At 45.3% G+C, this 72,089-nt stretch overlaps 1 protein-coding gene across 2 annotated transcripts; it reads right to left on the reverse strand.

The window, feature by feature from the left end:
• Positions 1-2,713: 2,713 nt before the first annotated feature.
• Positions 2,714-45,363, reverse strand: LOC141174424 (uncharacterized). 2 transcript variants are annotated; one of them, XM_073659341.1, is made up of 7 exons: positions 45,204-45,363; positions 17,833-17,982; positions 17,524-17,703; positions 17,316-17,439; positions 17,139-17,236; positions 16,850-16,940; positions 2,714-5,131 (listed from the first exon to the last, which is right to left on the reverse strand). In XM_073659341.1, exons 2-7 carry the CDS (start codon positions 17,908-17,910, stop codon positions 3,645-3,647), a joined length of 2,058 nt encoding a protein of 685 aa, XP_073515442.1. In that variant the 5' UTR covers positions 17,911-17,982; positions 45,204-45,363; the 3' UTR covers positions 2,714-3,644. The 2 variants fall into 2 exon arrangements, with proteins under 2 accessions (XP_073515442.1, XP_073515443.1); XM_073659342.1 differs by lacking the exon at positions 45,204-45,363 and having other exon boundaries at positions 2,714-5,128; positions 17,524-17,972.
• Between the last annotated feature and the right edge of the window lie 26,726 nt (positions 45,364-72,089).

Below are 72,089 nucleotides of genomic sequence, written 5' to 3' on the forward strand. Positions count from 1 at the left end.
TCAGTAGCAGGTGAAGAATTGGTTTTATTTATTTTTTACACCGTTCCTCGTGCGGTATAAGTGATGAGATTACTTCATTCTTCAGGTCGGTGCGATTACAGAGATACCAGATTTATATCGGGTTTTTATGACTGACAGTTGTCACACACAACACTAAGAGACGCTTTTTTTGGCAAAATCTAGTTTTTGCATCGCCATATTTTGAGAGCTATAATTTTTCCATATTTCGGCCGACAGAGTCATGTGACGGCTTGTTTTTTGCGGGACGAGTTGACATTTTTATTTGTACCATTTTTGGGTACGTGACATTTTTGATCACTTTCTATTCCGTTTTTTGGGAGGTAAAATTAACAAAAACCAACAATTCAGGAATTGTTTTGTGAGTTTTTTTTATGCCGTTCTGCGTGTGGCAAAAGTGATAAGGCAGCGTTATTCTTCGGGTCAGTACGTTTACAGTGATACTACACTTACTGTATATTTTTTATGTTTTGGCGCTTTTACACAATAAAACACTTTTATAGAAAAAATATTTTTTTTGCATCGCTTTATTCTGAGAGCTATAACTTTTTTATTTTTTGGCTGATGGAGCTGTATGGCGGCTTTTTTTTGCAGAACAAGATGACGTTTTCAGCGGTACCATTTTTATTTCCATTTTGCTTTTTGATCGAATTTTTTTCCACTTTTTGTTTGGCGATATGATGAAAAAGTATAGTTTTTTGCTCCGTTTTTTATTTATTTTTATTACGGTGTGCACAGAAGGAGTTAATTAGTTTGACAGTTTTATAGATCGGGTTGTTTCGGATGCGGCGATACCAAATATGTGTACTCTTTTTGTTTTTGCATAAATATACGGATTTATTGGTTAAATATTTTATTTATTTATTTTGTGATTTTTTTTTTAACAGTATGAAAACATTTTTTAGACTTTTTTTTTACATTTTTACTTAGTCCCTGTATGGGACATTAATTTTTATTTTTCTAATCACTGTTCACATGCAATGCAATAGACATGTATTGCATTGCATGAGAAGTTTGCTGACAGTTTCACACTGTCTGTCTCTTGCTGGACTCAGCTGCAGCCTGAGCTCAGCAGGACACCATATACAGTTATATGAAAAAGTTTGGGCACCCCTATTAATCTTAAGCTTAATGTATTATAAAAATTGGTGTTTTTGCAACAGCTATTTCAGTTTGATATATGTAATAACTGTTGGACACAGTAATGTTTCTGCCTTGAAATGAGGTTTATTGTACTAACAGAAAATGTGCAATCTGCATTGAAACAAAATTTGACAGGTGCATAAGTATGGGCACCTTATCATTTTCTTGTTTTAAGTACTCCTACCTACTTTTTACTGACTTACTAAAGCACTTTTTTTGGTTTTGTAACCTCATTGAGCTTTGAACTTCAGAGCCAGGTGTATGCACTCATGAGAAAAGCTACTTAAAGTGGCCACTTGCAAGTTGTTCTACTGTTTGAATCTCCTCTGAAGAGTGGCATCATGGGCTCCTCAAAACAACTGTCAAATGATCTGAAAACAAAGATTATTCAACATAGTTGTTCAGGGGAAGGATACAAAAAGCTGTCTCAGAGATTTAACCTGTCAGTTTCCACTGTGAGGAACATAGTAAGGAAATGGAAGAACTCAGGGACAGTTCTTGTTAAGGCCAGAAGTGGCAGGCCAAGAAAAACATCAGAAAGGCAGAGAAGAAGAATGGTGAGATCAGTCAAGGACAATCCTCAGACCACCTCCTGAGAGCTGCAGCATCAACTTGCTGCAGATGGTGTCACTGTGCATCAGTCAACTATACAACGCACTTTGCACAAGGAGAAGCTGTATGGGAGAGTGATGCGAAAGAAGCCGTTTCTGCAAGCATGCCACAAACAGAATCGGCTGAGGTATGCAAAAGCACATTTGGATAAGCCAATTTCTTTTTGGAAGAAGGTCCTGTGGACTGATGAAACCAAGATTGAGTTGTTTGGTCATACAAAAAGGCGTTATGCATGGCCGTAAAAAAACACAGCATTCCAAGAAAAACACTTGCTACCCACAGTAAAATTGGGTGGAGGTTCCATCATGCTTTGGGGCTGTGTGGCCAATGCCGGCACCGGGAATCTTGTTAAAGTTGAGGGACGCATGGATTCCTCTCAGTATCAGCAGATTTTTGACAATAATGTTCAAGAATCAGTGATAAAGTTGAAGTTACGCAGGGGATGGATCTTTCAGCAAGACAATGATCCAAAACACCGCTCCAAATCTACTCAGGCATTCATGCAGAGGAACAATTACAATGTTCTGGAATGGCCATCCCAGTCCCCAGACCTGAATATCATTGAACATCTGTGGGATCATTTGAAGAGGGCTGTCCATGCTCGGCGACCATCAAACTTAACTGAACTGGAATTGTTTTGCAAAGAGGAATGGTCAAAAATACCTTCATCCAGGATCCAGGAACTCATTGAAAGCTACAGGAAGCGACTAGAGTCTGTTATTTTTGCAAAAGGAGGATCTACTAAATATTAATGTCACTTTTCTGGTGAGGTGCCCATACTTATGCACCTGTCAAATTTTGTTTGAATGCAGATTGCACATTTTCTGTTAGTACAATAAACCTCATTTCAAGGCAGAAACATTACTGTGTCCAACAGTTATTACATATATCAAACTGAAATAGCTGTTGCAAAAACACCAATTTTTATAAAACAATAAGCTTAAGATTAATAGGGGTGCCCAAACTTTTTCATATAACTGTATGGCAGATCTGGAGGCGGTCATGTGACATCCAGCTGCCATAACAACGGCAGGTCCTGGAAGTCATCAGGGTGCTGTCGGAGAGGTAAGTGGACGACCCCCTCTCCTCTCACTATCTTTTATATACCACGATCACTATAGATCGAGGCATACAGAAGATAGCAAAGGGTTAACATAATTGGGACCTGATCCAATCAGGTCCTGATGATGTCTCTTGTCAGAGCTGTCGCTCTGAACCGCAACCGCAGAACTTGCAGGACCCTGGGGGTCCTGAGGGCTGCGGGACCACCGACCGCTCATAAACGTCGGCACAGAGCCCAGGCAGTGCCGACGTTTATGTATAGTGGGCGGTCGGGAAGCGGTTAAGCTTCCTCTAAATAAATCTCAGAAAATTGGCATAACAAAATATTCTGCATCTATATATTTGCAAAAATAATAATATTTCAAAGTACTGAAACTTCTATGCATTAATTATATGCAGTAGTAATAGGAAAAACTCTGATATCATAGAAACAAGAGACAACTAAACATTTTCATTGTCCAATTTGAATTCAGGATGTCAAAATCATTAAGAAATGGCTCATTTCATAACTGAACCTGACAACTTTTGAAAATATGTAAAACAGTGTTACATGTTTTGAAAGGTCCTTGACCTAGTGGAAGGTTTTTCAGCTGCTCACTCAGGATGTGCAGCCTCGGTACAGGTCCCGGTACCTTCCTCTCCTGCTCTGCACCAATCAGATAAGTGTGGGGATGGAGGAAGCTGCCTCCAGTCTATAGGACGCACTCACCGATTAGCAAGATTTTTCTTTTATATAAAAGTGTGTCTTTCCAAGTAAAACATTTTTCACATTAAGAATATAGAAAAGGCTCCTCCCCTGTGTGACTTCTCTAATGTTTGATAAGACTTGATTTCTCTGTAAAACATTTCCCATATTCTGAACATGAAAATGGCTTCTCCCCTGTGTGAGTTTTCTGGTGCTTAACAAGAATCGATTTCTGGTTAAAACATTTCCCACATTCTGAACATGAAAATGGCTTCTCTCCTGTGTGAGTTCTTTGATGTGTAACAAGACTACATTTCCGGTTAAAACATTTCCCACATTCTGAGCATGTAAAAGGCTTCTCTCCTGTGTGAATTCTCTGATGTTTGATAAGACTTGATTTCTCTGTAAAACATTTCCCACATTTTGAACATGAAAATGGCTTCTCCCCTGTGTGAGTTCGAAGATGTGTAACAAGACTCCATTTCCGGTTGAAACATTTCCCACATTCTGGACATGAAAATGGCTTCTCCCCTTTGTGAGCTAGAAGATGTGTAACAAGACTTGATCTCACCATAAAACATTTCCCGCATTCTGAACAGGAAAAAGGTTTCCCAACTGTGTGGGTTTTTTGGTGTATAACAAGATATGATTTGTGGTTAAAACATTTCCCACATTCGGAACAGGAAAAAGGCTTCTCCCCTGTGTGAGTTCTTTGGTGACTAAGAAGATTTGATGTATTCGCAAAACATTTCCCACATTCTGAACACGAAAAAGGCTTCCCAACTGTGTGAGTTCTCTCGTGGTTAACAAGATCTGTTTTCTGGTTAAAACATTTCCCACATTCTGAACATGAAAAAGGCATCTTCCCTGTGTGAGATCTCTGGTGTATAACAAGACTCCATTTCCGGTTAAAACATTTCCCACATTCTGAACATGAAAATGGCTTCTCCCCTTTGTGAGTTCGAAGATGGCTAACAAGAGTTGATCTCGAAGTAAAACATTTCCCACATTCTGAACAGGAAAAAGGCTTCTCTCCTGTGTGAGTTCTCTGGTGACTAACAAGATTTGATTTCTGGTTAAAACATTTCCCACATTCTGAACATGAAAATGACTTCTTCCCTTTGTGAATTTGAAGATGTCTAACAAGAGTTGATCTCAAAGTAAAACATTTCTCACATTCTGAGCAGGAAAAAGGCTTCTCTCCTGTGTGAGTTCTCTGGTGACTAACAAGATTTGATTTCTTGTTAAAGCATTTCCTACACTTAGAACAAGAAAATCTATTCTCTGCTGTGTTAATGTTTTGATGTTTAAAACAAGATTTTTCAAGGGGAAAACTATTTCCATATTCTGAATGTGAAAATGGCTTCTTAGCTTTAGAAGTTCGTTTCTTAATGCTCATTTTTTGACTTTGATTTTCCTTAGTAGTTGGTAATGAATCAGAACACGGGACCTGTTTCAAAGGATCAGATGACAGATCTTTGCTGTGAAGGGATGATGGTATAGCTGGGGTAAAGGCATTCACTTCACTTGGATCCTGTGGGATCTCAATATCATCTGATTTGAAAATTGAAGATGTCAGCTGTCCCTCTGATCTCCTGTTACAGTCATCTGCTAAGTAAACAAAAAAGATTATATTTGAATAAAATATTCTTGAAATTGATATTTTTGAACATTTCTACTTAAACTGTCAGTAAAAATGACAAGTTATGTGAAAACATTGAATTATTCACCAAGACAATGACAGTTCACACTCTAATAAAAATACCTCATAGCATGAACCAGTAGAGCGTGGTGTTCAACTGTTTGTTCATTCTGCTTCACAAATATGGAATATAAATCCACCAACAATGTTACGTAGGCAAAAATTATACCAATAAAAACTTATATTCATCTCACACAAAAAAAAGCCCTCACTCAGGTCCATCATCTGTCAATGGATAAACAGAGGTTTCCACATAATTTGTGGCTCAAAGGCTCTTGAAAAGCAACATGGCTTCCTTAAACCAATCCAGTAAAATCTGTTCTTCCAAAGTCAAATATGCTCCCTACTTAACTCAAATGGAAAGCACAACATCCTACTAAAACTCAAAACATAATGCCGGAAGCTGCCAGATACAGCCTTGTTCTCCTCTGGTTCAGTCCTCTGTGCTCAGCTCCCGGCTTGTGTATTTTGTTTCTTTTTGTGATTTCGGCCAGTTTACTGACTACTCGTGTCTTGTGATTTTGTATTTTCTCTCCCCTCCTGGTTCTGACCCAGCTACCTGACTATTCTTCTTGTCATCTCACTCCGCAGAACAGCAGGCAACACCATATTCCAAGCCAAGGGGTCTCTGAGTAAGTACAGATCCATGTAGAGGGGTAAAAGGGTGATATGTTATTGTCTATAGTCAAAGTTTTGCCCATCTATTGAAAAAATAAAAAAAGAGTAACTAGTGGTGAAACCTCTCTGGGGTAATTAGAGTATGTGGCTCGGTAGCTCCTGGCAATTTAAGGTATTGTAAGGGCCAATATTTTCTGTCAAATGTGTTTCAAGAAGAAATGTACATTTAATGAGAACTTTTCATAATACTGCAGAACTGAGGGGTCTTAAATTTAGATCTCGAGCATTTGGAAGAGACAACGGAGACCTTTTTTTAAAGGCTACCATGAAGATACAGACTCACATAAGTGAGGCAGGCCAATCCCACCACAATCAAACTATCAGAGAATGAACCTGTAAAAAAAAAGACAGAATAAAAAAAAACACGTTATATCCCCAACAAGAATGTACGTTTGGGGTATGCCATCACTAAATCTGAGTTGTTACAATGCCGGGTGGTGGAACTACTGTGCCGTGGTACAAGGAGGGACCAGAGGGGCGTAACTAGGGACCTTACTCGGACCGACCTTGGCTATACGGCGGCTTTGTCGACTCCATGAACCAAGGAAGGACGGGAAGGTGGACTAAGTGCTACTCCAGGACCAACCTCATGTGTGAGCAGGTGACTCCCACGGGACTGACAGCTGAAGCTGACTGGCTCGGCTGGCGGGCACGGCTTGACAGACAGGCCGGCGGGCACGGCTTGACAGACAGGCCGGCGGGAACGGCTTGACAGACAGGCCGGCGGGCACAGCCGATACACAGGCCGGCGGGCACAGCTGATACACAGGCCGGCGGGCACGGCTGGGACCTGAGGGCTGACAAGCGTGTTAGAACACTAACATTCAACATTGCACAGGCACCTTCAACTTGGGCGAGGTGTCTTAAGTAGGATATATCCTCCGGCTATCGGCCGGGGACATCTTAGGACGGTGCGTGCGCACTAAGCACAATGCCTGAGGATCTGTGAGCGGCGTGCGCACCCCGGGAAGGCCCGGCATGGAGCGAGGCAGAGGGAGCGGCGCACCAAGGACCAGAGTTGGGGCGGCAAAGGGGTCAGCGTCTCTGCCACGGAAAGGGGGGCAGAAGGAAGAGACGCCGACGCTACAGTACCTCTCCTTTACGCCCCTTCTTCAAGCCTGCAAGGAATTTCTCCAGAAGAGGAGCGTGGATGTTCTCCCTGGGCTCCCAGGAGCTCTCTTCAGGACCAAACCCCCTTCCACTCAACAAGAAAAAAAGGTTTTCCTCTTACCCTCTTGGTAGCCAGGATGTTTTCTACCTCAAAAATGTCCTCAGCAAAGACTGGAGCTGGAGTGGTACCCGGGTCATCGGAGAAAGGATTAAAGGAAACAGGCTTGAGGAGAGACAAATGAAAGGATTTGGGGACCCGTAACGAGGCAGGGAGTTTCAGCTTGCACTCCACTGCATTAATTTGTTTCAAAATCTCAAAAGGGCCAATGTACCGTGGACCCAACTTGTATGAAGGTATATTGAAAGGTACATACTTGGAAGATAACCAGACCTTGTCCCCCAGACAGAATACAGGCAGATTCAGATATCTCGTCTGCATGTTTTTCATCCACTCAGAGGACGGCAGAAATGAAGACTTTGTGTCCTCCCAGATCACAGAAAAGTTTTTAAAAAGGTACTATGGGGCAGGATTGTCAACAGAAGTGGAAACAGGAAACGGAATATTGGCATGCTGACCATATAACACAAAAAACAGAGATTTGATTGAGGATTCGCTCATATGATTATTGTATAAAATTCGTCCCAAGGCAGGAGTTCCACCCAGTTGTTATGGAGGGCGTTGATGAAGTGCCGGAGGAAGCCAGTGAGGATCTGATTGATATGCTCAACCTGGCCATTAGACTGTGGATTATATGCCGATGAGAAATGTAATGCAACTGACAAGCTTGCACGTGGCTCTCCAGAAGAGTGAAGTAAACTGGACCCCTTTATCCGATACAATATGAAGAGGTAGGCCGTGGAGACGGAAGATGTGACGAATGAACTCTTTAGCCAGCACAGGCGCAGAGGGTAGACCAGGCAGAGGAATTAAGTGAGCCATCTTGGAGAAGCGGTCAGCTACCACCCAATTGACAGTACAATCGGCCGATACAGGAAGATCTGTGATGAAATCCATCACAATATGCTGCCACGGAGTGGAAGGCACAGGTAAAGGAAATAGTCGACTCGTCAAAAGTTGCCTAGGAATCTTGTATCGGGCACAGGAAGAGCAGGCAGAGAAGAAATCAGCAACATCCTTGCGTAGGGTCGGCCACCAATAATGTTGGGAAATGAGCAGAACCGTTTTCTTCTGTCCGGCATGGCCTGCCAGTTTAGACGAATGACCCCAGAGTAGGACCCTCTTCACATCCAGAGCTGCCACAAAGGTCTTACCAGAGAAAAGACAAGACAGATCAAACGAGGCAAAAAGCCTTAGTTACTTACCGGTAACGGGATTTTTCGGAGCCCATGACAGCACCACGTGAGAGAGAGGATCCGCCCATCAAGGACAGGAAACCTACAGGTTAAAAAGGGCAGCCCTCTCTTCCCGCCTCAGTTTAGTTAACAGAGCATGAGAGTACCGCCAAGGTTAGTTATAACAAAACATAATCACATTAAGTACATTACTTTTCATCAATTTCCTACAAGGGTGCACAAAAAGAAATCAAATCTACAGGAGTGCACAACACCAGTGAAGGGAGGGAATATACGGGTGCTGTCATGGGCTCCGAAAAATCCCGTTACTGGTAAGTAACTAAGGCTTTATTCGGTCGTCCATGACAGCACCACGTGAGAGAATTACAGAGACGAAGGAAATTAGGGAGGGACCACAGCTTGAAGCACCCTTCTCCCGAAAGTGAGATCTGCAGAGCCACCCAGATCCAATCTATAGTGCCTATAGAAAGTAGAGGGAGAAGACCAAGTGGCAGCCTTACAAATCTCCTCAATGGAAAGCCCTGTCTTCTCCGCCCAGGAGGTTGACACCGCTCTGGTAGAATGCGCCCTCAATCCCTCCGGTATCTCTTTATCCCCTGAGGAGTATGCGAGGGAAATGGCCTGCTTGATCCATCTAGCGATTGTAGCCTTTGAGGCCTTACAACCCTTCCTAGCCCCCTGATAGCAAATAAATAGGGACTTATCCTTTCTAAAGCCATGTGATACTTCTAAGTACCTTAGTACGCACCTCCTAACGTCTAAAGTGTGAAGTCTCTCCTCTTTTTGATTTTTGGGCGGAAAGCAAAAAGTTGGGAGAACTATTTCCTGGGTTCTATGGAATCGAGTAGCCACTTTAGGAAGAAAGGCTGGATCAGGTTTTAATATAATCCTATCGTCCAGAATTTGCGTGAATGGAGGGCATATTGAAAGGGCCTGTAGGTCACTGACTCTCCTGGCTGAAGTTAGGGCTACTAACAGGACCGTCTTTAGGAAAATAATTTTGGGGGAGACTAAATCTAGTGGCTCAAAAGGAGGACTGGTCAAGGCATCTAAGACAAAATTCAAATCCCAGGGAGACATCTTTGCTTTGGTAATGGGTCTACACCTAAAGGAAGCTTTTATAAAACGGCCTATCCAATAGCTATCTGCAATATTGGAAGAAAATAAAGCTCCCAACGCCGACACCTGTACTTTCAAGGTACTGGTAGTGAGACCTAATTCTAAGCCTCGCTGCAGAAATTCCAGAATTTTCCCAATAGGGGGCCCCTCCTCCACCTTAACTTCTGCAAAGGACAGAAACTTCCTCCAGGTCCTGGCATAAATACGGGTGGTAACAGGTTTTCTGCTAGCCAGGAGAGTATTCACTACATTTGCGGGGAATCCTTTGTTGGTCAATAACACCCTCTCAAATTCCACGCCGTCAAATGTAGACTCGGGGTTGGAGGATGGGAAAGTGGCCCTTGAGTGAGAAGGTCCGGAATCTCCGGAAGAACCCAGGGATCTGATATGGACATCTTCCGGAGACAAGGGAACCACGGTCTTTTGGGCCAAAAGGGACATACGAGTATCACTCTGGCCCGGTCTGCCCTGATCTTTCTTATCACCGCTGGGAGCAGGATCACGGGAGGGAAGGCATATGCCAGAGGAAATCTCCAGGGAACCATAAAGGCGTCCACTGCCAGGGGTCCTTCTCTGGGGTCTAAGGAACAAAAATTTTCCACTTTCCGATTGGCTCTTGTTGCGAATAAGTCCACAGTCGGAAGGCCCCACATTTCTACGATTCTGGAGAATATTTGTGTATTTAGTGACCAGTCTCCTTCTTTTACAGAAGTACGGCAGAGGAAATCCACTGATGTTTTCCTTGCCTTTTAGATGAGTAGCCGAAAGAGAGAGACAGTGATCTTCGGCTTTCAGCAGAAGTGCGTTCGCTACCCTCATCAAGTTTCTTGAGCGGGTTCCCCCTTGGTGGTTTATGTAAGCTACCGTGACTTGATTGTCCGAGAGTACACGGACATGCTGGTCCATTTCGACCTCTTTCATCAGACTTGTCTTGCTCCCTGAAATATCTCTTCCGGAAAAATTTCCTCTTCCGGAACGATCTCTTAAAGGAGGGTAGAGGTACTGATGGAAACCCCTTCTTAGGGTCCCCCGCTTTCTCCAATAAGTCGTCCATGGTCTGACCAAAGAGGTATTCCCCTTCAAACGGGATTGTACACAGTCTGGACTTAGTCTGTAAATCCCCTGGCCAGCTTTTAATCCACAAGGCTCGCCGAGCCGCATTTGACAGTGCTGCTGACTTTGCTGCCAACCTCACCGAGTCCACAGATGCATCAGCAAGAAAAGCTGCCGCCCCCTGAACCAGTGGAAGGGAAGAAATAATGTCTTTCCTAGAAGTCCCATCCTTCAACTGACTGTCTAGCTGTTCAAGCCACACCATCGGGGCTCTGGACGTACAGGTAGCTGCTACTGTTGGTCTCAGTGTTCCCGCAGCTGTCTCCCATGCCCCTTTCAGGAAAGTATCAGCCCGTCTGTCTAGGGGATCTCTCAATGCACCCATATCATCGAACGGGAGGGAAGTTCTTTTCGCTGCTTTAGTAACAGCAACATCCAGCTTGGGTGCTTTTAACCAGGAGGAACACATAGCATCCTCAAACGGATATTTCCTTTTAAAGGATGGAGGAACACTACCCTTCTTGTCAGGCTTCCTCCACTCCTTATCAATGAGGTCTTTCACCCTTGAATTTACTGGAAAGACCCTTCTCTTCTTTAGCCCCAGACCACCAAACATAACATCCTCAGCTGACTTCTCTACCCTCGAGTCCACTATCCCCATTGTAGATCGGACGGCTTTTACTAGGGCATCGACCTCCTTCAGGGGGAAGCACTGTCTGTCTGGCTCACTATCAGAGGAAGAGAAGGCGGAGGAGGAAGCGACCGATAGCTCAGAGTCTGAACCCGGCTGGGTTTCTTGAGGAATATGCCCAGACTCTGAACCTTGCAATGCTTTGCCTATTTCTTCCCTTATTAAAGTTCTTAGGCCTAGGGAAAAATCTGGGGTCTCCTCCGATATCATTTTGCTGATACAAAGCTGACATAACCTTTTGCTATATGAATCAGGGAGTGGACAGCTGCATAAGGCACACTCTCTGTGCTTGGACTTCGAGGAACATTTCTTGCTCTAAAAGAAAGTCATAGATAGAAAGAAGGAGTAAACATTAGTAGAATTTTCACGAAGATTCCACTCACCCCACAGAACCTTCGGTACCGTAGAAGCAGAAGAATCCAGCATGCATGGCGAGGAATCACGCCGCACCGGACCGTCCTTCCTGCTCTTAGTGGTAGCTCTTCTAGTTGTACGACCAGACCCTAGCCGGGAATGACGCTGCGCCACTAGTTGTGAGGGCTCCCCAGAGGGCTGCTCCTGCAGCAGATGTTGTTGCCTAGGTGACAGCTCCTGTGAATCTTCCATAGCTTACAATGTAAGAATGGGCTGGGAAGCACCTCTGTATGTTACCAGACCCTTTATATACTGGCCATACCGGTACCATGTGTGGGTGTGTGTTTCCTTTTTTTTTTTTTTTTTTTTTTTTTTTTTTTTTTACCCAGGAGGGCGTTACCTGCTCTTTGGTCTTCCTCCCCAGGTCCAGGTGGGATCCAGGTGGGCTACTCGCCGCCAGGTCCTCAATCCCCCGGCGTTCAGCTGCTCGCGCCAAATAAAATTCAAACGAGCCCCGCCCCTTCCGGTGACGTCACAGGGCTTCCTGCCCGGCGCACCGGAAGTCGCGTCAGAAGGTCGCGCCCGTCACGTGCGCTGCCGGCGCGACCTGGATCTCCTGCAAGCGGTAGCGGGGGGGGGGAAGCCCGCTAGCGGCCCCACACCTGGCGGACATCTACCTCCCGTGAGGCGATGTCGCGCCTGCCGCAACGCTCACGGAGGCGCCCCCATGAGCCCTGCCGTGGCGTCTCCAGAGGACCGGGACGGACCGGCTCCAGCCATCTGCTGTGGCCCTCTCTGGGACAGGAGTCCATCTTCTGCAGGTAAGCCTGCAAGGTCCCCCATCATGGACAGGAAACCTAAACTGAGGCGGGAAGAGAGGGCCGCCCTTTTTAACCTGTAGGTTTCCTGTCCTTGATGGGCGGATCTTCTCTCTCACGTGGTGCTGTCATGGACGACCGAATAATTAATAATTCTGGAGGGCTCAATGATGTGTTGAGGCTCCTCCTCTTGGTCGGTCGACAGAAATGATCTGGAGAGGGCGTCCGCCTTGATATTTTTATCCGCCGGCCGGATGTGGAGAGTGAAATAGAAGCGGGCAAAAAACAAAGACCATCTGGCCTGACAAGGTTTAAGTCGTTGAGCGGACTGCAAGTAGGCGAGATTCTTATGGTCCGTGTAGATTACCACCGGATGCAGGGCCCCCTCTAGTAAGAATCGCCACTCTTTCAGCGCCAGCTTGATGGCAAGCAGCTCCCGATCTCCAATGGAATAATTGCGCTCCGAGGGAGAAGAGCTTGGAAAGAAACCGCAGGTCACCAATCACCCATACGAGGATTTCTGGGTGAGGACTGCTCCGGCACTTGAGGAAGAAGCATCTACCTCCAGGAAGAACTGCTTGTTACAGTCAGGACGATGCAGCACCGGAGCAGAGGAGAAGGCTTGTTTCAAGGACACGAAGGCACTTTCCGCCTCGGGAGTCCATTCCTTGGGATTAACCCCTTTGCGGGTCAGGGCAAAAATGGGAGCAGTCCAGGAAGAGAAATGAGGAATGAACAGGCGGTAATAATTTGCAAATCCTAGAAACCACTGAATAGCCTTCAGCCCCTCAGGTCAAGGCCACATTAGAACGGCAGACACCTTTTCGGGATCCATCTTAAGGCCGGTCTCCGGGATTACGTATACCAGGAATGGAAGAGAAGTCTGCTCAAAAACGCATTTCTTGAATTTGGCATACAGACAATTCTTCCTGAGCCTCTGCAATACCTATCGAACATCTCTCCGATGTGAGGGCAGATCTGGAGAGAACACCAGGATATCGTCCAAGTACACCACCACACATGTGTAGAGAAGATCTCAGAAGATGTAATTCACCAGCTTTTAAAAGACTGTTGATGCGTTGCAGAGTCCGAAGGGCATCACGCGGTACTCGTAGTGGCCATCCTGAGTGTTGAATGCCGTCTTTCATTAGTCACCCTGGCGGATCCGGATAAGGTTGTATGATCCACGGAGGTCGAGCTTAGTGAAGATCTTAGCGCCCTTGAGGCGATCAAACAACTCGGAGATGAGATGCAGAGGATACTTGTTCTTCATGGTTATAAAATTTAGTCCCCTATAGTCGATACAAAGTTGAAGCGAGCCGACCTTCTTCTTGACAAAGAAGAATCCTGCTCAAGCTGGAGAGGTGGATTTGTGGATAAATCCCCAAGCAAGATTCTCGTCAATGTATTCAGACATGGCACAGATCTCGGCTAACGACATGGGGTAGATTAGACCATGTGGAGGTGAGGCACCAGGAATGAGGTCGATGGGGCAATCATATGGCCTATGTGGAGGTAGAGTATCAGCTTCCTTCTTGTCAAAGACCTCAGTGTATGACCAGTAGGGTGCCGGTAAGCCAGGTAGACTAGATGGAGTGGACGGAGGTCGAGCTGGACGAACAGACACCAGGTAGTTTTTATGATACTCTTGACCCCAGCGAAGCACCTCGCCCGAACTCCAATTCAATACCGGCTCGTGTCTCTGTAACCAAGGCATTCCTGGTAACAAGGGATGAGAGAGACTGGACAGCACATAGAAGGAGATTTCCTCCGAGTGTAACATTCCTGTCTGGAGAACCACGTGCTCTGTGACGAACAGTATGGACTCAGAAAGGAGTCTCCCATCTACTGAAGAAACCGCTAAAGGATCCAGAAGAAGTTTGATAGGGATATGATACTGCTCTACAATGGCTTGTTGGATGAGATTCCCAGCGGCACCGGAATCCAAATAAGCAGTCTCGAAAAATGGATATTGCTGCAGGATATCGATACTGAAAGAGTCACAGATGGAGAGGGCGAATTCTTGCCAAGGACGAGCTCTCCAAGCAATCCTAGGCTCTGGAGTTCCCGATCTTTCTGGACAGGAGCGGATTACATTGGCCGAACAGCCACAATAAAAGCATCTTCCCTCAGTGCATCGGACCGCCTGGCGAGTCTTGACCATCGTCACCTGGTCCACTTGCATAGAGTCTGGGGTGGATGCCGAGGCAGAGACTTGTTGCGAAACTGGTTTTTGGAAGGTAGTTGCAAGGCGTGAAAGGTCTTCTCTCACGGACTGCCTCTTTAGAACGCTCCTGGAATCTGATGTCGATCTGCGTAGCCAAAAATACTCGTCATCCAGAGAGGTGGGTATGTCACGATCGGCCAGCTCATCTTTGATCCGCCCAGAAAGGCCTTCCCAAAAGTAAGCCACCAGAGCCTCGTTAGTTATTCCAGGTGAGTTCAGACGAGAGGGTGCGGAAATGTACAGAGTACTGGCCCACTGTGAGGTTTCCCTGGTGCAGATGAAGGAAAGAGTAGGCTGTTGTGGACATGCGACCGGGCTCATCAAAAACCCTCCAGAAGGCCTCAAGGAAAGACTGGAGATTAGACACCAAAGGGTCCCCCCTCTCCCATAGGGGATTGAGCCACGCCAATGCCTCTCCTGTGAGAAGAGACATGATGAAGGCCACTTTAGCTCGGTCAGAAGCAAACTGATGAGCCAGGAGCTCGAAGTGCAGCCTGCACTGATTTACGAAGCCCCGACATAAAGCAGGATCGCCGCCAAAGCGGGGAAGAGCAGACAGTCGGAGTCCACAGTTGGGTGCAACACCGCCACAGGGTTGAGGTGCCGCCGGAGTGGTTACCGCTTGGGTAGAGGCAGACACAGCCGGGGTAGACAATGCATCCAGGAGGGAGTTTACAGTCCGCAGAAAGGGCAGGATTGTATCACCTTGAGATCTTTGATGGGAGACCTCTTGGTAAAGGTCAGAGACCGAGAGAACCTGGGAGCCACCAGATTCCATGGCCTGTGCAAACTGTTACAAGGCCGGGTGGTGGAACCACTGTGCTGTGGTACAAGGAGGGACCAGAGCGGCGTAACTAGGGACCTCACTTGGACCGACCTTGGCTATACGGCAGCTTAGTCGACTCTGTGAACCAAGGAAGGACTGAGAAGGTGGACCGAGTGCTACTGACAGCTGACGCTGACTGGCACGGCAGTTAGATGGGCACGGTTGATAGGCAGGCTCAGCTGGCAGGCAGGCTGGTGAGTACGGCTGGGACCTGAGGGCTGACAAGCGTGTTAGAACACTAAGTTTCAACATTGCACAGGCACCTCCAACTTGGGGGAGGTGCCTTAAGTAGGAGATGTCCTCCATCTATTGGCTCCCTTAAGAAACAAGGAGCACGCATGCGCCCTAACCACAGTGACCAGGGATCTGCGAGCGGTGTGCGCACCCCGGCGTGGAGCGAGGCAGAGGGTGTGGCGCACCCAGGACCAAGGCAGTAAGGGAGTCAGCGTCTCTGTCGAGGGAGGGAGGCAGAAGGCAGAGACGCCGACACTACAGGAGTTGCACCTATTTATGGTAGACCATTGGAGCTACTACGAGTCCTGACCAGAAGAGTAGAGAAAGTATTAGTGCTCCCCATTCCAAGAGAGATTGTATTTGAATTCCTTATGATTGATAATATATTACATGGAATGAATCCATGAAACCAGGGCTTAAGCCATGCCAACACATTTCCTGTAGGCATGAATAAATGTATTTTACAACGATCAGCTACACACAGCTTAAAGATATATCATGGCACAGGTGTAATGTTTTTTGTATAGTTTATCGCAATCCTGTTTGAAGTTATTTGGTTTAAAAAGAAATCGAAAAGTCAGGATAAAGGGAAACTGTTGTTATTGTACAGTAATTCACACGGCCCTCACTGCATGTTTAATGTTGTCGATCATAAAAGCGAAGTAAAGAACGGAGAGAAGGTAGATACATCTAATAAGATATCGGGGTTCTAGGAAACTAACAGCATCATTACCCTCCGCTTTCTCTTACAGGCCCATCATAATATTTTTCTTCAAGCGATTTTCAAACTTGTCAGCACATTCTGCGTATGCTGTCATTTGGCGTTGTAGTTTACAGATCTGGGCAGGTAAGAGTCAGGATCTTCTAATTTCAGTTGGTAGGTGGATCTTCCAGGTTGTAAGTTCCATAGAAAAGGGGTTTCAATGGCCAAAGTCATTTGAACAGTATTTTGTGGAAGAGAATTTTGTGGTCTAGATGCAAAATGGCGATCACAGGTTTTTGATATCGCCGGGCTACATGACCAATAAAGCAGTCACAGCCGGTGACTGAGAAGAATCTGTGACTTCTCAGCATTTAGTGGTCTAGAGGTAAAATGGTAATCACATGACTGTGATATGGCCAGACTACACCACTGATAAACCAGCTACTGCCGGTGATTGAGAAGAATCTGAGACTTCTCTGTATTGAGTGGTTACTACTCACCTGGGTAGTCATATGAAGGAATCTCCTCCTTACATTGCTCATCACCCCTCACATATGTCTCTGTAGTATTAATATGGGTGAGATCTTCACACTGAAACAAATATTGTAAAAGTCACAGACAGATGGAAAAGTCCCATCTATGATCAGCTCTGATCTTACTATCTCCACAGTTCTCATTACACAAGTATAAACCATATAATACTGGTGGATAAAACAAGACTGAACTAAAGACCTTCACAGCAGTCTACACATTGTAGGGGAGATCTCATGACACCTTCTCTTCATCTACCTGATTATCCTGAAGAATATTGGGATCTTCTTGTTTACAGTCTTGTGAAAGAAGAGGACGTGGACATCTCTCTGGCGTTGTCCTCTTACTGGATAGGTCTGAACGAAACACATATAGGGATTGAATTCATTCTTTATATACAGATAATTGTAGGCCGTGTGTATTTAATCCTATTACCTGTTGATGCGAGGGGCTGGGGAACCTCCATTATGACGTCCTTGTACAGATCTTTGTGCCCTTCTAAATACTCCCACTCCACCATGGAGAAATAGACCGTGATGTCCTGACACCTTATAGCAACCTGACACATACAATGATACAGTCATTCTCCCCGATCCCTTCATAGCTTTACTGTATAATGTCTCAGCATTTCCAGCAGTATCACCTCTCCAGTCAGCAGCTCAATCATCTTGTAGGTGAGTTCTAGGATCTTCTGGTCATTGATGTCCTCAAGTATCGGGGGATGAGGTGGAAGCCCCATAATTGGGCTTAGGGTTCTTCCCCATCCCTCAGACACAGGGGTCTGACAACGCTCACTAGAGGTCTTCTTCACTACTGTGTAATCCTGGTTATGGAGAGACACGTTAATAAAGCTCACTACAAACATATCCAGAGTCCTCACCTCTCCAGTTCTGTCCATCTGTTATTCACATAGATAAGAATGATGTAATGAGACGTCATCAGAATCTCTCACCTCCCCTGTAAGCCGGAAGAGGATCTCTAGGGTGAGGTGCAATATCCTCTCTGCCATCTTGTCTCTGTCCATATCCATCTTTGATCTGTAAATCTGGAAAATTCTCTTATATAGAAGATCTTCACTGATAGGATCCTATATTGCAGAGACCTGAATAAGAAGATGAACAAATGTAACATCATAAAAATCCAGTGTAATAAATACAACTACTGGAGATATTAAGGTAAACATATGAGATTTATTATTTTACAGTATTTAGTTTTCATCTTTACATCTAGTAATAAAACCTATATATTTTGGGCCACAGACAACAAGCAGTTTCTTTCTTGCAGTCCGCAGCTGAATAGGTTTTTCAAACTCATCTTCTTTATTGCTAATTCTCATCTCATTTACAGACACTGAAATCGACATTAGCAATACTGCAGGAGATATTCATTATACGTGACATGAGAAATAACTACTTCATGATGAGGACGACATCTTCAACTACGGCTCTGGAAACATATTTGGCCAGAGTCCGTCACTAACTACATCACCACCGGCTGTCTACATGTTTCCCATCTTCTCCGGACTGTCATCTTCTATCACGTTACATCTCAGGTTAGATTCACACACAGAAGTTTGATGCAATTATAAAAGCTTGTTGGTAAGAACAAAAAGATAGGAGTTATTTGATACCAAAGTCTCCATGTACAGTGTTTTATGGAGTTTATTTCTGGCCTTAAGCTTTCCTATATTAGGTTAAGTGCACACGTAGCGTTTTTGTTGCGTTTTCGCTGCGGTTTTCACTGGGAAATGCAGCAAAAATGCTTGGTAATCGATCTGCCAGCCATTGCAATGGCAATCCTGATGTGCTGTGCACATGATGCGGAAATTTCTGCTTAGGATTGCCATTGCGGAAAAAGCCGCAGCATGTCATTTCTATGCAGCGTTTCCCACACATTGACTTTAATTGAACCGCAGCAAATCTGCAGGTATAATATTTATACCTGCAGGTTTGCTGCGTTTCAATTAAAGCCAATGGGCGGTGAAACTCTGCAGAAACGCTGTGGGTGGTACCCGGGTCAGCAGAGGACTACTACTCCTCTCATCCGACTGCCGCTCCCGCGGATAACAGCGAGAGCGGCGCGGCAGAGGGGAGCAGTAGTCTCCTCAGCCGAGCCTGGAACTACTCGCAGTAAAAGAAAGTAAAAAAACAACCCCAAAAAAACAAAACACAACACTATACTCACCTGTCCGGCGCCCCCCCCCCATGTCCCCAGCAATGCAATGCTCCCGACGGTACACTGCAGGGAGCGCGCTTGCTCCCAGCAGTGTACTGCACTGCCAGGACCTGCGGTCACATGAGCTCTCAGCTGAAGATCAGCTGAAAGCTCACGTGACCTCACTGTACGGCACCGATGCTGCGTGGGAACATTCTGAAGAATGTTACCACCACTACTGGTACTGAGGTCACTGGGGCTGATCAGCTGATCTTCAGCTGATGAACCCCAGTGACCTCACTCCTGCAGCAGCAATGTACACTGACAGGAGTGATTTTACAGGTGAGGGATATGGTTGTTTTTTATTTTACTTTTTTTTCAGGAGACAAGGAATTCGGGGACCGAGCGTGCAAATACATTTTTTTTTTTTAAAACCGTGTGTCTTTTATTTCATTAAAATACTTTATTCTGGCCGTGTATTTATTGAAAAAGCGGCAACAACTTTACCACACAGTTATAGTCTTATAGACGCCCTCCATTACTAACCTGGACTTCACGTCAGCCGCCAATACAAGGCTGACATGAACCCCAACCCCATTAACCCACTCAATTTTTTTCTGGGGTCCCCCTGTAATCTAGCCAGTAAAGGCTAAGCAAACAGCTGTAGGCTGATATTAATAGCCAGGGAATATTTTTGGCTAATGGCCCCTTCCCCGGCTACTAATATCAGCCCCAGTGGTCGGCTTTCCCTCTGCTGGTTATAAAAATGACGTGGGAGCCCATGCCATTTTTTTTTAAATTTTAGGCTCTGTGCCCACGATCCGGATGTAGCAGCGCTTTGGATGCATATTTTTTGCTGTGCCAAAACATTGCATTCTGTTGAGCACAGGTAAATCCACATGTGTTCACTGAACCATGTGGATTTACCACATTCAATAAATTCTAGTGGTCAAATTTCTGTTGCAGAGACTAGCGACTCCGCAAGAGAATTTGACATGCTGCAGTAATGAAAGACGCACCGCATGTCTGTGTCCACGAGTGATTTGCAGCCTCTGATGCACGCACAGTGGACATGGGATTTCTAGAGATCCCATCCCCTATGCTGTAACATCTGGATGCTGCGGTTTTGACGCTGTATAAACACGCAGCGTCAAATCTGCAGCGGCTCCTGACCATGGCCACGTACCCAAACTTAGCCGCAGCTGGTCAATTTCTGTAGTGGATACGCTAGTCTCCGCTGCAGATTTTGACCGATTGAAGTATCATTATATGCGGTGGATTCACATATGAAGACAACAAAAGTGCGGCATTAGAACACCGCATTTTGGAAACAGCAAAAATACGCTGCGTCCAAAGCGCTACTTGTTGCTATTCGTGGGGACGTAGCGGCTAATGAAACAGCTGTGAGCTGTTAATAATAGCCAAGGACCATGTTTGTTTAATGGCACCTTCCCAGGCTAAAAATAGCAGCACACAGCTGCCTGGACATTACATGAATCGGAATGCTAATGAAGATTGGGTGAATGGGATTAGCTGACATCTAGCTCTTTTGTTTGGTGATGAAAAGGTGTCAATCAGACCCTTTCATCACCAAATCTAATTAAAGTAAAGTAAAGAGTTAAATAAACACACAAAGAGTAAACACTTTAAAGAATGTGTCTGTTGTATTTCAAATAATCATTTTAATTAACCAATATACTCACCCCAGCTCTGACGGTAATCCACTAAGCAATGTCCCACCAAATAACTTTATTTAACTTCAAAAAGCTTTCATTAATGTACAAAAATGCTTCAAAAACATGTAAAAAACTCACGTTTTTTTCCGCAGCGTTTTTCCTGCCGAGGAGATGCAGAAACGCTGCGGAAATTTCTGCTTCAAATCCTGTACGTGCACACATACCCTAACAAGAAAAACTCCAGAATAAAAGTAGATATTAAAATGTTTCAAAAGAAAATTTGCACCAACAATTCTTGTAAAAAGAAAAAAAACATGCGAAAAGCATAAGACACATTCTGTTATATTTTTAAACACATTAAACATTTCTTTTAAAATAAATTAACTCTTTTGGGCACCAGAACAGATGTTCACCACAGGGATGGCACAGGTGTGGCTGCTACACAAACCCTGGCAGTTTAACCACTTTCTGCTGTCAAAACCAAACATGGCATCTAAGGTTTCACAGAGTTCGGCTCAATGCCCCTCCTCCCTCAAGTACTTGATAGTATGAGGCTGCCTAGTTACTATGATACGTAAATGCTTAATAATGGTGTCGGGGCCTTCAATGTACAAAGGTCCATTTAGGCAGGGCCAGAGGCAGCATCCTATAAGTTACTTTTTAATGCCCCTATACATATTAGACTAAAGTTGCATGAAAGCACTGATTTGTGGGTTTGGTTGACTATGTAATGTATTTGGGGGCCTCCCGAAAAATGACGTCAGGACAGAGAAGGATCGGGCATCCTGAATTTCAATTTATTTTTCCTGTAGATAATCCTCCACTAGAGGAGTTTGGAGGCGACTTTCTCCTACAGACCACAGGAAAGCTGGAATATTTGTGTGTATGGGGGAGTCGGAAGGGATAGTCGTCTGCCAAATGACCATTCAGCCAGCACTTCTCATTTCTATGGGGCCGTTAGTATTACACTAACAGGTAGTGAAGATACACCGCACTGCAGTAGAACAGGGCATCGCCTGAGCAATCAGAGGCTTGTATGTTCTATGATCACACTAAGGAGAGTTGTTTAAACCCCTTAGTGACACAGCCAGTTTTGACCTTAATGGCCAAGCCAAATTTTACAATTCAGTTTGTAGTTTGCGTTTGTTCTACCAGCAATGTGGGAACCTCATATAGTTCCAGTGACAGATGACGGACCTAAATGGGGTTAGCTTTGTGCGGGATAAATTGGGTTTTTTATTGGTAACATTTTGTGGCACATAATATTTTTTGTCGCATCCAGAATAAGGCCGGGATCACAATCTTGTGTTCAACACTGCGCACTTACCGAGGGGTTTCTGTGCAAATTCCACAAAAATGCAATTCAGAAGAAACCCCCAATAGAACCTCCCACCATGATGAGGAAGATGGAGACACCTTGGGCTCCATTTGGCATCTGCTCCGACAGTATCTATCTTTTAAGGCGTGCACAGAAGTGTGGTCACCCACACTAGTGCTCTAAAAAGACGCCTAAAATAATGGGAGACCGCTGACCAGACAAGTACAAAGTGACTGGTTCCATCCGGGGTTTTGTCTCAATTTTGGGGAATTTACACGAAAACTCTGATGTAAGTGCTCAGTGAAGAGTGCAGGATAACTGTGGGTCGAGCCTTATTCCGATTTTTGGGAGGTAGAATGAACAAATAGTCAGCAGCACAAGAATAGTTCTTATTTTTATTTTTGCACCATTTTCCGTGCAGTATAAGTGATAAGGTGGATTTATTGTTTGGGTTGGTGCGATTACAGCGATACCAGATTTATACATATATTTTTTTTTAAGGTTTTACTGCTATCTCTCAGTAAAAATGCTTTTTTTAATTTTTTTTTATATTTTTTAATGAAAACTATTTTTTTTGTCGCCATGGAGTGTTTTCTATTATTTTATTTACAGCATTCATCACATGGAATAGATAACAAGTCGGTTTTTTAGAGTGGGTTGTTCCGGAGGGTTGTTTGTATGCGTTTTTTTTTTTTTTTTTTACTATTTTAATGTTAAAAAAAAGGTTCAATGTGAAAAAATTATCAGTTTTAGCAACAAGAAATCCATCACAATAGGGAAAAAAGTCACTGCACAATGTTAGTTCACCATTTTACAGCCTGTGCCGTATTTGTACGCAACAGGCTGTAACCCCCAGTTTAGTGAGGGCTCCGGCGCTAAGCCCGCACTGAACCGGGCACATGTCAGCTGATTCTTACAGCTGACATGTGCCTGCAACAGCCACGGGTGGAATCGCGATCCACCTGCTGCTGTTAACATGTTAAATGCCGCTGTCAATCTCTGACAGCAGCATTTAACAGTGCTGCGCCGGAAGCGCGTCACTTACCCCGCCCATCGGTGACCCCGTCATGTGATCGCAGGTCACCGATGCGTGGGCATGACAACCCTGGGTCTGCAGCAGACTCCAGTGGTTGTCATGAGCTGATCGCTATGAGTGGCACCTAGTGGTCGGCAATCATATCACAGGACCATTTCTGCTACCTAGAGGTGATCTGCTGATCACCTCTATGTAGCAGAGGCGATCAGACAAGTGCTGCTTCTTGTCTCCTATGGAGACTATAGAAGCATGCAAAAAGTGAAAAAAAAATTGTTTTTAAAAATATTTAAAGAATTAAAAAAATATAAAAGTTTAAATCACCCCCCTTTCGCCCCACTCAAAATAAAATAATAATAAAAAACCCCACATACACATATTTGGTATCGCCGCCTTCAGAATCACCCGATCTATCAATATAAAAAAAAGAATTAATCCGATCAGTAAACGGCGTAATGAGAAAAAAATTCTAAAACGCCAGAATTACGTTTTTTGGTCACCGCAACATTGCAATAAAATGCAATAACGGACGATCAAAGCATCGGATCTACCCAAAAATGGTATCAATAAAAACTTCAGCTCAGCGCGCAAAAAATAAGTCCTCACCCAGCCCCAGATCCCAAAAAATGGAGACGCTACGGGTCTTGGAAAATGGCGGCACTTTTTTTTTTTTTTTTTTTTAAGCAGACTTTGGAATTTTTTTTCACCACTTAAATAAAAAAAACCCTAAACATATTTGGTGTCTACGAACTCGAAATGACCTGGAGAATGATAATTGCAGGTCAGTTTTAGCATTCAGTGAACGTGGTAAAAAAAAAAAAAACATCTGTGGTATTGCACTTTTTTGCAATTTCACAGCACTTGGAATTTTTTTCCCGTCTTCCCGTACACAATATGGTAAAACCAGAAAGGTCTTTCAAAAGTACAACTCCTCCCGCAAAAAATAAGCCCTCACACGGCCATGCTGACCAAAAAATAAAAGCACTATCACTCTGGGAACAAGGGGAGCAAAAAACAAAAATGCAAAAAAGTAAAATCCCAGGGTTGCGAAGGGGTTAACTTAATCCCCTTTAATTAGGCCTACTGTCCACACAGGGCAAAGTTCTATAGCATCTAAGTAGATCTCCTGGCCTGAGCTAAGGACCTCGCCCTGCTCTTTGTCTCCGCTATGCTCTCTGCCTGGAATCCGGATTCACACTGCCATTATATCTTTGCTTTTCTTCAGAACATACTATTTGATGTCTCCATCCTTGCACACCACACCATATCAATATCAATTCAAGTCTGCAACCAGATAAACCAAAGGTCTGTATTTCTCACTCACTTATCCCCCTATCTGACTCCTCACAAGGAAATAGTTCTCCTGTGTGCCCATGTAGCTCAGAATGAGGGTTTCCACACAGTATGATTACCCCCCACAACTCCTCTGTTCCTGAGGTGTGCTGTGCAGTGTGAGTACTGAGGCTCCCTACTACAGGTGTGATGTAGGCACCAAAAACGCTAGGTAATCCGTGCGTCAGCTAATGCAATGACAATCCTGAAGTGCTGTGCACATGATCAGGGATTTTCCGATCAGGATTGTCATTGCGTTTATATCTGCAGCATGTCAACTCTTTGTGTGTTTCAGCAGCATTTTTCACCAATAGACTTCAATTGAGTCAGTCAAATCTGCAGCAAAAACGCAATATATTTGCGGATTTGTTGCAGATGTTTGCTGTGTATTTGACTGACTCAATTCAAGTCAATGAGTCAAAAACTCCACAAAAATGCACAAAAGAATGGTACCCGTGGGAGACTACTCCTCCCATCATCCGACGGCCTATCCCACTGATAACAGCGGCTGAGTGGAAAAGTAGTCTCCTCAGCCGACGTCTGTACGCTGTGTTAAAAAAAGAAACAAAGTAAAAATCTATAATATAATGCTACAAGCGTCCCTCTGTCGGAAGCTTTTATAGACTGCACGAGCACGACACGCCTGCGCAGTCTGGCTCCAGACAGAAGAACACATGGTGACATTACAGGTAAGAGGAGTGTATGGCACCGGAGATCGCGGTATGCGTAGAAACTGAACGCATACCGCGATCTCTGGCGCCATACTTACCTGACCGGGAGAAGAGGTGCCGCGGCGCCTCTCTTATCGCCGGAGACCGGGGCAGGAGTGAAGGCGTAAGAATCGGCGCATGTGCATAGCGCTATCCGGCGCCATTTTACTGAAGACACATTTACAGTGTGTCTTCAGCAAAATGGCGCTGGACAGAGCGGTATGGGCACGTGCGTACTCCGGCCCAGCACTCCTCCCCCGGCCTCCGGCACAACAGGACAAAGCAGCGCTGGAGCACAGGGAAGAAAGGTGAGTATAAGTGTTTTTTTTGTATGTGTGCAGCATGAAAGGGATGAGGGGTGCCATACATACCAGGATTGGGGAATGAGGGTGCCACACATACCAGAATTGGGGGGTGAGGGGCGCCATGCATACCAGGATTGGAGATGAGGGGTGCCATGCATACCAGGATTGGAGATGAGGGGTGCCATGCATACCTGGATTGGAGATGAGGGGTGCCATGCATACCTGGATTGGGGATGAGGGGTGCCATGCATACCAGGATTGGGGATGAGGGGTGCCATGCATACCTGGATTGGGGATGAGGGGTGCCATGCATACCAGGATAGGATGGGGGGACAGGATGGGGGCAGCACAAATACCAGGATGGGGGGCAGCACATACCAATAAAAATGCTCGCCACCCAGGCGTAGAACGGGTTCATTAGCTAGTAAATCTATATTAAAATAAAAACACATTATTCTCACCTGTCCGCCGTCCTCCAAATGTCTCATGGTGACTCAATCACCTGGCAGCCGGTAATACACTGACAGGAGCGCGATCGCTCTCGCAGTGTACGTCACTGCTGGGGCTGAATTCACCAGAGTTCATCAGCTGAACATCAGCTGACCAGCTCCGGTGCCCTCACTTACGGCATCAGTGCTGCATGGGAATTTTACCACGCAACACTGATGCAGTAAGTGAGGGCATCAGAGCTTATCAGCTGATTTTCTGCTGAAGAACTCCGGTGAACTCAGCCCCAGCAGCGCAGCACTATACACGGACAGGAGTGATTACACACAGGAGTGATTACACTCCTGTCAGTGTATAGTGCTGTCTTCTACAGCATTCACATCAGTGATTGCTGATGTGCTGATGCAACTGCTGTAGAAGTGACCCGGATCGTCGTGGGGCACTGGGATTGCGTCATGACGGCGGACAGGTGATGAATATGGCTTTGAGGATTGGACACTAGGTGAGTATATGGTGTTTTTTATTCTTAAAGCGCACCTGTCAGCAGGACTGTGCTTAGTAAATTACATACACCGTCAGGTGAGCCCCTTTATACTGCGTAAAATGATACCTTAGCTGATGAAATCTGTCCAGTGGTTCTTGTGTAATCTTCATTTTAATTTCCGCCATAATGATATGCATGTGCTCTGGTGCTCTCATTTCTTTTTCCTCTAGCAAAATGGCATCCACGCATGCGCAGTAGCTAAGCCATGTTGCTGGAGAAAAAAGAAATTTACTTGCAGCAATATGGCCGCCGCCGCCCACGCTTGCGCAGTAGCATTTCTCGGTTGCCGAGAGATGCTACTGCACATGCGCAGAGCCATATTGCTGCACCCAAATTCTTTTTCCAAAAGCAAAATGGCGCCCGCACAGTATCATCTCTCGGCAAACGAGAGATGCTACTACTGCGCATGCGCTGGCGTCCGCCTTCTTGGGGAATGTAAATTTCAATGTGACACAAATTACAAAGTCAATACGTAAAATAGTAGGCAGGTCACTGAAAGCACAGTGTCCTGTCACATGGCACTGATAGGAATACATGACTATATAATGAGAGCACCAGAGCACATGCGTATATTTATGTCAGAATTGAAAATGAAGATTACACAAGAACCATTGGATGGATTTCATCACAAAGGTATCATTTTACTCAGTATAACGGCGCCCACCTGATAGTGTATGTGGTTTACTAAGCACAATCCTGCTGACAGGTGCGCTTTAAATAAAAGATTAAAACAGTGTGTAATTTTATTTAAAATAAAATACTTTATTCTGGCCATATCTTTATTGAAAAACGTCAAAAACCTTACTCCGGGGTTAGTAATGGGGTCGTCTTATAGACACCCTCTATTACTAACCTGGAATTCATGTCAGCCACCAATACATGGCTGACAAGAACCCCAACCTTATTACCCCACTCGCCACTGCTACATGGCAGTGGGAAGAGCGGAGGCCAAGCGCAAGATTTGGCAGAGTTTACTGATGCGCCATTTCTGACGCTGCCGAGAGCTGATATTATTAGCCTCGGAGGGGGCTAGTATCCATGGCCCCTTCCCTGGCTATTAATATCAGCTTACAGCTGTCTGTTTAGCCTTTGCTGGTTAGATTTTATAGGGGGGCCCTATGTCAATTATTTTTGGAGTCCCCCTTAATCTAGCCAGTAAAGACTAAGCAAACAACTGTGGGTTATTATTAATAGCCAGGGAACATTTTTGGCTAATGGCCCCGTCCCCAGCTACAAATATCAGCTCCCAGCGTCGGCTTTCCTTCTGCTGGTTATGAAAAGGACACGGGATCCCACGCCATTTTTTTTAAATATTAGGTTATGTGCCCATAATCCGGACTTTGCAACGCTTTGGACGCAGCATATTTTTGCTGTGTCCAAAATGCAGCGTTCTATTGAATGCAGGTAAATCCACATGTGTTCACTGAACCATGTGGATTATAGTGGTCAAATTTCTGTTGTGGAGACTAGCGACTCCGCAAGAGAATTTGACATGCTGCGGTCCTGAAAGACGCAGCACAAGTATGTGTCCGCAGTCTCAGATGCATGCATAGTGTACATGGGATTTCTAGAAATACCATCCACTGTGCTGTAACATCTGGACGCTGCGGGTTTGACTCTGCATAAACACGCAGCTTCAAGCCCAGAGCGGCCTCTCATCATGGGCACGTACCCAAACTCACCCGCAGCAAGTCAATTTCTGTAGTGGAGACGCTAGCCTGTATATGGAGATGAAGAAAAGGATTGTTTTGGTCCTATAAAAGTAGTAAAACTAATGAGCAATTGCAAAAATGATTTTTTTTCTGCGAGTCCTTGGTCTTGAACCCACAACCTTAACCCCTTTACAGCCTGGGACGTATTTGTACGCACCAGGCTGTAACCCCCGGTTCAGTGAGGGTTCCGGCGCTGAGCCCGCACTCAACCGGGCACATGTCAGCTGATTACACTGTGTGCAGAATTATTAGGCAAGTTGTATTTTAGAGGATTATTTTTATTATTGATCAACAACTATGTTCTCAATCAACCCAAAAGACTCAAATATCCAAGCTTAATATTTTTGGAAGTTGGAGTGGGGTTTTTTTTAGATTTGGCTATCTTAGGAGGATATCTGTTTGTGTAGGTAACTATTACTGTGCAGAATTATTAGGCAACTTAATAAAAAACAAATATAATCCCATCTCACTTGTTTATTTTCACCAGGTAAACCAATCTCAGTGCACAAAATTTAGAAATAAACATTTCTGACATGCAAAAACAAAAAACAAAAAAATTAGTGATCAATATAGCCACCTTTCTTTATGATGACACTCAACAGCCTTCCATCCATAGATTCTGTCAGTTGCTTGATCTGTTTTCGATCAACATTGCCTGCAGCAGTCACCACAGCCTCCCAGACACGGTTCCGAGAGGTGTACTGTTTTCCCTCCCTGTAGATCTCACATTTTATGATGGACCACAGGTTCTCTATGGGGTTCAGATCAGGTGAACAAGGGGCCCATGTCATTATTTTTTCTTCTTTTAGACATTTACTGGCCAGCCACGCTGTGGAGTAGTTGGATGCATGTGATGGAGCTTTGTCCTGCATGAAAATCATGTTTTTCTTGAATGATACCGACTTCTTCCTATACCACTGCTTGAAGAAGTTGTCTTCCAGAAACTGCCAGTAGGTCTGGGAGTTGAGCTTCACTCCATCCTCAACCCGAAAAGGTCCCACAAGTTCATCTTTGATGATACCAGCCCATACCAGTACCCCACCTCTACCTTGCTGGCGTCTGAGTCGGTGTGGAGCTCTATGCCCTTTACTGATCCAGACTCTGGCCCATTCATCTGGCCCATCAAGAGTCACGCTCATTTCATCAGTCCATAAAACCTTTGAAAAATCAGTCTTAAGATATTTCTTGACCCATTCTTGATGTTTTATCTTATGTTTCTTGTTCAAAGGTGGTCGTTTTTCAGCCTTCCTTACCTTGGCCATGTCCCTGAGTATCGCACACCTTGTGCTTTTTGATACTCCAGTAACGTTGCAGCTCTGAAATATGGCAAAACTGGTGGCGAATGGCATCTTGGCAGCTTCATGCTTGATTTTCCTCAATTCATGGGCAGTTATTTTGCGCCTTTTTTGGCCAACACGCTTCTTGCGACCCTGTTGGCTATTTGCCATGAAACGCTTGATTGTTCGGTGATCAAGCTTCAAAAGTTTGGAAATTTCAAGACTGCTGCATCCCTCTGCAAGACATCTCACAATTTTGGACTTTTCAGAGCCCGTCAAATCTCTCTTCTGACCCATTTTGCCAAAGGAAAGGAAGTTGCCTAATAATTAAGAACACCTTATATAGAGTGTTGATGTCATTAGTCAACACCCCTCCTCATTACAGAGATGTACATCACCAGATTTACTCAATTGATAGTTGGCTCTCAAGCCTATGCAGCTTGGAGTAGGACAGCATGTATAAAAAGTATCAAAGTGATCAAAATACGCATTTGCCTAATAATTCTGCACGCGGTGTATTACAGCTGACATGTGCCCGCAACAGCCACGGGTGGAATCGCAATCCACCCGCGGCTGTTAACATGTTAAATGCCGCTGTCAATCTCTGACAGCGGCATTTAACATCGCCACGCCGGAAGCGCGTCACTAACCCCGCCCATGCTACATAAGGGTCATATTGGGGGCATCATACATGCTACATAAGGGGCATAATGGGGGCATTACACTGTGTGGGGGCATCATACATGTTACATAAGGGGCATTACACTGTGTGGGGCCATCATACATGCTACATAAGGGGCATAATGGGGGCATTACACTGTGTGGGAGCATCATACATCCTGCATAAGGGGCATTATACTGTGTGGGGGCATGATACATGCTACATAAGGGGCATAATGGGGGCATAACACTGTGTGGGAGCATCATACATGCTACATAAGTGGCATAATGGGGGCATTACACTGTGTGAGGGGCATCATATGTGGCACCCCAGGAGTCCGGTTGCCACAGTGGCATTGCCTCCCTCACAAGAGGTGATGCCATGCCTGGAAGCAAGCAGGGGTCCCCTAGTCAGGTATACTAACATGCAACACGTTCCTGGCTCCAGACCAGCAAGGGAAGCTCCTCCCCTTAGCAACTGGGATCTGGAGGTGGGGTTACTTAGACTTAGTGAGAGGAGTTGAAGTCAGGAAGACGAGGAAAGACCCAGGGAGTGGTGCTGCGCGGCAGTTCACCCCTGAGGATAGGAGCACGGAAGAACCGGACACCGGAGTCTGAGGTTGTGGGGCACCGAAGGCCCAGCAGCAGAAACCGGAGGGCAGGAGACTACAGGTCTCCTGGCCCCATCAGACGCCCGAAGGCTCAGCAGCACGATAGGACCTAGCACCTCCACATGGGAGCAACACTCCAGGAGGGCCCGAGCTGCCTGCTATACGGGTGAGCACAAGGACGTTGTACTCAGGGACGAGGGCCACAGCACAGCTATAAGCAGCAGGGCCAGAGAGATTAGTGCAAAAGGGAAGGCCTACAACTTCATCTGGCGAGGTGGATTCCTTACTTGCTTCCAGGCGGCCCGGACTTCCACTTCTAGCCAGCACCCGTGTCTCAGTCTGCCTAATCACCGCAAGTAAACATAAGAGGAAACAGCCACTGAGTTGTGGACTGATTATTAACTGCGCCATCACCCCTGCACTACACCGCCCAGCATCATCTACTTCACTACAACATCCACACTGCCCTGGAGCTAAGCTTAACCTGTGGAGAGCCAAACCAACTCTGCTGCATTAAACACCAGCTTCAGAGGACCTGCGCTGCAGCGGCGGCTACCTATAGCCGCATACCACAGGTGGCGTCACGAATTGCATACATAAAAAAACTATAAAATTCCCCTTTTTACTGATCGCACTGGGTCACGGACAGGGTCACCGCCACTGTGACATCTCCCCTAGCTATGACCGGCCCGGCACCGAGTACCCCACGGCCCAGGGGGCGCGTCAACTTGGCGTCACGAACAGGATTCACGAAGCCCGGTATAACCAGGTCCTGTGTGCCATAGACTTTACTAAACGGTGTTATCACGTGGTTTGCCGCCCGCTGAGGGGAAGCAAGAAGCCCGGATCCGAAACCGCCGGGTAAGAGATCGTTCCGCATGCAGAGCAGCATACTGGTACGTCAGCAGACGCTCAGGCCCTGGCTGAGGTTCAGTAGGGGGGAGTAAGATGCCCAGCATGGGAGAGGATTCAGCCACGGGCGCGGCCGCAGTCACTGTAATGCCGTTATCAATGCCATATATACTGGGGGCGGCGTGGTTGCCCCAGTACTCAGGGGAGTCGCACAACCTGAACGACTTTGAGGAGAGACTGCGCAGTTTGTTTAAAGTGTACCCCCTGTCTGAGGAGCAGAAAGTCATCATCCTCATAGGCCAGCTAATCGGTGCAGCCCAGAGAGAGGTGAAGTCCTGGCCGGGCAAGGACAGAAGCACTGTCAAGGAAATACTGGCCCTGTTGAAGGATACCTTTGACACCCACACAGCAGCAGAAATAAAGATGAAGTTCTACGGGTGCAAACAAAGGGTGCAGGACAGTGTACGGGACTATGCTCTAAATCTGCAGGAGGCGCTGCGGGCCATCAAACAGGTAGACCCCGCAGTGTGCGAGATGAGGACAGATTGCTGACTGAGCAGTTTATTGAGGGGCTCCTGTCTGGTGCTCACAGGACACAGCTGCGCATTATGGCTCTGCAAAACCCTGATCTGGACTTTTGCACAATTTAAAGACAGAGCCATCCGGGTGCTGCGAGAATCAATCCCAGGCGGCACTGCATCCCTCCGGTGTCCAGCTATCACATACCACCAGGAGGTGGCGTCCTTTTCCCAGCACCTGTGGAGGCTGACGCGCAGACCCTAGACAATGACCCGTCTGCAGACCTACGCCTTCAGGTCCAGGAGCTGACCAAAAGTGTGGCTGCGTTAACCAAAACCGTGCAGGCTATGCAAGTGTCTCCAAAGGAAAAGATCCAGCTGGCTTTCAGTCCAGATGACGTCCCGTGGCGGCGACAGAGAAGAATTCCACCGACCAGAGGGAGGAACAGCGATCGCTACGACCAGGAAGGACAACCCATCTGCCGTCACTGTCAAAAGGCGGGGCACTAAACAAGATTCTGTAATTTAAACGAGCAACCCCTGGGGCAGAGGGCCAACCCCAGGAGTAAGGCGACCAGGCCCACAAAGCTGGCGAGACAAGTACGTGGGAGGGCGACCGGTCCTACCTGTCGTGCTTGATGGCATCCTAATGAACGAACTGCTGGACACTGGGTCCCAGGTGACAATGATGCCATATATCCTTTATAAACAATACTGGACTGATTCAGACATTACCCGCCGTCCAGATGAACATCTTAGTATCTATGCCAGCAATGGTCAGCCCTTGCCTCAGGTGGGGTATAAGGAGGTGACCATAAAGGTTGGCAAAGTAGAATTGCCATCACAAGGAATGATTATTGTTGATATTGATCGCCGAGAAAGTCACCCTATGAAAACTATAGGCACCAATGTGATATAAAATTGTCTTGGAGAAATTATTCTTTTGTTGCAACAGGTCGCAGAGACTGCCAGTTCTAGTCAGCAGCGAGTTCTGCAGAAGGAGATCAGAGCCCTGATGAAAAGACAACAGGTAGAGCTGTCTAGTGGTGAAGTGGGCAGCGTCAGAAAGTGATCCATTCCCCATTGCAATGCCCCCTGGGAGCGAAATGTTAATATGGTGTCGGGCAGCAATCGGTCTCAGGGGTCAAGATTATCAGGCCCTGGTACAACCTGTGTACTCTGATAGTAGGCCCACCATCTTGACAGCCATGGGGGGAAATAAATGTCCGCAAGGGGAGAGTACCGATACGCATCCTGAATTGTGGGGAGAAAGAGGTCCATTTACCCCGGTATGCTACCCTTGATAAGCTATTCACTGTCAGTAACAACGCAATAAAGACCGTGGAACACTTGCCTCCATCCAAACCGGCAGTGGATAATGGCTCCAAGGGCAGATGGAGGATGGGTGTCAGAAGCTACAAGTGCACTCTGACTCTACCCCTTTGCACCAAAAGCATGGAGTATACCGGGTGGTCCAAGAATATGAGCGAGTCTTCAGCAAACACCCACTAGACTTTGGGCAGGTAAAAGGGGTCCAACATCATATCCCCACAGGAGATCATCCGCCCATTAAAGAGAGGTACCGGCTTGTACCCCCAGCTCACTATCAATGTGCCAAAGGAATGTTACGGGAGATGAAGGAGCCTGGGGTGATCAGAGATAGTTGTAGCCCCTGGGCATCTCCATTAGTTCTCGTTAGAAAGAAAGATGGTACAATGAGGATGTGTGTTGATTACAGGCAGATTAACCGCATTACACATAAGGACGTCTACCCATTACACAGAATTGAGGAATCATTAGCAGCATTGAGATCTGTTAATTATTTCTCCACTTTGGATCTCACCAGTGGGTACTGGCAGGGTCCTGTGGCAGAGGCGGACCGAGAAAAGACTGCGTTTACAACACCAATGGACCTCAGCGAGTTCAACTGCATGCCATTCGGACTCTGCAACGCCCCAGGAACCTTCCAGCGGTTAATGGAGTGTTGCCTAGGACACAAAAACTTCGAAACCGTCCTGCTGTACCTAAACGACGTAATCATCTACTCAAAGACATATGAAGACCACCTGGAGCAGCTGGCCGAGGTGTTCGAAGCCCTATCTGGTTATGGCCTGAAGGTAAAGCAGTCCAAGTGCCACCTGTTGAAGCCCAAGGTGCAGTACCTAGGTCATGTGGTAAGCGCCGAAGGTGTAGCACTAGACCCTGAAAAAGTCACCGTGATCAAGGACTGACCAAGACCCTCCACTATCAAGGAAGTGTGGCAGTTCCTCGGGCTGGTAGGCTACTACAGGAGATTCATCAAAGGTTTCACCAAGATAGCGGCACCCATGCAGGACCTCTTAGTGGGACAGTCCAAGAAGGCCAAGAACCCGAAACCTTAGTTCAAATGGGGTAAACCAGAAGACGAATCTTTCATTCGACTGAAAATGACTCTTATTGGAGACGAAGTCCTGGCCTACCCCGACTATGGCCAACCATTTATACTCCATAAGGATGCCAGCAACGCGGGATTGGGAGCGGTACTGTCCCAGGTACAGCAGGGCAGAGAGAGTGATTGCCTACGCCAGCAGGAAGCACTGTCCTACGGAAAGGAACCCCGACAACTATAGTTCCTTTAAGTTGGAGTTTCTAGCCATAGTCTGGGCTGTAACAGAGCGCTTCAAACACTACCTCACCTCCTCCAGATTTACCGTCTTCACAGATAACAACCCGCTGACGCACCTGGAGACTGCGAAGCTTGGTGCCCTAGAGCAACGATGGATGGCCCGACTGTCTAACTACGAATTTACCATCAAGTTTCGGGCGGGGCACAAAAACACTAATGCTGATGCGCTGTCCAGGATGCCCAACTTGCCAGATGGGGGAGGAGACCCGGAAGAGCTGGAGGAGATAGAGCTACCCGCTTTCCATCGTCACGTGGTGACCCAGTGCTCCCACTGTGTGAGGGACAAGAGCTCCGCCAACAGAGAGGCCACGTTCAACCCATTGCCCCACCATAGATGGGGAGAGACGCAGGATAGCGACCCGGCTGTCCGCCTGGTAAAGGAGTTGCTGACGCAAGCTGACTCGCACCCTGATCCAGATGCTCCACAGGAGACCCAACAGTTGTGGAAGGAGAAGTGCAAACTGTTCATCTACGAGGGAAAGCTGTGTCGAAGAAGTATCAACTCCTGGACACAAGAACTTGTCTGGCAGGTGGTAGTCCCGAGGCAGGATATGCCAATGGTCTTAGAAGAATACCACGATGGAGCAGGTCACTTCGGGTGGAAGAAGTCGGAAGGCCTGCTACGTGAGTGATTCTACTGGGTTGGCATGAGTAAAGCAATCGAGAGATGGTGTCAAGAATGTGGTCCATGCAACCTGAGGCGAAAAGACCGTGATAGCCAGAGGGCTCCCCTGCAGCCCATAATCACCAAACAACCACTTGAACTGATAGCCTTGGAACACGTGAAGCTAGCCCCAAGCCGGTCAGACTATGTCTACGCTCTCACCATAGTAGAACACTACTCTCGGTTCTTGGTAGTAGTGCCAGTGAAAGACCAGATGGCTCAGACGGCAGCCAAAGCGTTCCAACAGCACTTCTGTCGCCCACAAGGTTACCCTGAACGAGTGCTTACCGACCAAGGTCCAGCCTTTGGAGCAAAGGTGTTCCAGGAATTCTGTAACTTGTACGGCTGCAAGAAAATCAGGACGACGCCGTATCATCTCCAGACCAACGGGTTGTGTGAGAAGATGAACCAGGTGGTAATAGACCTGTTGAAGACGTTGCCCCTTGAAGAAAGTAGCCTGTGGCCAGAGAAGTTACCAGATTTGGTGGACCTATATAACCACATCCCGGTGAACTCCACCAACTGTACACCCGCTTACCTAATGACAGCAAGACCTGGTAAGCTACCCATCGACTTAGACATGGGAGTTCTAACACCGGAGACAACATCACCAGATGCGGATCTGGATACCGAGCGGCAGCAACAATACCGCAAGGTGCAAGAGTGTGTTGAGAGAAGTTTGTCCCAGGCGAGACAGAAGCAAAAGAAAACTTACAATCAGCACGCACCAAAAGTTCCCTTGTCACCTGGAGAACAAGTACTCAAAAGGAAGAGACGAGTCCACAAATTAGATGACCAGTGGGAGGTTGAGCCATACACCGTCCTACCCTCAAATTACGATAACACAAAAGTGTACCTCATCAGTAAGGATGGAGGAGAAACTTCAGCGGCAGTCTCAAGAGATTACTAGAAGATATGTCCTGAACAGTTGAAACAAACAGAAGATCAAGGCAGCCCTTGGCCCGCAGAAAAAGTGGAGGAGACGGTCCAGACAGTCCCCGGAGAATTTCCCCGGTCATGGACGCAGGTGAACAAAGCGATTGTGGTACCGGTCCTAACCTTCCTCCAAGCGGCCTCACCGGAAGCTGCAGAGGTTCCAGAACATGTGGAAGACCAGTCGGCCCCAGAGAGAGATGCTTCATCAGCAGCGGATCAGGAGAATCTACCCTCTGCTAGCAGTGAACCTGTCGAACCCAGGGTGAGCCAAAGAATTTGTATGAGATTACCCAGCCTACCAGTGTTACCTCAGGCTATACGTAGTGTAGTTCACACTGAACCCACCACACCAGGGGTAGACACTAGGGACCAGGATAGGTCAGTGACAACAAACGTACTAAGTAGATCGACCCAGAGTACTAAAGGTCAGCTCCCTGCCCGCTGGAGGAACTAAAGTGTATGTTATATATAGTTGTAACCGTTAAATAATCCTGAATACATATATTTGTTAACCACTTCGCGCCAGAGCCTGTTTTTGCCTTCGTGACCGGGCCAATTTTTTCAATTCTGACCACTATCACTTTATGAGGTAATTACTCTGGAACGCTTCAACGGATTCCCCTGATTCTGAGATTGTTTTTTCGTGACATATTGTACTTGATGATAGTGGTAAAATTTCTTCGATATCACTTGCGTTTATTTGTGAAAAAATCTGAAATTTGGCGAAAATGTTGAAAATTTTGCAATTTTCAAACTTTGAATTTTCATGCCCTTAAATCAGAGAGATATGTCACACAAAATAGTTAATAAATAACATTTCTCACATGTCTACTTCACATCAGCACAATTTTGGAACAAAAAATTTTTTTTGTTAGGAAGCTATAAGGGTTAAAAGTTGACCAGCGATTTCTCATTTTTACAACAAAATTTACAAATACATTTTTTTAGGGACCACATCTTATTTGAAGTGACTTTGAGGGGCCTTTATGACAGAAAATACCCAAAAGTGATACCATTCTAAAAACTTCACCCCTCAAGGTGCTCAAAACCACATTCAATAAGTTTATTAACCCTTCAGGTGCTTCACAGCAATTTTTGGAATGTGGAAGAAAACAATGAACATTTAACTTTTTTTCACAAAACTGCTACTTTAACCTCAAATTTTTAATTTTCACAAGGGCAGCCAGAAAAAATGGACCCCAAAATGTGTTGTGCAATTTCTCCTGAGCACGCTGATACCCCATATGTGGTGCAAAGCCACTGTTTGGGCGCACGGCATGGCTTGGAAGGTAAGGAGCGCCATTTGACTTTTGGAATGGAAATTTGACTGGAATAAATAGCGGACGCCATGTTGCATTTGGAGAGCCCCTGAGGTGCCTAAACAGTGGAAACCCCCAACAAGTGACTCCATTTTGGAAACTAGACCCCTCAAGGAACTTATCTAGATGTGTGGTGAGCACCTTGAACCCCCAGGGGCTTCACAGAATTTTATAATGTTGAAGTGTGAAAATAAAAAAACACATTTTTAACACAAAACTGCTACTTTAGCCTCAAATTTTTAATTTTCACAAGGGCAGCCAGAAAAAATGGACCCCAAAATGTGTTGTGCAATTTCTCCTGAGCACGCTGATACCCCATATGTGGTGCAAAACCACTGTTTGGGCGCACGGCATGGCTTTGAAGGTAAGGAGCGCCATTTGACTTTTGGAATGGAAATTTGACTGGAATCGATAGCGGACGCCATGTTGCATTTGGAGAGCCCCTGAGGTGCCTAAACAGTGGAAACCCCCAACAAGTGACCCCATTTTGGAAACTAGACCCCTCAAGGAACTTATCTAGATGTGTGGTGAGCACCTTGAACCCCCAGGGGCTTCACAGAATTTTATAATGTTGAAGTGTGAAAATAAAAAAACACATTTTTAACACAAAACTGCTACTTTAGCCTCAAATTTTTAATTTTTACAAGGCCAGCCAGAAAAAATGGACCCCAAAATGTGTTGTGTAATTTCTCCTGAGCACGCTGATACCCCATATGTGGTGCAAAACCACTGTTTGGGCGCACGGCATGGCTCGGAAGGTAAGGAGCGCCATTTGACTTTTGGAATGGAAATTTGGCTGGAATCGATAGCGGACGCCATGTTGCATTTGGAGAGCCCCTGAGGTGCCTAAACAGAGGAAACTCCCAACAAGTGACCCCATTTTGGAAATGACACCCCTCTGGGAATTCATCTATGGGTTTAGTGACCATTTTAACTCAATGGATGATTTCCAGAAACAAGCACGCAATGGAAGGTTTAGATTCTGGAGAACCCCCCTGGAAATTAAGTGAGCTCTACTCGAATGTGTCATTCACTAAATGAACCAAATGTTTGAATGACAAATTGGGATACATTTTTACAGTTTAAAAACGTGGTTCTGTGTGGAAGATTTTAAAGCAGTCAGTGACGCATAAGGCTGGCAATGATGGGCATCGTGGGCAATAGTAGCGGGTATCACGCCTCATTCCTCTCTTAGTACATACACGACATCTTTTCTGGGGGTTCCTTCTTGTTTCCGTTGCTGGAATAAGTGCAATAAAATGTCGCTCAGTGAGTCTTTTCACATCCTCAGATTCTAATGGATGAGCGGGGCTAACACTTTGAAAGACAAGATTTTCAATTACCTTTTCTTGATAATCAAGAAAAGTATCTGAATTTCCTGCTTTTTTGTACAACACAAAAGAATTGTATGTGGCCACCTGAAACAAATAAATAACCAACTTTTTATACCAGGTATAGGACTTTCTTGATACCTGGTATGGCTGTAGAACCTGGTCTGCAAGGTCCACACCCCCCATGTGTTTGTTGTAGTCAATGACTGACACAGGTTTTTGCTTCGGAGTGGTGGATCCTAGTTCTACAATGGCCCTTGTGGCATCTGTGTGGATCGAGCTGAGGACAAAAATAACCCTCTTATCCCTATATTTCTGGGCAAGCAGCTCTCCGTTGCGTACAGCCCCTGACTGCCCCTTTTGGAACTTTTGGTTGACCAATGGCTGTGGAAACCCCTGACGGTTTTTACGAATGGTCCCACAAGCCCCGATGTTGTGTTCAACCAGACTTTTAAATAGGGGTATGCTGGTGTAATAATTGTCCACATATAGATTGTAGCCTTTTTGAAAAAATGGACTTATCAGCTCCCAAACAATTTTTCCAGATGTCCCCAGATAAGTAGGGCATCCTGGTGGGTTTAGTTGGCTATCTTTCCCCTCGTATATGCGAAAAGCGGATGTGTATCCGGTTGAACTTTCGCACATTTTATAAATCTTTATTCCAAACCTTGCCCTTTTAGATGGGATAAATTGCTTGAGGTGCAGTCTTCCTTTGAATTTTACAAGGGACTCATCTATAGAAATATTTTGTGTTGGGGTGTAGAGCCTTAAGAATTTTTCTGACAAATTTTCAATGATGGGTCTAATTTTATATAACCTGTCATGTTCTGGGGCATTTCTGGGCAGGCATTGACTATTGTGTTAAAATGCCAAAACCGCATGAGCATTTCATAATGGGTCCTAGGCAGAACGACTGAAAACACAGGGGTGGCTTGAACAGGGTGGTTGGACCAGTAGGATCGAATGCTCGGTTTTTTAAAAAGCCCCATGGCAAATGTAAGTCCTAAAAAATTTTTTATTTCCGGGACATTAGTTGGTGTCCATAAATTTGCCCTAGCATAGTAAGATCGGGGATTCTGGCTTATGAATTGGGATGCATATAAATTTGTTTGCACGACAATATGCTCTAGCAAGCTGTCTGTTAAAAAACTAATTAAAAAAATGAATTGGTCCAAAATCTTCCACCTCCACATTTATACCAGGAGTGGCGTTGAAATCAGGGCTGAATGGAGCAGCCGAATCCGAAGCCTCCCATCTGGGAAATGCTAGATCATGTGGCAAAGCCCCTTATACACTGGCGTGCGCCAATTCACTAGTAGCAGGGACAGCGCTTGTACTGGGCAGTGTTCCCTGATTTGGAGACGTTTCTCCAGTAGCGCTATTTGCCCCTATTGCTGAACTGGTCCTTGGGCTTGAGGATGGACCAGAATCACTGCTCATTTCTGAGCTCTCAGTGTCACCGCTACTAAAGCCCTCAAAATCCATATCTCCATCTGAGATTGCAGTGTCATCACTATCAGAACACAGCAGGGCATACACCTCTTCTGCAGTATAAGTCTGACGGGCCATTTTATTTTTATATTTTTTGACTGGACTGAACGGACCGGACTGGACAGGACTGGCTGACTGATCTGACAGGACTGACTGACTGATCTGAAAGGACTGACTGACTGACTGATCTGAAAGGACTGACTGACTGACTGATCTGACAGGGCTGACTGATCTGACAGGGCTGACTGATCTGACAGGGCTGACTGATCTGACAGGACTGGCTGATCTGACAGGACTGACTGGCTGATCTGACAGGACTGACTGACTGATCTGACAGGACTGACTAACCCTAACTCTTACTTTCTTTTTTAATTTATTTTTTTCAATTTTACAGTGGCAAGGCTGACAGCTCTTGTCACACTGTTTCTCCTCTGCTCTCTCACTGAGATCGGAGGAGAAACAGTGTTTTATCAGCCAGATCGCCGGGAAAGTTTGTTGCTAAAACAAACTTCCCTGGTGATCTCTCTGATTGGCTGGTGTGACGCTGACATCATCGAGACCTGAGCCAATCAGGTCTCGATGATGTCAGAGGTCACAGCACCGGGATCCCCGCCGCTCCTGAGGAATGTGGGGGGTCCCGATCGCCGACCACCGGCTGTCACTATCTTTTAAATGCCGCGATCGCTATGGATCGCGGCATCTAGAAGATAGGAACAGGTTAACATCATGGGGACCTGATCCAATCAGGTCCCCATGATGCCACATGTCAGAGCTATCGCTCTGAACCGGTACCGCAGCGCTAGCAGGACCCTGGGGGTCCTGAGCGCTGCGGGACCACCCACCGTTTTTAAACGTCGGCGCTGCACAGAGCCCAGCAAGCGCCGACGTTTATGTACAGTGGGCGGTCGGGAACCGGTTAAATTTATGGACAATTGGACCACAGGACTAGGTGTGGTCAGGACAATATTGGATATAGTTACTAATTGGCCTAGAAAATAAACCGCAGGCGTGGCTGAAGACCAGGCCCACCGAAAGAGTGCCCAGAAGCCACGCCCAGGGACGATACACAAAGTGGGTTGATGCGGTTCTCACCAGCCAAATTTCAGTTACCCCGATTGTGGCGTAGAGACTAAGCGCCGCAATGACTACTGTACGTTTTTGTTGAGTTTTTGCCTTTTGAGATTTTGTAAACTGTTTGTAATGTGAATTGTTATTGTTAATTCTAAAAGGTATCGTCAGTCCGGAAGTACTGAAGTTAACTAGGGGGGAATGTGGCACCCCAGGAGTCCGGTTGCCACAGTGGCATTGCCTCCCTCACAAGAGGTGATGTCATGCCTGCAGGGGTCCCCTAGTCAGGTATACTAACATGCAACACGTTCCTGGTTCCAGACCAGCAAGGGGAGCTCCTCCCCTTAGCAACTGGGATCTGGAGGTGGGGTTAGCTAGACTTAGTGAGAGTAGTTGAAGTCAGGACGACGAGGAAAGATCCAGGGAGTGGAGCTGCGCGGCAGTTCACCCCTGAGGATAGGAGCACGGAAGAACCGGACACCGGAGTCCGAGGTTGTGGGGCACCGAAGGCCCAGCAGCAGAAACTGGAGGGCAGAAGACTGCAGGTCTCCTGGCCCCATCAGACGCCCGGAGTCTCAGCAGCACGATAGGGCCCAGCACCGCCACGGGGGAGCGACACTCCAGAAAGGCCCGAGCTGCCTGCCATACGGGTGAGCACAAGGACGCTGTACTCAGGGACGAGTGCTACAGCACAGCTACAAGCAGCAGGGCCAGAGAGATTAGTGCAAAAGGGAAGGCCTACAACTTCACTTGGCGAGGTGGATTCCTTACTTGCTTCCAGGCTGCCCGTACTTCCACTTCTAGTCAGCACCCGTGTCAGGGTCTGCCTAATCACCGCAAGTAAACATAAGAGTTGAGTTGTGGACTGATTATTAACTGCGCCATCACCCCTGCACTACAACATCCACACTGCCTGGAGCTAAACTCTACCTGTGGAGAGCTAAACCAACTCTGCTGCATTAAACACTAGCTCCAGAGGACCTGCGCTGCGGCGGCGGCTACCTATAGCCGCATACCACAGGTGGCATCACGAATTGCATACATAAAAAAAAAAAAACTATAAAATTCCCCTTTTTACTGACCGCCCTGGGTCACGGACCGGGTCACCGCCACTGTGACATCTCCCCTAGCAACGACCGGCCCAGTGGGCGCGTCACATACATCCTGCATAAGGGGCATTACACTGTGTGGAGGCATCATACATGCTACATAAGGGGCATAATGGGGGCATTACACTGTGTGGGGGAATCATGCATCCTGCACAAGGGGCTTAATGGGGGAATTACACTGTGTGGGGGGAATCCTTAGTGATGAGCGAGTATGTTCTGTTAACCCTTTCGGCGAGTATGCTCGGGCCGAGCACTGAGAAGTTACAGCTGCTCGGTGATATGTTTGAATCACTCCTGTGTGCATGATTTGCGACTGTTTGACAGCTTTAGTACATGAAAGGAATGTCTATTTCTTACACATTCCTCACATGCATTAAAGTTGTCAAAGGCTATGTGCCCATGATGCAGAAATGCTCAGGATTTTTTCCTGAGCGTTTCTGCATCTCCCTGGCAGAAAAAAATGCATGGGGATTGTACATGCGTTTTCCTGCCAGGGACATGCGGAAGTGAAGCGTTCTTCACATGCATTTCTGCATGCGGGTTGACAAGCGCTTTCCAAGCAATTTTAGCATCACTTGGAAAGTGCTTGACAACTTGGTCACACTATATAAATCCATGCAAACGGCATGGATTTATATAGTATGACCCGAGAGAATGTCAAAAAAAATATATATATATATATATACTTACCCTCCGATGGCCCGCGCTGTCTTGCTTCGCTCGGTCCCAGCTGCCCGCAGCGGTAGAGTGAAGGACCTGCCGACGTCAGCGTCGCGTGACCCGTCACATGACTCTGACGTCAGCGCAGGTCCTTCATTCCATCGTGAAGTGCCGGGAAGCAAGGAGGAGCGCAGTGCGGGCCGCCAGAAGGTAAGTATACATTTATTTTTTATTTTATTCTTTTTTTACAGCTTTTTTAATGGTACCTGGGTGTGGATGAGACTCTCCTCTCCTCTACACCCGGGTACCATCCGCACATTAGAACGCGCCAATTAAGCAAGTACAGATGCAGTCTTGCGGAATTGGCGCGTTCTAATGCAAGTTAATGGCGGCGAAAACGCAGCACTTCGGCAAAATAATTGGTAGTGCTGCGTCTTTTTCCGCAATGATAATCCGCATCGGAAATTTCCGCAGCATGTGCACAGCACATGCGGATTAACATTGGGGAACATGGAGGCCTTCTACCATACGTTTTTTAAGCGTTTCTGCAGCGTTTTTTACCGCTGTGGAAACGCTTAAAAAAAGCATCGTGGGCACACAGCCAAGCAGTCGCAAATCATGTACACAGGAGTGATTCAAACATAACACCGATACATACATCCTTCATAAGGGGCATAATGGGGGCATTACACTGTGTGGGGGCATCATACATGCTACATAAGGGGCATAATGGGGGCATCATACATCCTGCATAAGGGGCATAATGGGGCATTACACTGTGTGGTGGGCATCATACATGCTACATAAGGGGCATAACACTGTATGGGGGGCATCATACATCCTGCATAAGAGGCATAATGGGGGCATTACACTGTGTAGGGGCATCATACATCCTGAATAAGGGGCATAATGCGGGCATTACACTGTATGGGGGAATCATACATCCCGCATAAGGGGCATTACACTGTGTAGAGGCATCATACATGCTACATAAGGGACATAATGGGGGCATTACACTGTGTGGGAGCATCATACATGCTACATAAGGGGCATAATGGGGCATTACACTGTGTGGAGGCATCATACATGCTACATAAGGGGCATAATGGGGGCATTACACTGTGTGGAGGCATCATACATGCTACATAAGTGGCATAATGGGGGCATTACACTGTGTGGGGGAATCATACATCCTGCACAAGGGGAATAATGGGGCATTACACTGTGTGGGGGGCATCATACATGCTACATAAGGAACATAATGGGGGCATTACACTGTGTGGGGGGCATCATACATGCTACATAAGGGGCATAATGGGGGCATTACAATGTGTGGGGGGCATCATACATGCTACATAAGGGAAATAATGGGGGCATTACACTGTGTGGGGGGCATCATACATGCTACATAAGGGACATAATGGGGGCATTACACTGTATGGGGGGCATCATACATCCTGCATAAGGGGCATAATGGGGGCATTACACTGTGTGGAGGCATCATACATGCTACATAAGGGGTATAATGGCATTACACTGTGTGGGGGGCATCATACATCCTGCATTAGGTGCATTACACTCTTGGGGGCATCATACATCCTGCAAAAGGGGCATAATGGGGGCATTACACTGTGTGGAGGCATCATACATGTTACATAAGGGGCATTACACTGTGTGGAGGCATCATACATGTTACATAAGGGGCATAGTGGGGGGCATTACACTGTGTGGGGGCCAAGAAAGGGTCCTGTACTATGAGAACAATACATTTCCTCACTTCCTGTCTCCATGGTTGGGTCGTATGTATCTATTACTGGTAACAGAACATAAACGTTATGATTATTATAAAGGGCAACACAAGACCCCAAGAGAGTCTCAGTGCTGAAGGGGTTAATGCCCCCTGCGCCCAGTAATGGGGAATCGCCACATACCTCCTCCTTCAGGGTAGACGCTAGAATGGTAGACACTAAATCCAAGTCGGCTAAAGGACCTCTGCTGACGTCATGCCCATGTGGCCAAGGCATTTGATAACGTCACCGAAAGGGATGGGGCCTCATTCTCTTGCAAATTTGATGGTTGAGCCTAGAATGTATTGGCTCCTTCCAGGTCCTGACTGCAGCCCATACATTCTAGCTGGCACACTAGTGTAGACGCTAGAATGTATGGGCTCCTGTCAGGTATATATTAATGGAGACAGCAGAATGTATGGGCTCCTGTCAGGTATATATTATTGGAGGCAGGAGAATGTATGGGCTCCTGTCAGATATATAGTATTGGAGGCAGGAGAATGTATGGGCTCCTGTCAGGTATATATTATTGGTGGCAGGAGAATGTATGGGCTCCTGTCAGGTATATATTATAGGAGGCAGGAGAATGTATGGATTCCTGTCAGGTATATATTATTGGAGGCAGGAGAATGTATGGGCTCCTGTCAGGTATATATTATTGGAGGCAGGAGAATGTATGGGCTGCTGTCAGGTATATATTATTGGAGGCAGAAGAATCTATGGGCTCTTGTCAGGTATATATTATTGGAGGCAGGAGAATGTATGGGCTCCTGTCAGGTATATATTATTGGAGGCAGGAGAATGTATGGGCTCCTGTCAGGTATATATTATTGGAGGCAGTAGAATGTATGGGCTCCTGTCAGGTATATATTATTGGAGGCAGGATAATGTATGGGCTCCTGTCAGGTATATATTATTGGAGGCAGGATAATGTATGGGCTCCTGTCAGGTATATATTATAGGAGGCAGGAGAATGTATGGATTCCTGTCAGGTATATATTATTGGAGGCAGGAGAATGTATGGGCTCCTGTCAGGTATATATTATTGGAGGCAGGAGAATGTATGGGCTCCTGTCAGGTATATATTATTGGAGGCAGAAGAATCTATGGGCTCTTGTCAGGTATATATTATTGGAGGCAGGAGAATGTATGGGCTCCTGTCAGGTATATATTATTGGAGGCAGGAGAATGTATGGGCTCCTGTCAGGTATATATTATTGGAGGCAGTAGAATGTATGGGCTCCTGTCAGGTATATATTATTGGAGGCAGGATAATGTATGGGCTCCTGTCAGGTATATATTATTGGAGGCAGGATAATGTATGGGCTCCTGTCAGGTATATATTATAGGAGGCAGGAGAATGTATGGATTCCTGTCAGGTATATATTATTGGAGGCAGGAGAATGTATGGGCTCCTGTCAGGTATATATTATTGGAGGCAGGAGAATGTATGGGCTCCTGTCAGGTATATATTATTGGAGGCAGGAGAATGTATGGACTCCTGCTATGTATATATTATTGGAGGCAGCAGAATATATGAGCTCCTGTCAGGTATATATTATTGAAGGCAGGAGAATGTATGGGCTCCTGTCAGGTATATATTATTGGAGGCAGGAGAATGTATGGCCTCCTGTCAGGTATATATTATTGGAGGCACGAGAATGTATGGGCTCCTGTCAGGTATATATTATTGGAGGCAGGAGAATCTATGAGCTCCTGTCAGGTATATATTATTGGAGGGGATTGAGGGGTCCTGCACTATATGGTTGCCCGTTATATGACCAGCCTCTAGGTATGCTTACCATCTTTTTTACTATTTTGCATCTGCTGTGTTAGAGTTGTTTATACTCACTACTTGCAGTATAGCACCATATGGCGGTACATATATTGTACTTTTACATACTACTATGATACTGTGGCACTGTACCTAAGATGCTACCCCTCACAGTTTGGAGGTGCTTTTTATCTTATTATGTTTTTGTTTATGTATTGTACTAATAAAAATGTTTGTTTGCTGTAAAATCTGGTCTCTGACACTTCAATCAGACTAGGACCAGGTGTATTGATGGTTGACGGTTATGTGCAACAGCAATTATTCACCTCTATAGGACGTTATCTTTTTTGGATCTTAACATATATTATTGGAGGCAGGAGACTGTATGGGCTCCTATCAGGTATATATTATTGGAGGCAGGAGAATGTATGGGCTCCTACCAGGTATATATTATTGGAGGCAGGAGAATGTATGGGCTCCTGTCAGGTATATATTATTGGAGGCAGCAGAATGTATGGGCTCCTGTCAGGTATATATTATTGGAGCCAGCAGAATCTATGGGCTCCTGTCAGGTATATATTATTGGAGGCTGCTGAATGTATGGGCTCCTACCAGGTATATAATATTGGAGGCAGGAGAATGTATGGGCTCCTGTCAGGTATGTATTATTGGAGGCAGGAGAATGTATGGACTCCTGTCAGGTATATATTATTGGAGGCAGCAGAATGTATGGGCTCCTGTCAGGTATATATTATTGGAGGCAGGAGAATGTATGGGCTCCTGTCAGGTATATATTATTAGAGGAAGCAGAATGTATGGGCTCCTGTCAGGTATATATTATTGGAGTCAGCAGAATGTATGGGCTCCTACCAGGTATACATTATTGGAGGCAGGAGAATGTATGGGCTCCTGTCAGGTATATATTATTGGAGGCAGGAGAATGTATGGGCTCTTGTCAGGTATATATTATTGGAGGCAGGAGAATGCATGGGCTTCTGTCAGGTATATATTATTGGAGGCAGCAGAATGTATGGGCTCCTATCAGGTATATATTATTGGAGGCAGCAGAATCTATGGGCTCCTGTCAGGTATACATTATTGGAGGCAGCAGAATGTATGGGCTCCTGTCAGGTATATATTATTGGAGGCAGCAGAATGTATGGGCTCCTGTCAGGTATATACTATTGGAGGCAGGAGAATGTATAGGCTCCTGTCAGGTATATATTATTGGAGGCAGGAGAATGTATGGGCTCCTGTCAGGTATATATTATTGGAGGCAGGAGAATGTATGGGCTCCTGTCAGGTATATATTATTGAAGGCAGCAGAATCTATGGGCTCCTGGCAGGTATATATTATTGGAGGCAGCAGAATCTATGGGCTCCTGGCAGGTATATATTATTGGAGGCAGCAGAATCTATGGGCTCCTGCTAGGTACATATTATTTGACGCAGGAGAATCTATGGGCTCCTGTCAGATATATATTATTGGAGGCAGGAGAATGTATGGGCTCCTGTCAGGTATATATTATTGGAGGCAGGAGAATGTATGGGCTCCTGCTAGGTACATATTATTTGAGGCAGCAGAATCTATGGGCTCCTGTCAGATATATATTATTGGAGGCAGGAGAATGTATGGGCTCCTGTCAGGTATATATTATTGGAGGCAGGAGAATGTATGGGCTCCTGTCAGGTATATATTATTAGAGGAAGCAGAATGTATGGGCTCCTGTCAGGTATATATTATTGGAGGCAGGAGAATGTATGGGCTCCTGTCAGGTATGTATTATTGGAGGCAGCAGAATGTATGGGCTCCTGTCAGGTATATATTATTGGAGGCAGGAGAATGTATGGGCTCCTGTCAGGTATATATTATTGGAGGCAGGAAAATGTATGGGCTCCTGTCAGGTATATATTATTGGAGGCAGGAGAATGTATGGGCTCTTGTCAGGTATATATTATTGGAGGCAGGAGAATGCATGGGCTTCTGTCAGGTATACATTATTGGAGGCAGGAGAATGTATGGGCTCCTGTCAGGTATATATTATTGGAGGCAGGAAAATGTATGGGCTCCTGTCAGGTATATATTATTGGAGGCAGGAGAATGTATGGGCTCTTGTCAGGTATATATTATTGGAGGCAGGAGAATGCATGGGCTTCTGTCAGGTATATATTATTGGAGGCAGGAGAATGTATGGGCTCCTGTCAGGTATATATTATTGGAGGCAGCAGAATGTATGGGCTCCTGTCATGTATATATTATTGGAGGCAGGAGAATGTATGGGCTCCTGTCAGGTATATATTATTGGAGGCAGGAGAATGTATGGGCTCCTGTCAGGTATATACTATTGGAGGCAGGAGAATGTATAGGCTCCTGTCAGGTATATATTATTGGAGGCAGGAGAATGTATGGGCTCCTGTCAGGTATATATTATTGGTGGCAGGAGAATGTATGGGCTCCTGTCAGGTATATATTATAGGAGGCAGGAGAATGTATGGATTCCTGTCAGGTATATATTATTGGAGGCAGGAGAATGTATGGGCTCCTGTCAGGTATATATTATTGGAGGCAGAAGAATCTATGGGCTCTTGTCAGGTATATATTATTGGAGGCAGGAGAATGTATGGGCTCCTGTCAGGTATATATTATAGGAGGCAGGAGAATGTATGGATTCCTGTCAGGTATATATTATTGGAGGCAGGAGAATGTATGGGCTCCTGTCAGGTATATATTATTGGAGGCAGCAGAATGTATAGGCTCCTGTCAGGAATATATTATTGGAGGCCGGAGAATGTATGGGCTCCTGTCAGGTATATATTATTGGAGGCAGTAGAATCTATGGGCTCCTGTCAGGTATATATTATTGGAGGTAGCAGAATGTATGGGCTCCTGTCAGGTATATATTATTGGAGGCAGCAGAATGTATGGGCTCCTGTCAGGTATATATTATTGGAGGCAGGAGAATGTATGGGCTCCTGTCAGGTATATATTATTGGAGGCAGGAGAATGTATGGGCTCCTGTCAGGTATATATTATTGGAGGCAGCAGAATGTATGGGCTCCTGTCAGGAATATATTATTGGAGGCCGGAGAATGTATGGCCTCCTGTCAGGTATATATTATTGGAGGCAGTAGAATCTATGGGCTCCTGTCAGGTATATGTTATTGGAGGCAGCAGAATGTATGGGCTCCTGTCAGGTATATATTATTGGAGGCAGCAGAATGTATGGGCTCCTGTCAGGTATATATTATTGGAGGCAGGAGAATGTATGGGCTCCTGTCAGGTATATATTATTGGAGGCAGGAGAATGTATGGGCTCCTGTCAGGTATATATTATTGGAGGCAGGAGAATGTATGGGCTCCTGTCAGGTATATATTATTGGAGGCAGCAGAATCTATGGGCTCCTATCAGGTATATATTATTGGAGGCTGGAGAATGTATGGGCTCCTGTCAGGTATATATTATTGGAGGCAGTAGAATCTATGGGCTCCTGTCAGGTATATATTATTGGAGGCAGGAGAATGTATGGGCTCCTGTCAGGTATATATTATTGGAGGTAGCAGAATGTATGGGCTCCTGTCAGGTATATATTATTGGAGACAGGAGAATGTATGGGCTCCTGTCAGGTATATATTATTGGAGGCAGGAGAATGTATGGGCTCCTGTCAGGTATATATTATTGGAGGCAGCAGAATCTATGGGCTCCTATCAGGTATATATTATTGGAGGCCGGAGAATGTATGGGCTCCTGTCAGGTATATATTATTGGAGGCAGTAGAATCTATGGGCTCCTGTCAGGTATATATTATTGGAGGCAGCAGAATGTATGGGCTCCTGTCAGGTATATATTGTTGGAGGCAAGAGAATGTATGGGCTCCTGTCAGGTATATATTATTGGAGGCAGGAGAATGTATGGGCTCCTATCAGGTATATATTATTGGAGGCAGCAGAATCTATTGGCTCCTGTCAGGTATATATTATTGGAGGCAGGAGAATGTATGGTCTCCTGTCAGGTATATATTATTGGAGGCAGCAGAATCTATGGGCTCCTGTCAGGTATATATTATTGGAGGCAGGAGAATGTATGGGCTCCTATCAGGTATATATTATTGGAGGCAGGAGAATGTATGGGCTCCTGTCAGGTATATATTATTGGAGGCAGGAGTATGTATGGGCTCCTGTCAGGTATAAATTATTGGAGGCAGGAGAATGTATGGGCTCCTGTCAGGTATATATTATTGGAGGCAGCAGAATCTATGGGCTCCTGTCAGGTATATATTATTGGAGGCAGGAGAATGTATGGGCTCTTGTCAGGTATATATTATTGGAGGCAGGAGAATGTATGGGCTCCTGTCAGGTATATATTATTGGAGGCAGGAGAATGTATGGGCTCCTGTCAGGTATATATTATTGGAGGCAGCAGAATGTATGGGCTCCTGTCAGGTATATATTATTGGAGGCAGCAGAATGTATGGGCTCCTGTCAGGTATATATTATTGGAGGCAGCAGAATGTATGGGCTCCTGTCAGGTATATATTATTGGAGGCAGGAGAATGTATGGGCTCCTGTCAGGTATATATTATTGGAGGCAGCAGAATCTATGGGCTCCTATCAGGTATATATTATTGGAGGCCGGAGAATGTATGGGCTCCTGTCAGGTATATATTATTGGAGGCAGTAGAATCTATGGGCTCCTGTCAGGTATATATTATTGGAGGCAGCAGAATGTATGGGCTCCTGTCAGGTATATATTGTTGGAGGCATGAGAATGTATGGGCTCCTGTCAGGTATATATTATTGGAGGCAGGGGAATGTATGGGCTCCTATCAGGTATATATTATTGGAGGCAGCAGAATCTATGGGCTCCTGTCAGGTATATATTATTGGAGGCAGCAGAATGTATGGGCTCCTGTCAGGTATATATTATTGGAGGCAGCAGAATCTATGGGCTCCTGTCAGGTATATATTATTGGAGGCAGCAGAATGTATGGGCTCCTGTCAGGTATATATTATTGGAGGCAGGAGAATGTATGGGCTCCTGTCAGGTATATATTATTGGAGGTAGGAGAATGTATGGGCTCCTGTCAGGTATATATTGTTGGAGGCAGGAGAATGTATGGGCTCCTGTCAGGTATATATTAATGGAGGCAGGAGAATCTATGGGCTCCTACCAGGTATATATTATTGGAGGCAGGAGAATCTATGGGCTCCTGTCAGGTATATATTATTGGAGGCAGGAGAATGTATGGGCTCCTGTCAGGTATATATTGTTGGAGGCAGGAGAATGTATGGGCTCCTGTCAGGTATATATTATTGGAGGCAGCAGAATCTATGGGCTCCTGTCAGGTATATATTATTGGAGGCAGCAGAATCTATGGGCTCCTGTCAGGTATATATTATTGGAGGCAGCAGAATGTATGGGCTCCTGTCAGGTATATATTATTGGAGGCAGCAGAAACTATGGGCTCCTGTCAGGTATATATTATTGGAGGCAGCAGAATGTATGGGCTCCTGTCAGGTATATATTATTGGAGGCAGGAGAATGTATGGGCTCCTGTCAGGTATATATTGTTGGAGGCAGGAGAATGTATGGGCTCCTGTCAGGTATATATTAATGGAGGCAGGAGAATCTATGGGCTCCTACCAGGTATATATTATTGGAGGCAGGAGAATCTATGGGCTCCTACCAGGTATATATTATTGGAGGCAGGAGAATCTATGGGCTCTTGTCAGGTATATATTATTGGAGGCAGGAGAATGTATGGGCTCCTGTCAGGTATATATTATTGGAGGCAGCAGAATCTATGGGCTCCTATCAGGTATATATTATTGGAGGCTGGAGAATGTATGGGCTCCTGTCAGGTATATATTATTGGAGGCAGTAGAATCTATGGGCTCCTGTCAGGTATATATTATTGGAGGCAGGAGAATGTATGGGCTCCTGTCAGGTATATATTATTGGAGGTAGCAGAATGTATGGGCTCCTGTCAGGTATATATTATTGGAGACAGGAGAATGTATGGGCTCCTGTCAGGTATATATTATTGGAGGCAGGAGAATGTATGGGCTCCTGTCAGGTATATATTATTGGAGGCAGCAGAATCTATGGGCTCCTATCAGGTATATATTATTGGAGGCCGGAGAATGTATGGGCTCCTGTCAGGTATATATTATTGGAGGCAGTAGAATCTATGGGCTCCTGTCAGGTATATATTATTGGAGGCAGCAGAATGTATGGGCTCCTGTCAGGTATATATTGTTGGAGGCAAGAGAATGTATGGGCTCCTGTCAGGTATATATTATTGGAGGCAGGAGAATGTATGGGCTCCTATCAGGTATATATTATTGGAGGCAGCAGAATCTATTGGCTCCTGTCAGGTATATATTATTGGAGGCAGGAGAATGTATGGTCTCCTGTCAGGTATATATTATTGGAGGCAGCAGAATCTATGGGCTCCTGTCAGGTATATATTATTGGAGGCAGGAGAATGTATGGGCTCCTATCAGGTATATATTATTGGAGGCAGGAGAATGTATGGGCTCCTGTCAGGTATATATTATTGGAGGCAGGAGTATGTATGGGCTCCTGTCAGGTATAAATTATTGGAGGCAGGAGAATGTATGGGCTCCTGTCAGGTATATATTATTGGAGGCAGCAGAATCTATGGGCTCCTGTCAGGTATATATTATTGGAGGCAGGAGAATGTATGGGCTCTTGTCAGGTATATATTATTGGAGGCAGGAGAATGTATGGGCTCCTGTCAGGTATATATTATTGGAGGCAGCAGAATGTATGGGCTCCTGTCAGGTATATATTATTGGAGGCAGGAGAATGTATGGGCTCCTGTCAGGTATATATTATTGGAGGCAGCAGAATGTATGGGCTCCTGTCAGGTATATATTATTGGAGGCAGCAGAATGTATGGGCTCCTGTCAGGTATATATTATTGGAGGCAGCAGAATGTATGGGCTCCTGTCAGGTATATATTATTGGAGGCAGGAGAATGTATGGGCTCCTGTCAGGTATATATTATTGGAGGCAGCAGAATCTATGGGCTCCTATCAGGTATATATTATTGGAGGCCGGAGAATGTATGGGCTCCTGTCAGGTATATATTATTGGAGGCAGTAGAATCTATGGGCTCCTGTCAGGTATATATTATTGGAGGCAGCAGAATGTATGGGCTCCTGTCAGGTATATATTGTTGGAGGCATGAGAATGTATGGGCTCCTGTCAGGTATATATTATTGGAGGCAGGGGAATGTATGGGCTCCTATCAGGTATATATTATTGGAGGCAGCAGAATCTATGGGCTCCTGTCAGGTATATATTATTGGAGGCAGCAGAATGTATGGGCTCCTGTCAGGTATATATTATTGGAGGCAGCAGAATCTATGGGCTCCTGTCAGGTATATATTATTGGAGGCAGCAGAATGTATGGGCTCCTGTCAGGTATATATTATTGGAGGCAGGAGAATGTATGGGCTCCTGTCAGGTATATATTATTGGAGGTAGGAGAATGTATGGGCTCCTGTCAGGTATATATTGTTGGAGGCAGGAGAATGTATGGGCTCCTGTCAGGTATATATTAATGGAGGCAGGAGAATCTATGGGCTCCTACCAGGTATATATTATTGGAGGCAGGAGAATCTATGGGCTCCTGTCAGGTATATATTATTGGAGGCAGGAGAATGTATGGGCTCCTGTCAGGTATATATTGTTGGAGGCAGGAGAATGTATGGGCTCCTGTCAGGTATATATTATTGGAGGCAGCAGAATCTATGGGCTCCTGTCAGGTATATATTATTGGAGGCAGCAGAATCTATGGGCTCCTGTCAGGTATATATTATTGGAGGCAGCAGAATGTATGGGCTCCTGTCAGGTATATATTATTGGAGGCAGCAGAAACTATGGGCTCCTGTCAGGTATATATTATTGGAGGCAGCAGAATGTATGGGCTCCTGTCAGGTATATATTATTGGAGGCAGGAGAATGTATGGGCTCCTGTCAGGTATATATTGTTGGAGGCAGGAGAATGTATGGGCTCCTGTCAGGTATATATTAATGGAGGCAGGAGAATCTATGGGCTCCTACCAGGTATATATTATTGGAGGCAGGAGAATCTATGGGCTCCTACCAGGTATATATTATTGGAGGCAGGAGAATCTATGGGCTCTTGTCAGGTATATATTATTGGAGGCAGGAGAATGTATGGGCTCCAGTGAGGTATATACTATTGGAGGCAGGAGAATGTATGGGCTCCTGTCAGGTATATATTATTGGAGGCAGCAGAATCTACGGGCTCCTGTCAGGTATGTATTATTGGAGGCAGCAGAATGTATGGGCTCCTGTCAGGTATATATTATTAGAGGAAGCAGAATGTATGGGCTCCTGTCAGGTATATATTATTGGAGGCAGGAGAATGTGTGGGCTCCTGTCAGGTATGTATTATTGGAGGCAGCAGAATGTATGGGCTCCTGTCAGGTATATATTATTGGAGGCAGGGGAATGTATGGGCTCCTGTCAGGTATATAGTATTGGAGGCAGTAAAATGTATGGGCTCCTGTCAGGTATATATTATTGGAGGCAGGAGAATGTATGGGCTCTTGTCAGGTATATATTATTGGAGGCAGGAGAATGCATTTGCTTCTGTCAGGTATATATTATTGGAGGCAGGAGAATGTATGGGCTCCTGTCAGGTATATATTATTGGAGGCAGGAAAATGTATGGGCTCCTGTCAGGTATATATTATTGGAGGCAGGAGAATGTATGGGCTCTTGTCAGGTATATATTATTGGAGGCAGGAGAATGCATGGGCTTCTGTCAGGTATATATTATTGGAGGCAGGAGAATGTATGGGCTCCTGTCAGGTATATATTATTGGAGGCAGCAGAATGTATGGGCTCCTGTCAGGTATATATTATTGGAGGCAGGAGAATGTATGGGCTCCTGTCAGGTATATATTATTGGAGGCAGGAGAATGTATGGGCTCCTGTCAGGTATATACTATTGGAGGCAGGAGAATGTATAGGCTCCTGTCAGGTATATATTATTGGAGGCAGGAGAATGTATGGGCTCCTGTCAGGTATATTTTTTTGGAGGCAGGAGAATGTATGGGCTCCTGTCAGGTATATATTATTGGAGGCAGCAGAATCTATGGGCTCCTGGCAGGTATATATTATTGGAGGCAGCAGAATCTATGGGCTCCTGTCAGGTATATATTATTGGAGGCAGCAGAATGTATGGGCTCCTGCTAGGTACATATTATTTGACGCAGCAGAATCTATGGGCTCCTGTCAGATATATATTATTGGAGGCAGGAGAATGTATGGGCTCCTGTCAGGTATATATTATTGGAGGCAGGAGAATGTATGGGCTCCTGCTAGGTACATATTATTTGAGGCAGCAGAATCTATGGGCTGCTGTCAGATATATATTATTGGAGGCAGGAGAATGTATGGGCTCCTGTCAGGTATATATTATTGGAGGCAGGAGAATGTATGGGCTCCTGTCAGGTATATATTATTAGAGGAAGCAGAATGTATGGGCTCCTGTCAGGTATATATTATTGGAGGCAGGAGAATGTATGGGCTCCTGTCAGGTATATATTATTGGAGGCAGGAGAATGTATGGGCTCCTGTCAGGTATATATTGTTGGAGGCAGGAGAATGTATGGGCTCCTGTCAGGTATATATTAATGGAGGCAGGAGAATCTATGGGCTCCTACCAGGTATATATTATTGGAGGCAGGAGAATCTATGGGCTCTTGTCAGGTATATATTATTGGAGGCAGGAGAATGTATGGGCTCCAGTGAGGTATATACTATTGGAGGCAGGAGAATGTATGGGCTCCTGTCAGGTATATATTATTGGAGGCAGCAGAATCTATGGGCTCCTGTCAGGTATATATTATTGGAGGCAGCAGAATGTATGGGCTCCTGTCAGGTATATATTATTGGAGGCAGCAGAAACTATGGGCTCCTGTCAGGTATATATTATTGGAGGCAGCAGAATGTATGGGCTCCTGTCAGGTATATATTATTGGAGGCAGGAGAATGTATGGGCTCCTGTCAGGTATATATTATTGGAGGCAGGAGAATGTATGGGCTCCTGTCAGGTATATATTGTTGGAGGCAGGAGAATGTATGGGCTCCTGTCAGGTATATATTAATGGAGGCAGGAGAATCTATGGGCTCCTACCAGGTATATATTATTGGAGGCAGGAGAATCTATGGGCTCTTGTCAGGTATATATTATTGGAGGCAGGAGAATGTATGGGCTCCAGTGAGGTATATACTATTGGAGGCAGGAGAATGTATAGGCTCCTGTCAGGTATATATTATTGGAGGCAGCAGAATCTACGGGCTCCTGTCAGGTATGTATTATTGGAGGCAGCAGAATGTATGGGCTCCTCTCAGGTATATATTATTGGAGGCAGCAGAATGTATGGGCTCCTGTCAGGTATATACTATTGGAGGCAGGAGAATGTATGGGCTCCTGTCAGCTATATATTATTGGAGGCAGGAGAATGTATGGGCTCCTGTCAGGTATATATTATTGGAGGCAGCAGAATGTATGGGCTCCTGTCAGGTATATATTATTGGAGGCAGGAGAATGTATGGGCTCCTGTCAGGTATATATTATTGGAGGCAGGAGAATGTATGGGCTCCTGTCAGGTATATACTATTGGAGGCAGGAGAATGTATAGGCTCCTGTCAGGTATATATTATTGGAGGCAGGAGAATGTATGGGCTCCTGTCAGGTATATATTTTTGGAGGCAGGAGAATGTATGGGCTCCTGTCAGGTATATATTATTGGAGGCAGCAGAATCTATGGGCTCCTGGCAGGTATATATTATTGGAGGCAGCAGAATCTATGGGCTCCTGTCAGGTATATATTATTGGAGGCAGCAGAATGTATGGGCTCCTGCTAGGTACATATTATTTGACGCAGCAGAATCTATGGGCTCCTGTCAGATATATATTATTGGAGGCAGGAGAATGTATGGGCTCCTGTCAGGTATATATTATTGGAGGCAGGAGAATGTATGGGCTCCTGCTAGGTACATATTATTTGAGGCAGCAGAATCTATGGGCTGCTGTCAGATATATATTATTGGAGGCAGGAGAATGTATGGGCTCCTGTCAGGTATATATTATTGGAGGCAGGAGAATGTATGGGCTCCTGTCAGGTATATATTATTAGAGGAAGCAGAATGTATGGGCTCCTGTCAGGTATATATTATTGGAGGCAGGAGAATGTATGGGCTCCTGTCAGGTATATATTATTGGAGGCAGGAGAATGTATGGGCTCCTGTCAGGTATATATTGTTGGAGGCAGGAGAATGTATGGGCTCCTGTCAGGTATATATTAATGGAGGCAGGAGAATCTATGGGCTCCTACCAGGTATATATTATTGGAGGCAGGAGAATCTATGGGCTCTTGTCAGGTATATATTATTGGAGGCAGGAGAATGTATGGGCTCCAGTGAGGTATATACTATTGGAGGCAGGAGAATGTATGGGCTCCTGTCAGGTATATATTATTGGAGGCAGCAGAATCTATGGGCTCCTGTCAGGTATATATTATTGGAGGCAGCAGAATGTATGGGCTCCTGTCAGGTATATATTATTGGAGGCAGCAGAAACTATGGGCTCCTGTCAGGTATATATTATTGGAGGCAGCAGAATGTATGGGCTCCTGTCAGGTATATATTATTGGAGGCAGGAGAATGTATGGGCTCCTGTCAGGTATATATTATTGGAGGCAGGAGAATGTATGGGCTCCTGTCAGGTATATATTGTTGGAGGCAGGAGAATGTATGGGCTCCTGTCAGGTATATATTAATGGAGGCAGGAGAATCTATGGGCTCCTACCAGGTATATATTATTGGAGGCAGGAGAATCTATGGGCTCTTGTCAGGTATATATTATTGGAGGCAGGAGAATGTATGGGCTCCAGTGAGGTATATACTATTGGAGGCAGGAGAATGTATGGGCTCCTGTCAGGTATATATTATTGGAGGCAGCAGAATCTACGGGCTCCTGTCAGGTATGTATTATTGGAGGCAGCAGAATGTATGGGCTCCTGTCAGGTATATATTATTGGAGGCAGCAGAATGTATGGGCTCCTGTCAGGTATATACTATTGGAGGCAGGAGAATGTATGGGCTCCTGTCAGCTATATATTATTGGAGGCAGGAGAATGTATGGGCTCCTGTCAGGTATATATTATTAGAGGAAGCAGAATGTATGGGCTCCTGTCAGGTATATATTATTGGAGGCAGGAGAATGTATGGGCTCCTGTGGGGTATGTATTATTGGAGGCAGCAGAATGTATGGGCTCCTGTCAGGTATATATTATTGGAGGCAGGGGAATGTATGGGCTCCTGTCAGGTATATAGTATTGGAGGCAGTAAAATGTATGGGCTCCTGTCAGGTATATATTATTGGAGGCAGGAGAATGTATGGGCTCTTGTCAGGTATATATTATTGGAGGCAGGAGAATGCATTTGCTTCTGTCAGGTATATATTATTGGAGGCAGGAGAATGTATGGGCTCCTGTCAGGTATATATTATTGGAGGCAGGAAAATGTATGGGCTCCTGTCAGGTATATATTATTGGAGGCAGGAGAATGTATGGGCTCTTGTCAGGTATATATTATTGGAGGCAGGAGAATGCATGGGCTTCTGTCAGGTATATATTATTGGAGGCAGGAGAATGTATGGGCTCCTGTCAGGTATATATTATTGGAGGCAGCAGAATGTATGGGCTCCTGTCAGGTATATATTATTGGAGGCAGGAGAATGTATGGGCTCCTGTCAGGTATATATTATTGGAGGCAGGAGAATGTATGGGCTCCTGTCAGGTATATACTATTGGAGGCAGGAGAATGTATAGGCTCCTGTCAGGTATATATTATTGGAGGCAGGAGAATGTATGGGCTCCTGTCAGGTATATATTTTTGGAGGCAGGAGAATGTATGGGCTCCTGTCAGGTATATATTATTGGAGGCAGCAGAATCTATGGGCTCCTGGCAGGTATATATTATTGGAGGCAGCAGAATCTATGGGCTCCTGTCAGGTATATATTATTGGAGGCAGCAGAATGTATGGGCTCCTGCTAGGTACATATTATTTGACGCAGCAGAATCTATGGGCTCCTGTCAGATATATATTATTGGAGGCAGGAGAATGTATGGGCTCCTGTCAGGTATATATTATTGGAGGCAGGAGAATGTATGGGCTCCTGCTAGGTACATATTATTTGAGGCAGCAGAATCTATGGGCTGCTGTCAGATATATATTATTGGAGGCAGGAGAATGTATGGGCTCCTGTCAGGTATATATTATTGGAGGCAGGAGAATGTATGGGCTCCTGTCAGGTATATATTATTAGAGGAAGCAGAATGTATGGGCTCCTGTCAGGTATATATTATTGGAGGCAGGAGAATGTATGGGCTCCTGTCAGGTATATATTATTGGAGGCAGGAGAATGTATGGGCTCCTGTCAGGTATATATTGTTGGAGGCAGGAGAATGTATGGGCTCCTGTCAGGTATATATTAATGGAGGCAGGAGAATCTATGGGCTCCTACCAGGTATATATTATTGGAGGCAGGAGAATCTATGGGCTCTTGTCAGGTATATATTATTGGAGGCAGGAGAATGTATGGGCTCCAGTGAGGTATATACTATTGGAGGCAGGAGAATGTATGGGCTCCTGTCAGGTATATATTATTGGAGGCAGCAGAATCTATGGGCTCCTGTCAGGTATGTATTATTGGAGGCAGCAGAATGTATGGGCTCCTGTCAGGTATATATTATTTGAGGCAGCAGAATGTATGGGCTCCTGTCAGGTATATACTATTGGATGCAGCAGAATGTATGAGCTCCTGTCAGGTATATATTATTGGAGGCAGGAGAATGTATGGGCTCCTGTCAGGTATATATTATTGGAGGCAGGAGAATGTATGGGCTCCTGTCAGGTATATATTATTAGAGGAAGCAGAATGTATGGGCTCCTGTCAGGTATATATTATTGGAGGCAGGAGAATGTATGGGCTCCTGTCAGGTATGTATAATTGGAGGCAGCAGAATGTATGGGCACCTGTCAGGTATATATTATTGGAGGCAGGAGAATGAATGGGCTCCTGTCAGGTATATATTATTGGAGGCAGGAAAATGTATGGTCTCCTGTCAGGTATATATTATTGGAGGCAGGAGAATGTATGGGCTCTTGTCAGGTATATATTATTGGAGGCAGGAGAATACATGGGCTTCTGTCAGGTATATATTATTGGAGGCAGGAGAATGTATGGGCTCCTGTCAGGTATATATTATTGGAGGCAGGAAAATGTATGGTCTCCTGTCAGGTATATATTATTGGAGGCAGGAGAATGTATGGGCTCCTGTCAGGTATATATTATTGGAGGCAGGAGAATGTATGGGCTCCTGTCAGGTATATACTATTGGAGGCAGGAGAATGTATAGGCTCCTGTCAGGTATATATTATTGGAGGCAGGAGAATGTATGGGCTCCTGTCAGGTATATATTATTGGAGGCAGCAGAATCTATGGGCTCCTGGCAGGTATATATTATTGGAGGCAGCAGAATCTATGGGCTCCTGGCAGGTATATATTTTTGGAGGCAGCAGAATCTATGGGCTCCTGCTAGGTACATATTATTTGACGCTGCAGAATCTATGGGCTCCTGTCAGATATATATTATTGGAGGCAGGAGAATGTATGGGCTCCTGTCAGGTATATATTATTGGAGGCAGGAGAATGTATGGGCTCCTGCTAGGTACATATTATTTGAGGCAGCAGAATCTATGGGCTCCTGTCAGATATATATTATTGGAGGCAGGAGAATGTATGGGCTCCTGTCAGGTATATATTATTGGAGGCAGGAGAATGTATGGGCTCCTGTCAGGTATATATTATTAGAGGAAGCAGAATGTATGGGCTCCTGTCAGGTATATATTATTGGAGGCAGGAGAATGTATGGGCTCCTGTCAGGTATGTATTATTGGAGGCAGCAGAATGTATGGGCTCCTGTCAGGTATATATTATTGGAGGCAGGAGAATGTATGGGCTCCTGTCAGGTATATATTATTGGAGGCAGGAAAATGTATGGGCTCCTGTCAGGTATATATTATTGGAGGCAGGAGAATGTATGGGCTCTTGTCAGGTATATATTATTGGAGGCAGGAAAATGCATGGGCTTCTGTCAGGTATATATTATTGGAGGCAGGAGAATGTATGGGCTCCTGTCAGGTATATATTATTGGAGGCAGCAGAATGTATGGGCTCCTGTCAGGTATATATTATTGGAGGCAGGAGAATGTATGGGCTCCTGTCAGGTATATATTATTGGAGGCAGGAGAATGTATGGGCTCCTGTCAGGTATATACTATTGGAGGCAGGAGAATGTATAGGCTCCTGTCAGGTATATATTATTGGAGGCAGGAGAATGTATGGGCTCCTGTCAGGTATATATTATTGGAGGCAGGAGAATGTATGGGCTCCTGTCAGGTATATATTATTGGAGGCAGCAGAATCTATGGGCTCCTGGCAGGTATATATTATTGGAGGCAGCAGAATCTATGGGCTCCTGTCAGGTATATATTATTGGAGGCAGCAGAATGTATGGGCTCCTGCTAGGTACATATTATTTGAGGCAGCAGAATCTATGGGCTCCTGTCAGATATATATTATTGGAGGCAGGAGAATGTATGGGCTCCTGTCAGGTATATATTATTGGAGGCAGGAGAATGTATGGGCTCCTGCTAGGTACATATTATTTGAGGCAGCAGAATCTATGGGCTCCTGTCAGATATATATTATTGGAGGCAGGAGAATGTATGGGCTCCTGTCAGGTATATATTATTGGAGGCAGGAGAATATATTGTCTCCTGTCAGGTATATATTATTGGAGGCAAGAGAATGTATGGGCTCCTGTCAGGTATATATTATTGGAGGCAGGAGAATGTATGGGCTCCTGTCAGGTATATATTATTGGAGGCAGCAGAATCTATGGGCTCCTGTCAGGTATATATTATTGGAGGCAGGAGAATGTATGGGCTCCTGTCAGGTATATATTATTGGAGGCAGCAGAATCTATGGGCTCCTGTCAGGTATATATTATTGGAGGCAGGAGAATGTATGGGCTCTTGTCAGGTATATATTATTGGAGGCAGGAGAATGTATGGGCTCCTGTCAGGTATATATTATTGGAGGCAGCAGAATGTATGGGCTCCTGTCAGGTATATATTATTGGAGGCAGGAGAATGTATGGGCTCCTGTCAGGTATATATTATTGGAAGCAGGAGAATGTATGGGCTCCTGTCAGGTATATATTATTGGAGGCAGCAGAATGTATGGGCTCCTGTCAGGTATATATTATTGGAGGCAGTAGAATGTATGGGCTCCTGTCAGGTATATATTAATGGAGACAGCAGAATGTATGGGCTCCTGTCAGGTATATATTATTGGAGGCAGCAGAATGTATGGGCTCCTGTCAGGTATATATTATTGGAGGCAGGAGAATGTATGCGCTCCTGTCAGATATATATTATTGGAGGCAAGAGAATGTATGGGCTCCTGTCAGATATATATTATTGGAGGCAGGAGAATGTATGGGCTCCTGTCAGGTATATATTATTGGAGGCAGCAGAATCTATGGGCTCCTGTCAAGTATATATTATTGGAGGCAGGAGAATCTATGGGCTTCAGTGAGGTATATACTATTGGAGGCAAGAGAATGTATGGGCTCCTGTCAGGTATATATTATTGGAGGCAGCAGAATCTATGGGCTCCTGTCAGGTATGTATTATTGGAGGCAGCAGAATGTATGGGCTCCTGTCAGGTATATATTATTGGAGGCAGCAGAATGTATGGGCTCCTGTCAGGTATATACTATTGGATGCAGCAGAATGTATGAGCTCCTGTCAGGTATATATTATTGGAAGCAGGAGAATGTATGGGCTCCTGTCAGGTATATATTATTGGAGGCAGGAGAATGTATGGGCTCCTTTCAGGTATATATTATTAGAGGAAGCAGAATGTATGGGCTCCTGTCAGGTATATATTATTGGAGGCAGGAGAATGTATGGGCTCCTGTCAGGTATGTATTATTGGAGGCAGCAGAATGTATGGGCTCCTGTCAGGTATATATTATTGGAGGCAGGAGAATGTATGGGCTCCTGTCAGGTATATATTATTGGAGGCAGGAAAATGTATGGGCTCCTGTCAGGTATATATTATTGGAGGCAGGAGAATGTATGGGCTCTTGTCAGGTATATATTATTGGAGCCAGGAGAATGCATGGGCTTCTGTCAGGTATATATTATTGGAGGCAGGAGAATGTATGGGCTCCTGTCAGGTATATATTATTGGAGGCAGGAGAATGTATGGGCTCCTGTCAGGTATATATTATTGGAGGTAGGAGAATGTATGGGCTCCTGTCAGGTATATATTATTGGAGGCAGGAGAATGTATAGGCTCCTGTCAGGTATATATTATTGGAGGCAGGAGAATGTATGGGCTCCTGTCAGGTATATATTATTAGAGGAAGCAGAATGTATGGGCTCCTGTCAGGTATATATTATTGGAGGCAGGAGAATGTATGGGCTCCTGTCAGGTATATATTATTGGAGGCAGCAGAATCTATGGGTTCCTGTCAAGTATATATTATTGGAGGCAGCAGAATCTATGGGCTCCTGTCAGGTATATATTATTGGAGGCAGCAGAATGTATGGTCTCCTGTCAGGTATATATTATTGGAGGCAGCAGAATGTATGGGCTCCTGTCAGGTATATATTATTAGAGGAAGCAGAATGTATGGGCTCCTGTCAGGTATATATTATTGGAGGCAGGAGAATGTATGGGCTCCTGTCAGGTATATATTATTGGAGGCAGCAGAATCTATGGGTTCCTGTCAAGTATATATTATTGGAGGCAGCAGAATCTATGGGCTCCTGTCAGGTATATATTATTGGAGGCAGCAGAATGTATGGGCTCCTGTCAGGTATATATTATTGGAGGCAGCAGAATGTATGGGCTCCTGTCAGGTATATATTATTGGAGGCAGCAGAATGTATGGGCTCCTGTCAGGTATATATTATTGGAGGCAGGAGAATGTATGGGCTCCTGTCAGGTATATATTGTTGGAGGCAGGAGAATGTATGGGCTCCTGTCAGGTATATATTAATGGAGGCAGGAGAATCTATGGGCTCCTACCAGGTATATATTATTGGAGGCAGGAGAATCTATGGGCTCTTGTCAGGTATATATTATTGGAGGCAGGAGAATGTATGGGCTCCAGTAAGGTATATACTATTGGAGGCAGGAGAATGTATGGGCTCCTGTCAGGTATATATTATTGGAGGCAGCAGAATCTATGTGCTCCTGTCAGGTATGTATTATTGGAGGCAGCAGAATGTATGGGCTGCTGTCAGGTATATATTATTGGAGGCAGCAGAATGTATGGGCTCCTGTCAGGTATATACTATTGGATGCAGCAAAATGTATGAGCTCCTGTCAGGTATATATTATTGGAGGCAGGAGAATGTATGGGCTCCTGTCAGGTATATATTATTGGAGGCAGGAGAATGTATGGGCTCCTGTCAGGTATATATTATTAGAGGAAGCAGAATGTATGGGCTCCTGTCAGGTATATATTATTGGAGGCAGGAGAATGTATGGGCTCCTGTCAGGTATGTATTATTTCAGGCAGCAGAATGTATGGGCTCCTGTCAGGTATATATTATTGGAGGCAGGAGAATGTATGGGCTCCTGTCAGGTATATATTATTGGAGGCAGGAAAATGTATGGGCTCCTGTCAGGTATATATTATTGGAGGCAGGAGAATGTATGGGCTCCTGTCAGGTATATATTATTGGAGGCAGCGGAATGTATGGGCTCCTGTCAGGTATATATTATTGGAGGCAGGAGAATGTATGGGCTCCTGTAAGGTATATACTATTGGAGGCAGGAGAATGTATGGGCTCCTGTCAGGTATATATTATTGGAGGCAGGAGAATGTATGGGCTCCTGTCAGGTATATATTATTGGAGGCAGGAGAATGTATGGGCTCCTGTCAGGTATATATTATTGGAGGCAGGAGAATGTATGCGCTCCTGTCAGGTATATATTATTGGAGGCAGCAGAATCTATGGGCTCCTGTCAGGTATATATTATTGGAGGCAGCGGAATGTATGGGCTCCTGTCAGGTATATATTATTGGAGGCAGGAGAATGTATGGGCTCCTGTAAGGTATATACTATTGGAGGCAGGAGAATGTATGGGCTCCTGTCAGGTATATATTATTGGAGGCAGGAGAATGTATGGGCTCCTGTCAGGTATATATTATTGGAGGCAGGAGAATGTATGGGCTCCTGTCAGGTATATATTATTGGAGGCAGGAGAATGTATGGGCTCCTGTCAGGTATATATTATTGGAGGCAGCAGAATCTATGGGCTCCTGTCAAGTATATATTATTGGAGGCAGCAGAATCTATGGGCTCCTGTCAGGTATATATTATTGGAGGCAGCAGAATGTATGGGCTCCTGTCAGGTATATATTATTGGAGGCAGGAGAATGTATGGGCTCCTGTCAGGTATATATTATTGGAGGCAGGAGAATGTATGGGCTCCTGTCAGGTATATATTAATGGAGGCAAGAGAATCTATGGGCTCCTACCAGGTATATATTATTGGAGGCAGGAGAATCTATGGGCTCTTGTCAGGTATATATTATTGGAGGCTGGAGAATGTATGGGATCCTGTCAGGTATATACTATTGGAGGCAGGAGAATGTATGGGCTCCTGTCAGGTATATATTATTGGAGGCAGGAGAATGTATGGGCTCCTGTCAGGTATATATTATTGGAGGCAGGAGAATGTATGGGCTCCTGTCAGGTATATATTATTGGAGGCAGGAGAATGTATGGGCTCCTGTCAGGTATATACTATTGGAGGCAGGAGAATGTATGGGCTCCTGTTAGGTATATATTATTGGAGGAAGGAGAATGTATGGGCTCCTGTCAGGTATATATTATTGGAGGCAGGAGAATGTATGAGCTTCTGTCAGGTATATATTGTTGGAGGCAGGAGAATGTATGGGCTCCTGTCAGGTATATATTATTGGAGGCAGGAGAATGTATGGGCTCCTATCATGTATATATTATTAGAGGCAGCAGAATGAATGGGCTCCTGTCAGGTATATATTTTTGGAGGCAGCAGAATGAATGGGCTCCTGTCAGGTATATATTTTTGGAGGCAGCAAAATGTATGGGCTCCTGTCAGGTATATATTATTGGAGGCAGCAAAATGTATGGGCTCCTGTCAGGTATATATTATTGGAGGCAGCAGAATCTATGGCCTCCTGTCAGGTATATATTACTGGAGGTAGCGGAATGTATGGGCTCCTGTCAGGTATATATTATTGGAGGCAGGAGAATGTATGGGCTCCTGTCAGGTATATATTTTTGGAGGCAGCAGAATGTATGGGCTCCTGTCAGGTATATATTAATGGAGACAGCAGAATGAATGGGCTCCTGTCAGGTATGTATTATTGGAGGGAGGAGAATCTATGGGCTCCTGTCAGGTATATATTATTGGAGGCAGGAGAATGTATGGGCTCCTATCAGGTATATATTAATGGAGACTGCAGAATGTATGGGGTCCTGTCAGGTATATATTAATGGAGACAGCAGAATGTATGGGCTCCTGTCAGGTATATATTATTGGAGGCTGGAGAATCTATGGGCTCCTGTCAGGTATATATTATTGGAGGCATGAGAATGTATCGGCTCCTGTCAGGTATATACCATTGGAGGCAGCAGAATGTATGGGCTCCTGTCAGGTATATATTATTGGAGGCACGAGAATCTATGCACTCCTGTCAGGTATATATTATTGGAGGCAGGAGAATGTATGGGCTCCTGTCAGGTATATATTATTAGAGGCAGGAGAATGTATGGGCTCCTGTCAGGTATATATTATTGGAGGCAGCAGAATCTATGGGCTCCTGTCAGGTATGTATTATTGGAGGCAGCAGAATGTATGGGCTCCTGTCAGGTATATATTATTGGAGGCAGCAGAATGTATGGGCTCCTGTCAGGTATATACTATTGGATGCAGCAGAATGTATGAGCTCCTGTCAGGTATATATTATTGGAGGCAGGAGAATGTATGGGTTCCTGTCAGGTATATATTATTGGAGGCACGAGAATGTATGGGCTCCTGTCAGGTATATATTATTAGAGGAAGCAGAATGTATGGGCTCCTGTCAGGTATATATTATTGGAGGCAGGAGAATGTATGGGCTCCTGTCAGGTATGTATTATTTGAGGCAGCAGAATGTATGGGCTCCTGTCAGGTATATATTATTGGAGGCAGGAGAATGTATGGGCTCCTGTCAGGTATATATTATTGGAGGCAGGAAAATGTATGGGCTCCTGTCAGGTATATATTATTGGAGGCAGGAGAATGTATGGGCTCTTGTCAGGTATATATTATTGGAGGCAGGAGAATGCATGGGCTTCTGTCAGGTATATATTATTGGAGGCAGGAGAATGTATGGGCTCCTGTCAGGTATATATTATTGGAGGCAGCAGAATCTATGGGCTCCTGTCAGGTATATATTATTGGAGGCAGGAGAATGTATGGGCTCCTGTCAGGTATATATTATTGGAGGCAGGAGAATGTATGGGCTCCTGTCAGGTATATACTATTGGAGGCAGGAGAATGTATGGGCTCCTGTCAGGTATATATTATTGGAGGCAGGAGAATGTATGGGCTCCTGTCAGGTATATATTATTGGAGGCAGGAGAATGTATGGGCTCCTGTCAGGTATATATTATTGGAGGCAGGAGAATGTATGGGCTCCTGTCAGGTATATATTATTGGAGGCAGCAGAATCTATGGGCTCCTGTCAAGTATATATTATTGGAGGCAGCAGAATCTATGGGCTCCTGTCAGGTATATATTATTGGAGGCAGCAGAATGTATGGGCTCCTGTCAGGTATATATTATTGGAGGCAGCAGAATGTATGGGCTCCTGTCAGGTATATATTATTGGAGGCAGGAGAATGTATGGGCTCCTGTCAGGTATATATTATTGGAGGCAGGAGAATGTATGGGCTCCTGTCAGGTATATATTATTGGAGGCAGGAGAATGTATGGGCTCCTGTCAGGTATATATTAATGGAGGCAAGAGAATCTATGGGCTCCTACCAGGTATATATTATTGGAGGCAGGAGAATCTATGGGCTCTTGTCAGGTATATATTATTGGAGGCTGGAGAATGTATGGGCTCCTGTCAGGTATATACTATTGGAGGCAGGAGAATGTATGGGCTCCTGTCAGGTATATATTATTGGAGGCAGGAGAATGTATGGGCTCCTGTCAGTATATATTATTGGAGGCAGGAGAATGTATGGGCTCCTGTCAGGTATTTATTATTGGAGGCAGGAGAATGTATGGGCTCCTGTCAGGTATATACTATTGGAGGCACGAGAATGTATAGGCTCCTGTTAGGTATATATTATTGGAGGAAGGAGAATGTATGGGCTCCTGTCAGGTATATATTATTGGAGGCAGGAGAATGTATGAGCTCCTGTCAGGTATATATTGTTGGAGGCAGGAGAATGTATGGGCTCCTGTCAGGTATATATTATTGGAGGCAGGAGAATGTATGGGCTCCTATCAGGTATATATTATTAGAGGCAGCAGAATGAATGGGCTCCTGTCAGGTATATATTTTTGGAGGCAGCAGAATGAATGGGCTCCTGTCAGGTATATATTTTTGGAGGCAGCAAAATGTATGGGCTCCTGTCAGGTATATATTATTGGAGGCAGCAGAATCTATGGCCTCCTGTCAGGTATATATTATTGGAGGCAGCGGAATGTATGGGCTCCTGTCAGGTATATATTATTGGAGGCAGGAGAATGTATGGGCTCCTGTCAGGTATATATTTTTGGAGGCAGCAGAATGTATGGGCTCCTGTCAGGTATATATTAATGGAGACAGCAGAATGAATGGGCTCCTGTCAGGTATATATTATTGGAGGCAGGAGAATCTATGGGCTCCTGTCAGGTATATATTATTGGAGGCAGGAGAATGTATGGGCTCCTATCAGGTATATATTAATGGAGACTGCAGAATGTATGGGCTGCTGTCAGGTATATATTAATGGAGACAGCAGAATGTATGGGCTCCTGTCAGGTATATATTATTGGAGGCTGGAGAATCTATGGGCTCCTGTCAGGTATATATTATTGGAGGCATGAGAATGTATGGGCTACTGTCAGGTATATACCATTGGAGGCAGCAGAATGTATGGGCTCCTGTCAGGTATATATTATTGGAGGCAGGAAAATCTATGCGCTCCTGTCAGGTATATATTATTGGAGGCAGGAGAATGTATGGGCTCCTGTCAGGTATATATTATTAGAGGCAGGAGAATGTATGGGCTCCTGTCAGGTATATATTATTGGAGGCAGGAGAATGTATGGGCTCCTGTCAGGTATATATTATTGGAGGCAGGAGAATGAAAGGGCTCCTGTCAGGTATATATTATTGGAGGCAGGAGAATGTATGGGCTCCTGTCAGGTATATGTTTTTGGAGGCAGGAGAATGTATGGGCTCCTGTGAGGTATATATTATTGGAGGCTGCAGAATGTATGGGGTCCTGTCAGGTATATATTATTGGAGGAAGCAGAATGTATGGGCTGCTGTCAGGTATATATTATTGGAGGCAGGAGAATGTATGGGCTCCTGTCAGGTATATGTTATTGGAGGCAGCAGAATGCATGGGCTCCTGTCAGGTATATATTATTGGAGGCTGGAGAATGTATGGGCTCCTGCTAGATATATATTATTGGAGGCAGCAGAATCTATGGGCTCCTGACAGGTATATATTATTGGAGGCAGGAGAATGTATGGGCTCCTGTCAGGTATATATTATTGGAGGCAGGGAATGTATGGGCTCCTGTCAGGCATATATTATTGGAGGCAGGAGAATGTATGGGCTCCTGTCAGGTATATATTATTGGAGGCAGCAGAATGTATGAGCTCCTGTCAGGTATATATTATTGGAGGCAGCAGAATGTATGAGCTCCTGTCAGGTATATATTATTGGAGGCAGGAGAATGTATGGGCTCCTGTCAGGTATATATTATTGGAGGCAGGAGAATGTATGGGCTCCTGTCAGGTATATATTAATGGAGACAGCAGAATGTATGGGCTCCTGTCAGGTATATACTATTGGAGGCAGGAGAATGTATTGGCTCCTGTCAGGTATATATTATTAGAGGCAGCAGAATGTATGGGCTCCTGTCAGGTATATATTTTTGGAGGCAGCAGAATGTATGGACTCCTGTCAGGTATATATTATTGGAGGCAGCAGAATTTATGGGCTCCTGTCAGGTATATATTATTGGAGGCAGCAGAATGTATGGGCTCCTGTCAGGTATATATTATTGGAGGCTGGAGAATCTATGGGCTCCTGTCAGGTATATATTATTGGAGGCATGAGAATGTATGGGCTCCTGTCAGGTATATACCATTGGAGGCAGCAGAATGTATGGGCTCCTGTCAGGTATATATTATTGGAGGCAGGAGAATCTATGCACTCCTGTCAGGTATATATTATTGGAGGCAGGAGAATGTATGGGCTCATGTCAGGTATATATTATTAGAGGCAGGAGAATGTATGGGCTCCTGTCAGGTATATATTATTGGAGGCAGCAGAATCTATGGGCTCCTGTCAGGTATGTATTATTGGAGGCAGCAGAATGTATGGGCTCCTGTCAGGTATATATTATTGGAGGCAGCAGAATGTATGGGCTCCTGTCAGGTATATACTATTGGATGCAGCAGAATGTATGAGCTCCTGTCAGGTATATATTATTGGAGGCAGGAGAATGTATGGGTTCCTGTCAGGTATATATTATTGGAGGCAGGAGAATGTATGGGCTCCTGTCAGGTATATATTATTAGAGGAAGCAGAATGTATGGGCTCCTGTCAGGTATATATTATTGGAGGCAGGAGAATGTATGGGCTCCTGTCAGGTATGTATTATTTGAGGCAGCAGAATGTATGGGCTCCTGTCAGGTATATATTATTGGAGGCAGGAGAATGTATGGGCTCCTGTCAGGTATATATTATTGGAGGCAGGAAAATGTATGGGCTCCTGTCAGGTATATATTATTGGAGGCAGGAGAATGTATGGGCTCTTGTCAGGTAT

This window comes from Phyllobates terribilis, unplaced genomic scaffold (genome assembly GCF_046119375.1).
Source record: "Phyllobates terribilis strain yellow unplaced genomic scaffold, ASM4611937v1 Scaffold_13__5_contigs__length_258822181, whole genome shotgun sequence".
Taxonomy (NCBI): domain Eukaryota; kingdom Metazoa; phylum Chordata; class Amphibia; order Anura; family Dendrobatidae; genus Phyllobates; species Phyllobates terribilis.

What these genes read in the sequence shown, in the direction of transcription:
- LOC141174424 (XM_073659341.1), bottom strand. Translation starts at nt 17,910, where the DNA reads ATGGATATGGACAGAGACAAGATGGCAGAGAGGATATTGCACCTCACC. An exon ending in CCAGCCCCTCGCATCAACAG is followed by an intron (nt 17,237 to 17,315) that starts GTAATAGGATTA and finishes TGTTTCGTTCAG; the next exon opens with ACCTATCCAGTAAGAGGACA. An exon ending in ATATTCTTCAGGATAATCAG is followed by an intron (nt 16,941 to 17,138) that starts GTAGATGAAGAG and finishes TATTTGTTTCAG; the next exon opens with TGTGAAGATCTCACCCATAT.